Raw genomic sequence first — 72089 nt, forward strand, 5'->3', positions numbered from 1 at the left:
GTCCGGTGGGTTTCAGCAGAGAAGATTTCACAAATAGCCCCTCTCAGGCCCTGGGAACTAACTTCCCGCTTAGCTGAGCTCTGAAAATGAGCACGAGTTCCGGGCAAAGGGCCTTCTCCAGGGTGCCATCTGGCAGATTACATGAGGACAGTGTACAAAAGTGTGGGAGGGTTGATGGTATAAATGGATTTAAATTTTTGTTCTGAATCTGATTCTGTCCTTCCGTTTAGTTAAGGAAGAGTTCTTAGGCCAGACATAATTCTCCTTTTTTCTTTCTATTTGATCATGTAAAAGGTTTAGATAGGGTATTTGTTTTAGGGTAAGAATCTTTAAAAAAAAAAAAAAAACCTTGCAAATAGCCTCTTGTTAGGCATTTGGACAAGTAAATTCTCCCAGCAGTGTTGAACCCCCTTGTTCCTCCAGGGCGTTCTCCAAAGGTATACATGTTCCAAATCTGACCAAAAACCAGTGAGTCTTTTCTGTTTTTTAAGCACTTCACCATGGACAAAAGATGTCACTAAAGAAGGTGAGAAAAGAGCCGGTCTCCATCATCCAGAGTCCCTCCCAAAGAGCCCACAGAAGTAAAGAGGAGATGAACGAGAGAAACGGTTTATTTATACACACGCAGGAGCCAACCAGAAAAGTAACTACCATGTTAAATGGTGAAAGTTAAAGGCTTTGTTATCAACCTAACTTAATAAGGCAAAGGGAGAAGAGAGAATTGGCTTCCATGATAGGTTTTCTTCTGCATCTATTGAATCTCAGATATCTTCAGCTTAAAGTGCTATTGTATTAACCGTGGGTTCCATCTGACTTTCCATTCCTCGAAATTTGTTCTTTTTCAAGATTCACTCATGTATTCTGAGCCCCTGGATTTTCCACGTGAATTTTAGATTGATTGTCAATTCCTGCAAAACACCACCTGGGATTTGGGTAGGCATTCTTTGAATCCTTAGATCTATTTGTGGACTATTGTCATCTTAGTAGAATGAAGCCTTCTGCTCCATGAATATGGGATTATTTTCTGTGAATGTAGGTCTTAATTTCTCTCAACAGAATCTCTAATCTATTGTAGTCTTCAGTGTCCAAGTCTGGTACTTCTTCCTCACCTCTATTGGATGCTGATTCAGAAGAGACACGACCTCCTGGAGAACCTCTGCTGCCACGGAGCTGAAATGGAACTGAGTCCTGAGAAGGCTTTAAATTCTTTTAAAAATAGGATTAATGTACTTTAATTACTCCATAGATGAGTAATGAATGGGTCACATTAACATAGGATTTTAATCCTTTTAGAATTAGTAGAGTAATTCAGACACATTACAAAAAATTGAAATATTGCCTAAAAGAGAAGAGATTTGTAATTCCCACCCACAGAGGTGACTGTCATGAATGATTTGGTGCTTATGTCTCAGTCTCTGTGTCTCTCAGTATGTCTCTCTCCATCTCTGTCTCTCACACATTCACAATCAGATCAGTTTCCATCTATGCTGATTTCACACATATGTAGTCGTGCAAATGGGACCCTGCATGCAGACGGTGGGTCTGCATTCTTCCACCCTGAGGCCTCCCTTGACATTTGGTTGAGAACAGGCACCCACTTTTCCAACTGCACAGCATTCATTCATCCACATGAACCAGAACGAATGGACCCCATTCTCTCTCTATCAACAATAGTGTTGCTTTAATTCCGACTGTTTCAACCAATGCTGTGATGATCACCCTTGAAAAGGCATCTTTGAATAAGCGTGTAAGGATTTTAGTGGGATGAACTGTAAGGATCAGAACTTCTGGGGAAGAGATGCATCTGTGGCCCTTTGATGCGTCCTGCACCCTCTTGTCCTGAAGAGGAGCGTCCCTTCTCTCTTCCCTCCAGGGCATCTGCTGGAGCCTCTGCCTGCTTACATTGTCACCAGGGCTGGTTGTCACCTGACTAAAGACCCGCCAGTGTGATGGTGACCGGTGCTCTCTCTGCAGTGTTTCCATCTGCCTGTGTTCTCACCTGAGAGGTCAAGCATCTCTAACACACACTGGCCACCTGCATCGCCGCTCATTGGAACTGCCTATGTCTGTTCTGTTTCTGTTTAGAACACTGCGTTTTGAAAGGATTTTGGACTACAGGAATAGGAAACCTTTCTCCAACCTTGGGTTATGAGGAATGCATTTTCCAGGTTGTGGTTTTTCTTTCAAGCAGTTTTTCTGGGCTTTTGCTAATTTTTTTGATTTGTTTGATTTTGTTTTTGCCACAGGAAGAGCTAAGCTTCTCCCTTATGTCTTCTGGCTGTGGTGTCACAGGAGGAACAGCAGTGTCTACCTTGAGATTATGCACAGAGTTACTAAAAGGGCTTCATCTTGTACATCACATCTTTAATCACCCTGGTTATCCCCTTAAAAAATAATAAATTGCTGTTTTTAGAGAAAACAAAACAAAACAAAAATCACCAGCCCCAGCTTAAAACATGTGGGCAGGGACAAAAAAAAAGCTTTTTTAAAATTTCAATGACAGGGAACACAAAGGAGAGGTAAAGACACGCAGACAGAAAGAGGACTTGGGGTTGTCAGGTGCTGGGTGAGGAGGGAGGGGAGTGCACACTCTGGATCCAAGGTTTCACTTTGAGGAAAGAAATAGTGTGAAACTAGATGGTAGTGATGGTCACACAACATTGTGAATGCCCCTAATGTTCCTGAATTGCACAATTAAAAGGGGAAAAGTCTATATTTTATTAATGAAACTCTAAAAGGAAAAATAAAGGATGCCATAAATGATGTGAAACAAACAAAGGAAACTAAAGAAACCAAACAAAAACATCTCCAGCGGAAGGGACGTCAAGTTTGGGAGGGGGAGGGGGAGGGGACGGATGGTGGGATTTTGGAGAACATTTTGGAGAAGAAGGTGTGGGTGGGTGCAGAGTGGTCTCTGCCCCAGGGCGTGGTGATGCCTGAACTGGTTCTCCGTTGCCCAGCAGTCCAGCTGCAGATGCAGGTTCAGGAGGGGCTGCAGGAGCGGCTGGAGGGAGATAGGGGCCTCCTGCTGGATCTAGATCGTCCCTTTTTTGGTCTCTGATATCTTCCCCTGCCCCTGCCTCCTCTGTAACTATTGAATGTGGTGAGAATTTCAAGTCTTGTGGAAGAGCTCATGCTGTGAGAGAGGAAAAATTTACCCACCTGCCTCCATTTCCATGTGCCTCTTCAAGGACAGAAACCTTCCCAGAGCTTTCCAGACAGCTCCCACCCAGAAAGTGCCCACAGGATGTGTTCTGTGACTGAATTATTCCAGACAGGTGGTCTGAGGCCATTTTTTGCTCTGGTCTCAACAGTAGCCTCTGGGGACACCTCCTTGTGTGGCCCAGCCCTCGCCCCTCCCTTACCTACACACAGGCACCAGCCCTGCCTTTCTGACCCTCGGGCTCTGCTTCTGGGGCTCCTGGTCCTCCACCTGACTTGCAGCGAGGTGGACACGGGGCTCCAGGTCAGAGCCGGGTGTGCTGAGCTGCCCGTTAGCCCCGGGCAGAACCCTGGGGAGAGCCCTGTGTGATATCTGGGTTGGAGGCGTGCCCCACTGATTTCTGGGCAATGGTGGTGGGGAACCCTCCATATCGAGACCCACCTGGAGCCTGCGCTGGCCCTCAGAATAGTGGCACAGCAGCTCTTCCCTTGGGGAGGGGGCGTTGGTGTTACGCAGCGCTCGACTGTGTTCAATATGTGGTATCTGGCTCTGCAATGACAGTGACCAGCAGCTGACCCGGCCTGGGAGTCTCAGAGCCCTGCCCGGCCAGGAGCACTCCTGCTTCTGTCCACTCGACCCTCTGCTGCCAGATCAGACCGAGACCTTGTTCAGCTCAGACACCCGGGAGGGAAAAGACATACCCAGAATGCATGGGCTCCACCTCGGGCAGCAGGACCCTTCCCTGGCTCTCCACATCCCGGCCAGCCAGCTTTGACCTGGGCTGTGGATGTGACCGGCCTCCCAGGCCTCTGACCTGCTCTAGCTTGATGCAGAAACCCATCCCCAACATGACTGCTCCACCTCCACCAGCCAGGACGTGGCCGTGGGGCTACCTGGGTGGGATCTGAGTGGTGGCCCAGCCTGGGCAGGCCTGCCCTGGGCCTCCCTGTGTTACCTTTGGGTCTCTCTGGCCAAAAGTCCAGAGGCGCCTTGGGTGAGACCTGACCCAGCGCCGGCAGCGTTGGTACAGCCCCTCGCTGCGGGCTTTCCTGTGGCTGCGGCCTCGGGGTATTGGGATGCAGCAGAACATGCCTCTGTCTCCAAACAAGTGAGCTGAGTAGGGACTTCTCTACAGAGTGGGTGCCTGGTGACTTCGGTTCCAAGTTCTGTTGGGCTCTATTGCCAGGGAAGTGAGGTCACTTCCTGGGGTCCACTTACCCAAGCTTCCTCCTGACACAAAGCTCCCCAAGGGCCTTTATGGTCTGCTGATCTCTCATTTCTCACTCCATGCTATGTCCACACACACTGACACAAACTCAGCCCCCACCCCATAGCCCTGGGGAGGGCTGGATGCAGCCAGCGCCGCAGCTCTGAAGACATAGCTGGATTCAGACCTGGCTCCTCCCACTCAGCAGTGCTATCAGGCTGGAGAAGCCACGTGCCTCTCAGGGTCTCCCCAATCCCCCATCAGCACAGTGGGGATCATTCTGGCCCCTGCTTCCTAGAGAAGCCATCCTGTCTGTAGACCTAGAAACACCTACTGCATTTGTCACCCCCATGGGCTGGCATCACAGGGAGCTCATGCACAGACTCAGCAAAGGAAGGACCCCAAAGTGGGCTAGCGGAGTGCAGGGCACATGCCACACAGGCCAGGGTCTGCCCTGGGGTCTGGAGAAAGTCACTTTCCTTGCTGCTTGCTTCCCAGCTCCCAGTCCTGAGACTGAAATTAAATACAAATCTGACATTGTCCGCTCTGGCTTACAACCACCTAGGTCATTCTGTCATGTTGACATACAGGCCCAGTGTCCCATCTCGGCCTCTGTGGTGGGCTGCCCCACAATGGCTTCCTATTTTTTGCCTTCTGTTCCCACGCCCTTGTGTGATCCCCACACCCTCCCCTGGAGGTTGGATGGAGTTTGGGACCAGGTTCTGACATGTAGACTGACTTGTGAAAATGTGCGTGAGTTCCACTCATTACCAGCTCCAGTGTTCCTTCTTTCTGTCTGTCTCTCAGTGCCTCTCTCTCTGTCTTGTCTCTCTGTTTCTCTGTCTCCCCCTGCTTCTCTGTGTTTCAGTCTGTCTCTTTTCCTGTATGTATTTGTGTATATATTTATGTGTATATGTGTGTATTTATGTGTGTTTATTGTTCGGGTCCAGGGCAGGTCACTTCTGAGAATCCCTTGATGACATATTGATTATTTTGAATTCGTGTTACTGAAGAAAAATTATCTTTGAAAATTGTGCAAGCACTTTGGTGGGATCTTCTCTAAGGATCAGCACTGCTAGGGAAGGGATGCATCTGTGGCACTTTGATGTATCCTGTACCTTGTTCTACTGGAGAGAAGCGTCCATTTGCTCTTCCCTCCAGGGGACCCCCTGGGGCCTCTGCCTGCTCACGTTGTCACCAGGGCTGGTTGTCACCCGGCTAAAGACCTGCCAGTGTGATGGTGGCCAATGCTGTCTCTGCAGTCTGTCCGTCTGCCTGTGTCCTCACCTGAGAGGTCGAGCATCTCTAGCAGACACTGGCCACCTGCACTGCCTCTCGTTGGAACTGACTGTGTGTGTTTTGTTTCTTTTCAGAACACTGGGCTTCAAGAGGTTTTTGGACCACAGGGATGTGAAATTTTTCTCCGACCTTGCGTTATGAGGAAAGCTTTTTCCAGGTTGTGGTTTGTCTTTCCAGCTGTCTTTCCTGGCCTTTGTTTTCTGCTTTTGTTTGGTTTTATTTTGCCACAAGAAGAGCTAAGCATCTCCCTTCTGGCTCTGGTTTCACACTTAGAACTGCAGTGCCTACCCTGAGATTATACAGAGTTATTAAAAGGGCTTCATTTGGTACGTCTCATTTTTAATCCATCTGGATTTTCCTCTCAAAATACAAAAATGCTAATTCACGTGAAAAGAAACAAACAAAAATTCACCGGTCACTACTTCAGATATGAGGGCAGACAAAAAAAAAAAAAAAAAAAAAAAACCCCTTTTATATGATTTCATTGATAGGGAACCTCCAGGATAGGTAAAGACACAGAAGGAGAAAGGGGATTAGGGCTTGTCACGGGCTGGGGGAGGTAGGATGTGGGGTGTGCTATTTATACAAGCTTTTACTTTGAGGAAGGCAATAGTCTGATACCAGTGGTGTTGGTCTCACAACATAGTGAATGCACTTAATGCTCCTTAAAATTGCACAATTTAAAATGGGAAAAGGCTAAACTTTATTCTTATAAACTTAAAACAAAAATAGAATATACTATAATAGAAAAGAAAAACATCTGACTCCATAGAAGTTCTGTTATTTTGGCTTTAACCCTGTGCCCTGTTTTCTAGGCTTAGTCTTACTAGCTCGGCACATATTGTAAAATAATGTTGCCTTTAGCCTGAAATATACAGGAGAGCCTATTTTCAAGAGTCAGATCTTTAAAGATATTAACACTTTTGCACTTATATAAAGACAACAAGTTGCAGAATAGAAAATATCTTTTGTTTTGTTAGAGGTTTTACAGAGGCACTATGACCTGGTCTACGTAGACAGCTGCAGACCAAGATAATGGCAGACTAATATCTTGGAGAACCATCTTCCCCAAGTCAGACTTCAGGCTCCTTTTCTAGTAAATAGGGGAGGGGCTGTGGTTGGTTGTTGCAAACTTCTTGGTGTAGGATTTCTTTGTTCTTGGAATCCTTTGCAGCTGTCCACGTGGGTCAGATCATGGTTTTCCTGTAAAACCTGCAACAAAACAAACTTTTTCTATTCTGCAACTTGTTGTCTTTATAGGAGTGCAATAGTGTTAATATCCTTAAAGGTCAGAGTTTTGAGAATAGTCTCTCCTTTTTATTTCAGGCTAAAGGCAACATTGTTTTACAAAAGGTGCAGAGCAAGCAAGACTAAGCCTAGAAAACAGGGCAGAGGGTTAAAGGAAAAGGAACAGATCCAACATGGAGTCAGATTTGTTCTTCTCTGTTACAGTGCCTTTCGGTAAGAGCTAAAAGGATGATTCCTGGGAGGGTCCTCCACTGTCCCAGGCTGGAGTTCAGGCAGGATCCCTGCCAGATTCACCATGACTTCAGACCTGATCTCCCGCAGAGAAAGTGACAATTATTGAATTAAAATTAACTGTCAAAATCCCTTCAATTGCCTGTAAACTATACCACAGCAGGGGATGTCTCATTTGCCAGTCAACTGCCAGTCTCCCCTGATGCAAGGGACCAGCGTCGTGGCAAGCTCCATGGTGGCCTGGCCAGTGCACCTTCCTACTTTGCTCTCCATCCTTGGCTTCCTAACTTCAAAGCTTTAAAAGCTCCCGTCCCTCTTCCCTCTGGCCTGGTGTGAATGAACAAGGTCCCTGCACCCACCTGGGCTGAGGCCAGGCCACACACACAGCCCCATGCACACAGCCCACCATCTGCTGTCTACCCCTGTGCTCAAGTGCACCCTATGAACTCCCCCAACCCAAAGGTCCGTGTGCCCAGTGCCTCCGCCCTAGGGGTCCAGACCACCATCAGGACCATCAACCACCCAAGGCCCACAGGCCAGTGGCTGGCAGCCTGGGATCACCCTGACTCATTGGGTCAGTTGAAGCACAGGGTGCGGGGATCAGGGTGCCAGGGCAGGAATTGGAACCACCTTCAGCCCAGCCTGCCTCACCCTGTAGCCTCAGATATTAACTATGAAGGTGCACACTAGGCTGGATCCCCCACTGGTGGCAGTAGTCATCATTACTGGAGCCCAGAATTCCCCACCCCAACCACAGGGTGAGGGGTGAGGGAGTGAGCTCAGGGTAGGGGTGCACGAAGAGTGAAGGGGATCCCATGGTGATGGGGTACAGGTTGAGGGGTGTGGGGCCCACTCAGAGTGGAACTGACCTGGATGAGAGGTGAGGGGGACAATTTCAGGATGTTGGGGTCCTGTGGTGAGGCATGAGGGGTAAGCTTGTGGGTGTAGGGGCCATAGGTTAGGACCTAGCAGGTTGGAGTGTCAGGGCAGGGACCTCGGTGTGAGGAGAAGGGGCCCTGTCTTCAAGGTCTGGTGGGAGACTGGGCCTGGCCAGGGGTGGGAGGGTAGTAACAGGGAGGGGAAGGTGAGCAGGGGAAGTGGGTCTGGCGGGGTGTGGCCTGGCCCAGGGCAGTCATGGTTCTAGTTCAGTGCCAGGACCGAGACGGTGGCGGGGTGAACGCTCGGGATGGAGACCCGGCGGGACGAGCAGGAGGGGCCCCACCTGGCCCCTCCCACCCCAGTGGCCAGGGCCGGTAAAGCAGGAGACCCACCCGGGCAGTTTGCGCTGCGGGCGGGAGGAGGAGGGACGCGCAAGCGCAGACGGACAGACACGAGGACGCCGGAACCCACCCAGAACGCGTGGAAGCTGGCGGGAGCCGGTTGCTCCTGGACCAGTTCCTGGAAGAGGAACACGGCCTGGGGTCTGGGCCGCCGCTTGCCCTCGGTTCGGCTGCCGCTGCCGGGCAGTCAAGGGGGCGCTGGTGGGGGCGCCCTGGTCCGGGAGCCGGCGGGTGACGCCTGGGCTGTGCGGCTGGGGAGGGGCACAGGGAGGGGTTAGGACCCTGAGGCGGGTCCCAGCCGCCGCTGTGGTTCGTGGTAACCCCGCTCTTAGTAGTTCTTGAACCCCGCGTTTTTGCCGCCACTTATACCCGGGTTTAGGAGCAGGTACAGCCCCAGGAGGTGGGAGGGCGCCGGACGACTCCGGAGCATCTCCGACTGGCCCTCAGACCATGGCCTGCTCCTGGGAGGCGGGTGCGGTGCGGGAGCGGGGCCTCGGATGGAATGGGGGCTGCCCCATGAGAGCCCCTGGATTTGTTCCCATCTTCCTAGCGGCCTGACCTTGGGGGCGGCCTCTAAAGACCCAGGTTCGTGGTACTGGGGTTACAGGTCAGGCTGCTCCTGCGAGGTGGGCGCGGTGTGATCAGTGTGCTGGGATGGCTGCAGCAGCAGCGGGAAATGGTTGCTACCCCCGCTCTCTCACAGGGCAGCCCCAATCCCACCATCGAAGCCGCTGCCTTTCCCTGACAGCACAGCGCCCTCCTCCCGGGAGCAGGCTGACCTGGGGACCGTGCCTGGAGCAGCAGAGGCCGAGGCCTGGACAGGCCGTGGGGGAGATGGGGGCAAATCGACCAGCTTGCCAGGTCACTGCCCATCTCCCTGCCGCTGCCCCAGGTTCGTGGACCACTTGTTTTCAAGTCAGTGGGTTCCTGAGAGGCAGGCGCGGTGCAATCAGGAGGCGGGGGCTGCAGGGAGGGGTGCTGCCCCAGGGGGAGCAGGTGGACTTGCTCCCATCTCCCCCAGGGCCAGACCTGGGTACGGCCTCTGCTGCCCCAGGTTTGCAGGACACAAGTCATGTCAGCCTGTCCCTGGGAGGAGGGCTCAGGTTACTCGGGGCAGCCTCAGTGGCTGAGAAGGATTTTAGAAGTGGGCTCTAGCCCAGCATAACTAACTCTCCTTTCTTCTCTTGCTTCCTCAGTTGGTGGCTGTATCGGCTTTTTCATTATAGGCTATTGCTGGATAATGAACATAGGTTTCTGTGCTATACAGAAGAAACTTTATATAAAATCTATTTTATATATAGTGGCTAACATTTGTAAATCTCAAACTCCCAAATTTATCCCTTCCCATCCCCTTTCCCTGGTAACCTTAAGATTGTTTACTAAGTCTGCAAGTCTGTTTCTGCTTTGTAGATGAGTTCACAGTGTCTTTTTCTCTCTTTTTTTAGATTGCACATATGAGTAGTATCATTTGGTATTTTTCTGTTTCTGGCTGCTTTCACTTAGAATGACGATCTCTAGCTCCATCCATGTTGCTGCAAATGGTTTTATTTTGTCCTATTCATGGTAGAGTAATATTCCAGTCTATAAATATGCCACAACTTCTTTATCCAGTCATCTGTTGCTACATTTAGCTTGCCTCCATGTCTCGGCTATTGTATACAGTGATGCTATGAATACTGGGGTGCAGGTATCTTTTCACATTGGAGTTCCTTCCAGTTATATATCCAGAAGTGGGTTTGCTGGGTCATAGGATAAGTCTACTTTTAGTTTTTTGAGGGATTTCCATGCTTTCCATAATGACTACACCAAACTGGATTCCCACCATGAGTGTAAGAGAGTACCCTTCCCTCTACAGCCTCTCCAGCATTTATCATTCATTAACTTCTGAGCGATTGCCATTCTGACTGCTGTGAGCTGATACCTCATTGTAGCTTTGATTTGTATTTCTCTTTTTATTAGTGTTATTGAGCATTTTTTCATGTGCCTATTGGCCATTTGTGTCTTCATTGTAGAAATGCTTGTTTAGGTCTTCTGCCTATTTTTGGATTGAGTTGTTTGTTTTTTTGTTATTAAATTGTATGGGCTGTTTATATATTCTGAAAATTAAGCCTTTGTTAGTTGTATCATTTGCAAATATTTTCTCCCATTCGTAGGTTGTTGTTTTCTTTTACTTATGGTTGCCTTTGCTGTGAAGAAACTTAATGAGTTTAATTACGTCCCATTTGTTTATTTTTTTCTCTTATTTCCATTGCCTGGGTAGATTGCCCTAGGAGAACGTTGCTAAGATATATGTCAGATAATGTTTTCCCTATGTTTTCTTTTAGGAGATTTATCATGTCTTGTCCATCTGCATCTTAAGCCTGTACTCTAGATCTGTGCTTCAGTTTTGAATTTTGAGCTTCTTAGAGAACACCTAATCTTAGCTCATATGTCAGATTCAACATGTCTAAAGCTGATTTCATAATCTGATTTCTTGCAGCGTCTCCACTTATTGAGTGGGATAATCATTCTTCTGGTCTTGAATACCCAAAGGCTTGGAATGGTTTTTGATTTATCTTTCTCTCACCACCCTCCACATTTTCTCAGCTTCTGGAACTGTATGTTTTTGGTTTCAAGTGTCTATTCTGATTGCTGATACTCTGATGAAGAGCTTTCATCCCTGATACGTGAATTTTTCCTTCTGTTGAATTCTTGGATATTCTCCCCCCCTTTCAGTCAACCTACAGTTTTGACCCTCCAACATCTAGAGTCAAGGAGGCAACCCTCACCAGGGGCTTTGTGTGCTTCCTGTCTGAGAGTTCCTTTACTGGCAGTAGAGTGTTCGTAGGAAGAGTTAGAAAGTTACCTGGGCTGAGAAGCCGAATTTGCCCGCAGCTGGGAATTGGCAGAAGAGTCAGTTATGGAAGGGAGGTTATAGGATTGTCTGGTAGCCGAGTTCTGGGAACCAAACCCTGGGGAACCTCAGCTTTTGTAGAGTATGTTCTGTAACAATAGGCTATTGGATAACTTTAACACTTGTTATGGGATGTAGAGTTGGGGAAAGATTTAAATGTGAAAGAAACTTAAAAAAGAATCTCCAAATATTTTAAAGAAGACAGTTCTCAGAATGAGAGCTTTTCTGGAAAAGACTAGTTCTTCACTTCACAGGGGAGGCACGGAGCAGGTGTAACTGCACTTACGGTAACTTAAAAGGTAATCCTCACCCTCCCACTTAGCTGTGTCTTGGTGTCCGTTCATCTCCCACATCTGTAGTTTTAGACATGATGTGTCATTTTCTGGTACTGCATTCTGCTTCTGAGTGAGAGACTGACACAAAGTCACATAGCGATTGAAAAATTGCGCAAAGGACTTTATTGTTAAAAATGTAGACCTGCGGCAGGGTGCTGCATTTGCAAGTGACTTTCGGTACAGAGAACACTGAAAAGAATGAAGTGTTATTTCTTTTTTTATTCCTTTAAGCCTTTGAATAGAAGGTTTTCTTTGCAGAGTTTCTGGAGTACATCAGAAAAAGCAGGAACTAAAAATAGCTTTAAGAAAGCACCAGTATAGACGTTGCTTATAGTATGGTATCTGTCTTAAAGTTAATTCTTTAAAGCAGGAAGTTGTAACTCTCAATTTCTTAAGCAAATATAAACATTCTTGACTCTTAATGACATTCTTTGTGGGGTGAAGCTGCTTTTGCTTCAATTCTGTGCATTGAAAGGCCTTCTATGATACTTGTACCAGTCCTCAATATTTTATTTTCACTCTGTTGTGAACTTGTTATTAAACTTGAAGCAAATATAAATATCATTAACTTGCTACATATGTAGAGATTCAGTGTTACATAGTCAGAAAATTTGTGTACATCACACGTATCTACATAATTCCCCCCTTTCCAACTGTGTTCCTGATTAAAGGATGGTGGGAAATGGCATTATGGGGATATGTCTTACAGTACACAGTGTTTCCCCTGTTCCCTCTACCAGATCTGGATGTTCTTTCATCTTTCGGCTTCTAGACTTACTAGCTCTTTTTCTTAAGCCAGGTGTAACTCATCCCCCTGCACACACACACATGCATACACACACACACACACACACACACACACATTTTGCTGTAGGGAGTAGCGTGCACCATCCCATTCTCCGACTCCAGCTCTGGACCCACCCACGGGAGGCAGTGTCTTGAAAGAATTCATTTGTAAGTTCCTTTTTAAAACTCGAGTGGTCGGGAAATAGGACTGATATCCAAACCTAGTAGGCAGGCCCTCAAGGATAACTTCTATGGTTAATGCCAGGTTATCTTATGTTTGAGTACCTGGGTTTCAAGTCTTCCTCTGCCACCTGTGTGACCCATGATTCCCACAGTTCTGTCTCCCGCTAGACTTTTTCTCTCCAACTCTGGACTCTTACAATCTTCTGCTGATTTGACATCTTCACTTGGAACTCTGATATCTTAAAACCAACATGTGTAAAAACTGAGCTCTTGGTCTTCCTACCCCCCAAACTGGTTCTTTCTGCAGCCTCCCCCATTCAGTTAGTGGCAACTTAATCCTTCCAGCTGCTTGGGTCAAAAATCTTGGAGTTATTCTGACTTTCACTGACATACCACATGAATTCTGTCAATAGATCTGGTTTAACACTGCCTTTAAAACATATCCAGAACCCAGACACTTCTCACCATGGCTCCTGCCTCCACTGCTGCTTCCCTGCCCTGAGCCACTGTCCTCTCCTCCTGCACAGCCCTTCTCAGAGGCTTCCCTCCTTTCATCTCTGAACCGTCTCGACTATTCTCACTTGGCAGTCAAGTGAGCCTTGAAAACCTATGTCAGATTGTGTCGTCCTTCTGCAGTGCCTCCCCATTTCACTCCGGGTAAAAGCCACAGTCCTTACAACGTCCTCGAAGACCGTACAGGATCTGCACTGACCCTTCTCCGCAGCTCCAGCCGTGCTTCCATTCTGGAACATGCGAGATGCGTGCTGGCCTTGGTGATGGTTATTCTGTCCACCTGGGACTTCTCACTTCCTAGTCCTAGTTCTAACCTCAGTCCTCAGTGTGGCCTGCTCTGGTATTTAATACAACATCACCCTCATCCCATACCCTCAACTCTCTTTACCTTGTCCTTTTCACTTTTTTCCATGGTTCCTCTTTCCTAACAGGCCACCTCCTCTGCTGCTCTGTTGTGTGAATTGTCATCTCCACCCCCCACCCCAGCTAGACTCCAACCAAGCTTCGTGAGGACAGGACTTTTGTTTTGCTTATTTACCCATTCCAAGTGCCTAGACTAGTCCTGGGTACATAGTAGGCAGTCAAAAGTTATTTGCTTAATAGATTAAAACACTATTTTAAAACTGAATCATCCTTTCAGGAACGGGTGAGGAAAGGAAGCTGCATGAAGGAAAATGGTGCAGTAAATAATGATATTTGCCTCTTTTTCTTTGTGTGATATATATATATGTGTTTTAGTCTTAATTTGGTATCCCAGGTTCTTAATAGCTGTATTAAGGTGTAATTTACAGGCCATAAAATTCACACATTATAACTGTACAAGTCAGCTATTTTAGCTATTTTTAGAGTTGTGCAACTGTGTCCTCAAAAAGTCCCCTTTTGTCCGTCCATATGCAGTTCGCCCTCCCCCCGGTGGCACCCTGATTTTATTTGTTTTTGTTTTTTTGGCAATCACATCTCAAAAGAATAATTTACACAGCAGTACTAATATAGCTTTGCACTTTTAGAAATGACACACTTAAATATGAAATCAACGGTCATTGCTGAATGTAGGCAGCAGTATCAGACATCGGTGAGAAGAATGGACTTGAGTGTCAGACTGTCTGCGTTCTTACCCAGCTCCACCATTTACCAAGTTACCCAAATTATTTTCTGCCCCAAGCTCTTTATCTGTTATATGGGGGTTATATAGCAGCTTACAGAGTTGTTGTGAGGATTAAGCAAACAGGGAAACAAAATTTACTATAGTGGCCAGCTTATGTTATTACCTAAGAAATAGCCTTGGAGGTAGAGAGCAAAATTCAAATCAGTTTCTAAAGTATGTGTAAAATATGATCCAGTTCCTTCCTGGTTTGTAAACACGTATGCCTACTGCAGAATGTAAAAGCAGACTAATGTCCAACAGAAAAGATCATTTCTCAGCATTTCTTTCAAAGGTAGTTGCAAAATCATTTTTACTAAATTTTCTGTGCCCATCTCTGACAGAGATTTGACACCAGGGAGGTAATTATCTATTTTTTTGTTAAAATCATGCTGACCATCAGAAAGTGTTTTGAATTATATTTTAGCCTTTATGTTCGGAAATACTGTGAGACATCTTCTAAATTAATGGGGGGAGGGGCATTCATTGTAGCTCTTGTAGCCTGATAAGCCTGCATTAAATTATCTGTTTTTAACTCTTCATTAAAGTAATTAATTAATTTTTTGCAGGGGGGTGGTAATTAAGTTTGTTTTTAGTTATTTTATTTTTAGAAGAAGTACTGGGGATTGAACCCAGGCCCTTGTGCACGCTAAGAATATGATCTTTCACTTGAGCTATACCCTCCCCCCTAAATTATCTTTAATAAGTCCTTTTTCTCTGTTTTGTTATTTTCTTTTATGTACAGATGCACAAAGCAGGGTCATCGGAAGCCTCTCAATTCCAAAGATGATAATAGTGAAAAACATTGCACAGTGACAGTGAACCCTTGGCATATGAAGAAAGATTGTAAAGTCCTGAATGAATTAAGAAGGTATTGTTACATTAACATACATGTAACCATGGCTCTCTTACCTTTATTTTTCAATTTATAATGAAGATACTCCCCACCCATCAAGGTTGCTTTGTTTGATATAGGGAATATCTAAAGCCTTTCCTGCAAGTTTTTTAAATAAGTAAGAGCAGGTAATTTATCAGAAGTGGGAATGGTGTAATCTGCTCTGTCTAGTATGGTAGCCACCAGCCACATGTGGCTATTGTGAATTGAGATGTTCTATAAGTGGAAAATACGTAATAGATTTTCAAGACTTCGTACAGCAAAAATAATGTAAAATATTTGTTAATAAGTTTTAAAAGTGTTAATCACACTTTTGAAATGATAGTATATTGGATATTTTGGGATAAATATAATTATTACTGGAATTAATTTCACTTGTTCCTTTTTATTTTCTAAATGGGATTACTGGAAAATTGTGACTTGCACTATGTTTCTGTTGACAGTGCTGGCTTCTAAATTATTGCAAATAATATGAAAAGAAAACTTTGATTAAAAATTTTGTAATTGAGTAGTTGATTTACATCATATTAGTTTCAGGTGTACAACACAGAGGCTCAAAATTTTTATAGATTATATTCCATTTAAAATCACCATAAAATAATGGCTATATTTCCCTGTGCTGTATGATACAGCCCTGTAACCTATCCATTTTATACATAGTACTTTTTACCTCTCAATCCTCTATCCCCTTTCTGCCTCCCCTCTCCTCCTTCTCCCCATTGGTAACCAACCGTCTGTTCTGTGTACCTGTGAGTCTATTTCTGTTTTATTATTGTCATTAATTAGTTTTATTTTTTAGATATACGTATAAGTTAATACATAGAATATTTTTTTCTTTCTCTGACTTATTTCACTTAGCATAATACCCTGTAGATCCATCCATGTTATTGCAAATGGCATTATTTTATTTTTTATGGCTGAGCAGTATTCCACTGTGTGTTTGTGTTCATGTGTATATATGTGTGTGTATATGTGTGTATATATGTAAATATACATATATATATATAATATACCACAACTTCTTTATCCAGTCATCTGCCAGTGAACATTTGGGTTGTTTCAGTGTGTTAGCTATTGTAAATAGTGCTGCTGTGAACACTGGGGTGCATGTGTCTTTTTGAATTATATTTTTCTCCAGACATATACCCATGAATGGGATTGATGGATCACACGGAAGTATATTTTCAGTTTTTTAAGGAAACTCTATACTGTCCTCTATAGTGGCTGCAACATTAACATTCCCACCTACCAAGTAGGAGGGTTCCTTTTTCTCTTAAAAGGTCAAAAATTCCTACATTTATATACTTTCCTTACAGTTTAGGACACAATTTGGCAAAAGCCAGATAGAATTTAATAGGAGTAAATACAGTATTTTTTCAAATGTCCATGCATTATGGATAGATATGTTATTGATGAGTTGGTTCCCTATTTTTGTAGATGCAGAAGTTTTTATAGCTTCACAGACATTTCAGTCTTGCAGAAAGAAAAATGTCTTTGCATTTTGCTGAACTTGTCCGGGTGGCTTTATCGAATTTGGTCCAGGCCTGCAGAGGTGAATACACATCCAAACCTGAACCATTTGAATGTCTGCAAGATTTTAAGAGTCTAGAATGTCAGATCTGGACTATAACTCTGGTGAATGACATCAGTGAGTGGACTCAAGAAAACTCCATTTGAGTGCAAAGCCGTTCATAAGCCAAAAAAGGCTTTGAAATTGTGGCAAATCCAGAGACTTTTGTGCACCACATATGGCCACAAACCCATGGGGACAACCACAGGCCTTCTGGAGTGCCAAGGGAATTCCATGTGAGGAGTCCAGCACTCACAGGAATCCAACAAGTCCCTGCCAGCCAGAGCACCTTCATTGCTACTGTGGTATTTTGAGCAAGTGTCTTTTCTTCAGGTTCAAATTGGTTTGTTGTTTTTTTTTTTTTTTTATAAAAGAAAATCAAACAACTTCTTGTTCCCTTGGTGAAAGTAAAAGCCTAACATTTTCTGATTTCTTTTGACAGAGAAAACTTGAGCCTATGAATCTAAACTCATCTGTGATGGTCTGCAGCTGGGAGCAAGCAGATCAGTGTCAGTCCCTTTGCAGCCGTTGGCTGGGAGCCTGCATGTTCCCTGGAATGATATTTGAAACATATCACCCTCGCCGTGCCTTCGCTCTGGACTGGGAGGCGAGTCAGTCAGAATCTGCATTATGGAATGTATGTTTCAGATCCAAAGCTAGGAGATCTTTTTTAATAGCCAGAGAATGTAGTCATAAATATATCTATTAATGTATTTATGCAAGAACAATTTTAAAGTTTTTTTATTATAAAAATTTCCCCCAAAATTGAAAATGAAAGAACATTGGAATTAAAATCCAATGGAATTAAAAACAGTGGAATTAAAAATCATCTGTACCTTAGTTATACATAAAGAATCTTAAAATCCTTCTAAACAATTTTTTTGTTCAAATGTAGATATTTTTCCCTTCCAAAAATGAAAATTATTATTTCACATTTTTTTTCTTTTTCCTTTTATTATATATTCCATATCAATAAATATAATTCTTTTAAATCCCTTTTAATGGCTGTTTAACATTATATTGAACAGATATGTAAATAGTCCTAGGTTTAAGAAATTTAAAAATTTGTCATTACAATGCCCCTGCAAAGAATTTTTTCGTGTTTCTATTTTTAGTTATTAATTTGGACTAAAAGTTAACAAGTTTACTTTTCTTCATCTAAAACATTGGTTATTTTATGAACGAATTGTAAGGATTTTAAATAACTTTTCAGTAATTTCAACAAAGAAATTAACTTTAAGGCAAAAATGTATGATGGTTTGCAAATCTATTTTTATTATATCTTCACTTTTACCAGTGTCATATCTGTGTGTGTTTGCACAAGTGCTTTAACTACCAGCAATGTAAGAAAAATCTGTGTACTAAAAATGTGAAAATAGTTTCCTGGTTTGTGTTTTCATTCTCCCAATATAGGTTTTGGATGACAAGCTTGTATTTGCAAAAGTACACACCCTGTGGGAGGTGCTCTGTACATAAGCTGAGATACTGTACATAAAATTGCCTCTGAATCCCAATCATCTGAAAACCCTGTCCTCAGCCTTTGATACCTTCAGCTGTTTTATGAAAGTCCTCCAAGTGGATGAAAGTGTCAACAACCGGAACAAGAGTTTTTCATTGCCCTATTTGAGAAGAGCTGCGTGAACGACTTTTATATTCAGGATAGAGATACATTCATCAATCCAACCACCAGGAGCCGCACTGTAAGTCTAAACCGAGTTTAGCTGCTGTCTTGGGGGTGATTTAGAACCTGCTGTTGAATTATAAGTGATTTGGTTTTGTTGGTTTGGTTTGGTTTTTAAAAGCTGCCCATAAAAAGGAAAAAAGAGAAAGAAAAGAAATATGCCTGCAGATTCCTGTTAGGATAGTAAACAGTGGCTGGTTATTTACCCTGTATAAACCACACGCTCTCTTAGAATCTATTTAGGTTTACTTCATCCTTTCTCAGATCAAGTATCAAGTAAGGGACAGTTTTAAAAAAAAATTCAGGATTAACAGGCTTGTGAGCTCCGGGATCTGCAAGGCAGCTTTCCCTTCCCATGGTGTAAGTCAAATGGCAGAAATGAAATAAAGCACTTCATGTATCCTCCGGTGTTAACAGGAAAAGGTGAGTCTTCTTGACCTTGTTTCTTCCTGGGTAAAATGAAGATAATATGTCAGGAGTCAACAAGCCCATTTAGGGCAGGAACCATGTTGTCTTGTTCACTGCTGAATCCCAGGCAACAGGAAGGCTGAGTTTAACAAGTGAGTGAATGAATGAGCTGTAGTTCTCCCAGAGTTACCATGTGGGGCAGTGTGGATTAGCAGCTAAGAGCATAGACTCGAGAGGTGAGGGTACAGCTCAAGTGATGGGGCGCATGCTTAGCACGCATAAAGTCCTGGGTTCAGCCCCCAACACCTCCTCTAAAGTAGACAAATAACCCTAATTACCTCCCCACCCCCCACCAGAATTGCCTTATTATCTCACTGCCACCAAAAAAAAAAAAAAAAAAAGGTAGAAGTGGCCAAGAGCGTAGACTCAGGCTGGAACACTTGTGCTGGTTTCTCACTGTCTACCTTGTAAAAGTCATTTAGCCTCTGTGTTTATCAAGTTCCTCATCAATAAAATGGGGAAAATAATAGTACCCACCTCGTAGAGATGCTATGGGGATTAATGAATCTGCTTGAATTTTAGAACAGCCCTGGCTAATAGTAAGTACTATGCATCTGCCAGCTCTTTTCATAATTACTGACAGATGTTATTATCAACCAAAGAAGTATTAGTTCTTTGTAAGGGAAATGCATGTTAGACCATTTCATTTATCATTTTCTGTAATTCAGGCTTTTTCCCTCTGAAATACCATTTTCTGTCTGTGCACTAGTAAATCACAGGGCTTTCCAAATTTCATCTGTCTGAGTTCTTGTCATGATGACAATACTGCAGAGTTTTGACATTTTTTAGGGACTCCATCTGAGATGACAGCAACCCCTCAAATTCAGAAGCACTTCTCTAACTGACAACATCTCGCATGAAATGAAGTTTGTAAAATGTAAGAGCTTCAGACGCTAAATGATGCCATAAATGCAAAGATGTTATATCTAAGCTCTTTAAATAAATCCTGTCATTGAAATAAAGGAAATACTATATTATAGCGCTCTATGACTTTGTTACCTTGCTATCCGTTTATCTGACTCTCTAAGACAAAAGAAAGCAAAGACTGAGATTGATCATTACTACTGTGTGGTACACGTATTTGTGGATGAAGACCATACTGAAATGCACTGTCTAAGATATTAAAATGGACACTAAACAGCTGCTTGATGCACATGCATGAACAGAACAGGTAGCTGGTTGCAGGGAGCAGACACTGAGCTTCCTGGATCAGAGACTCAGCATAGCAGTCCAGCCCAGCAGTCCACATGTTTTATATTTATATCCCAGCAAAATTAGCAGTGAGAGTCTGAAATGAACTTTGGGGACACTTGCAAACAGCTGTCATGATTACTAATGTGGGACACCAGGATTCTACAGTGTTTAGTTGGCATCTGCACACAACCATTTCTTTTCCACTAAAGCCTGTTGTAATTGCTGGTTCCACATCCAGGCTGAGGAATCATCTCATGTGGTGTTTGGGAGGGAGGTAAGTGGAGTCAGGACCCATGCTAAGGCTGGGTGGGTAATAATCTAGTTCTAGTACAGGAGAAAGGAAAGTAGGTCAGGTGGGAAGGAGAATGACTGGATTTAAATTTTGTTTCTTGAGTAAGCTAAATATATAACATCATGTCAAGTTTCTTTATTGTTTATATTCCATGTGCTGTCACCGAATAACTACTGAATTGTGGGGACAAAAAAGCCTGGGTTTTGGAATTGACCCTGCCCCTAAACAGCCAGACTCCAGGTTCCTCTGGGTGTCCAAGGAGGGGGCTGCTGCCTCCACTGAAGCAGTTTGGGCACTTGGGTGGCCTAGTTTTTTTTGCTGTGGAAGACTGGCCCGGTTGTAGGACATTAAGCATCTGCAAGGCCCTCACCAGGTACCCACGGTGGTCCCAGGACTGTAACATCCAAGTGTTCCTTTCCAGCCACGTATGCAAATGACCCTCAAGGGGTTAGTATTAATCCTCAGTGAGAATTATGAAAAATTATATGGTACCTCCATCCCTTCTGGCAAAGGAGGGCCCCTTATTTACAAATGACCACAAAGTGTTAGCACCACATTTTATTAGCAGAACATGTGAACACGTGGTGACAGTGATGCTCACCTGTTTGCTTCTGCTTCCCAGTGCAACTTCAGCCTCCATCAGAGGACCTCAGCTGCTCCAGCGAACAGGGCCTTCTGTACAGGGAATGTGCTCCTCCTCGAAGCATAGACAAGAAGCAGCCCTTAGATCTCATCAGGTGAGCTGTTGTGGAGAGCACTCCAGTGGGAAGGGCTCAGGGTTGCCCTCATGGCTTCTGAGTGTGACAGTCCTCCAAGAGTGTTACCAACCAGGAAGCTCACAGGAGCTCTGAGCTTTGTTGCCCCAAGTTTTTACTGGAGGCTTTATTACAAAGACATGATTTATTGGGTCACTACTGACATGGCTACCCCAAACACTAACTGTAAGTCAAAGCCCTAACATTTGAGCCCCTACCTCTCCTGATGGTCAGTCACTTGTCACAAAGCTCAAAGCCCCACTCCTCTAATCACATGGTTGGTGTCTCTGGCTGGCCAGTCCCCATCCTGAGTCATCTCATGAACACAAGCCATCCAAGGGTCCACCATGAATAGTAAAGACACTCCTATCTTGGGAAATTTCAAGGCTTTAGGGGTTGCCGTCCAGGAACTGGGAACAAAGACCTACCAAATTCTTCATTAAACAGGAGTAAATGTTAGGTTTCACTTAAATTATAAAATAAGAGAAGTATTCTCACTGCTTAGCTGTATCTGCTGTTCGACACCGTTTCACTACACCACGTGACTGTAATGTCACGCTCAGCATGTGTATTCTCAGAGCATCAGTGCCGGCTGCTCCCCGGGAGCTTATGCTGTTTGTGCAAGGCTGCTGGGAGGAGGGAGGCCAAGGAAAACTGAGCAAACAAAAATAATCGGGCTAATAAGGAAACAATTTCAGATTGAAATGAAGGAAATAATACAGTATTGAGATGGGAGACTTGGGGGGAAGTGTGTCAAGAAAGCGATCTTTGAGTAGGTTACATGTGAGCTGAGATGGTGATAAGGAGGCTGGACTTTGAGGATCTGGGATAAGTCACCCCAGGAATAGAGGCAGCTTGTCCATTGCCCCGAGGCACAAATGTGCTCAGCAGGTTTGAGGAGATACTGGAGCCAGCGCTGGTGAGAGTGATGAGACGCGAGGTTTAGAAGGGCATCAGGAGCACGGAAAGTAGTGTAGACTCTAAGTGCAGTGAGAAGCAGTCATGATAGTTTAAGCACTAAGGTAATTTTCTCTCACATTTTGCAAAGATAATGTGGAGAATGAATGGCAGGGACCCAGGAAGCAGGGAGGCCTGGTCGGAGGCTCTTGGAGTGGGCCAGATGAGAGATGGTGGGAGCCAGGGAGGAATGCGTTTGGGGACTGGGGCTGACAGGATGCAGTTATGGGCTGGCTGTGGATGGTGAGGAGAAGAGGAGGGTCAAGGTAGCCCCAGGTTGGCCTGGAGCCAGGTGTCTGTTCTTTCTAATCTCAGTGCCCCATGCAAGTGCCCACCTACTTGGGCAAACATCTTAACCTTCAAAGAGGGTTTTAAAACACGGAAGTCTTTTTGTTTGTTTCACATTTTATGGAAAGAGTCAAACATGTACAGAAGTAGAGAGAACAGCACAGCCAGCCTGCCTGTATCAGTCACCCAGCTCCAGAATTATAAACTCAGAGTCACTGTTGTTGCATCTTTCATTTCCACCTCCACCCTCCCCCACTACGGGATCATTTTGAAGACAATCCTACATAGCTTAACCTTTCATTAGTGAAATGACATGGTCTCTTTCAAATACAATTGGAATATTCCTTTTTTATTTAGGGTTACAAAGTAATTCCCTGATTGTCACAAAAATACACTTTTAAGTAGTTTTGGGGTTGAAATCAGGATCCAGACTAGGTTCAGAAATTGCCGCTAGCATATCTCTCAAGTGGGTTCTAATCTATAATTTTCCTGTTTCTCATTTTCCTTGAAATTCCTGAGGGGTTTCTCTATTTCCTGACTGGCTGATTTCATTCTCTCCTGTGGTGTAAGACTCGTTTCTCCATCCTATGTATTTGCTTTAGCTAAGTGATTTGATCCTCCCCTAAAAGCTTGATCTGCTTGAGGTTCAACTTTGTGCAAGAATACTTGTTATGTGAAGTTTTGTACTCCTAGCATAAGGTACAAAATGTCCAGTTGACTCTCTTTTTTGTGATGACAGCAGCCAATAATGATTGTCACCTGGGATCATTATTTCATAAGGGATTTTATTTCATGTGGTCATACTCTAATTTCCTCCCTCAATTATCAGCAGGATCACAGTCATGAAGAGGCACTTTCTCATTAACCCGGGTTATCCTGTAGAACGCAGTTTTAAAAGAGGATGATTGTACATATGTAAATATTTAAAGTTGATACATTTTTCTTTTCTTTTTAAATTTTTTTTTTCTAATGAAGGTACTGAAGATCGAATCTAGGACCTTATGCATGCTGAGCACACACTCTGCCACTGAGTGTATCCCATCTCCCTTAAGATTTATATTTATATGATATTTTCCTTGTGTTATTTTTGTTTTCTTATACAGTATTTGATGGCAGGGCAATGGGTTTGATGGCTCTTTAATCATTCTTTATGGGCTTTTGGGGTTTGTGAGTGTTTTTGTAAAGAAAACAATTTTCCCACTATTTTAAGTATGTTTTGCTAAGGAAAATATGTTGATCTGTTCCCTGCTCCTGGTCCATGTGTTCCCTTTGTTGCTTCCCACTAGTGGCCCCTTGAGCTCTGTGACAAGACTAGAATGTCGTTAATACAGATTGAAAGAGATCTGAAGAGATTTATTCAAGGAGATGAAATTTGTAGACAATGTATTGGGAAGTATTGAGAAAGTTATTCATTAGGGGAAGGCCTGGGGTTGAATTGTTAAGTGCACAGAAATCTAAGCTATGAACCACCAAGACAATTATTAACTCCAGGAAAAACAAAGTAGGGAGGAAAAAAGTAAGCCTAGCAGACAACTTGCTACAGCTGTGAACAGTCTGTACAGAGTCCTAATAATGTAAAGCAAGGATACTGAGCTGATCAAAATTATAATGTAATTGTATCAAAAGGTTGGAAGAATGAAGCTTTGGGATGTAGATGAGATGGGGATTGAAAGAGAGCTTAATCCTCATTTTCCAAAATAGTTAAATAGGTGATACATAAAGCTGAAAAAGTCAGTAGGCTGTGTTACAAGGATATTAGTCAGAGAACGGGAGTAATTATTCCAAGAGTCAGCAGTAGGAGCTGAACGTGGTTGCTTCTGGCCAGGAAATGGGGCGGTTGTTGGGAACTGCTCCTTTTTACAATCAGTGTTCGAGAACTGTTTGACTCTTTAATGAATATATGGTGTAACTTTGATAAAAAGAAATCAAAGCTGAATTTTGAAAAATTGATGTTAAGAATTGGGGTGTTTTTGACAGAGAGATATAAGAATCAGACAAAATACATTTGAAGGGATCCTCATTATTCCTAGCCTTTCAGCAAGGATTAGGAGGCAGACATCTGTTTAAGGTTCAAAAATTCTTTCTGACCTTCTTGCCAACATGTAACCTGTGGAAGTAATGAACTCCCCGTCACTGTAAAAATCCAGGCAGAGGCTGCCTGCCCAGCTCTCTAACTGTAGCAGGGTGTGTTTACAATTGGCCAGTTAGAACAGGCAACATCTAACATTCTTTCAGTTTTGAATGTGGCATTTTCAGGACGGATAGTTGATAAGAATGTATTACAAAAAGCTTAACAAGAAAGAATCCAAGACATCTCAAGCCCATTGCCAGGGTTTTCTCTGCCAGACACCATCCTGAGCCTGCCATCCGTGAGCCAGGCCACAAAGCCCAGTCACATGAGAATGAACACACTTTGTCCCTCCTATCTGATTTGGCATCGGGCTCAGCACTGTTCCCCATGGAATGGTCCACGCCCAGGTCTCTGATGATGAAGCTGGTCTCACAGCAGCCCTGTGAGCGCTGGTCCAGCCCAAGGGGGTACCTGTGTAAAGTTTCCCAGGGCTCCAGGCTGTTCTCAGAGCTGAGTCCCCCCTAGGCTAAGCCCACGGAGCTCATCTCAGCTCCAGACTGAGCCGGAAGACTCCGAGAGAACTCAGAGCTGAGGAAAGCCACAGGTTTTACCCAGCACTGCCGAGTCAGCCGTGAGCCAGTTGAGGGAAGTATCAGCAGCAGCAAGACACAACTGAGCTGCCATCTCATTGTTTCGCTTCATCCCTAAACCCTCTGTGTCTGCCCGTCTGTGTCTGTCTCCCTTTCAGGACCAGCCTGGCATTGCTCCGTGCCCTGCTTCCTTTCTTCTAATCTTGCCTCCCTGGCCTGTTCCATCTGCTCCAGATTAACTGAGAAACATTGAAGAGTTTTTAAAACCTAGGAACAACAGATGTGCTAGATACAAAGAATACAGAGCAGTATCTTCCTCAGTCACATCCCTCCTGCCCTCTCCCATTCCCACAATGAGTTTTATATATATTTTGTCAGAGAGACATTGCACTCCAAGTTGTTATCATTATCAGCCATTTCCTTATTATCTGTGGTTTATGATGCATTTGCTCCAGGGACATTACCGAGATAAGGCAGGAGCAGATGACTGAGCCAGTTGTTGATGTCCACTTGTGTCAAGCCTGTTAAGAATGATATTTGGGGGGATTTGTTGAATGTGTCAGACTGTCCAGTGAGTGGTGATGATCCCCTGCATCTGCTCCGGAGTCGGCCTCGTCCCCTCCTTTGCTCTATTCTCATTTATCTCTCTTCAGCAGGTGAACCAGCGATCTGTACATCTATGATACATAAAATACTTCTTATTTCACGGTAGAATTTGGGGGCTGCTATGAAAACGCATATGTTTTAAGTGTGAATTGAGCCAGAGGTTTAAACTTAAAGCCCCCTTGATTTAGAATCAGAAATTAATATGATAGAGGGAGGGTATAGCTCAGTGGTTGAGTGCATGCCTAACATGCATGAGGTCCTGGGTTCAATCCCCAATGCCTCCATTTAAAAAACAAATAAATAAACCTAATTATGCCCCCCCAAAAAACAAAGAAAAAAGGAATTAACATGAGGATGAAGATACAGAGTGATTATGTGTGTCTTCTGAAACTACCTTCTGTCTTTCTGCAGGAAATTCTGCACAGAGAAGGTCGGAATCTAATTTGCTTGGCTGGGCTATTACACTCAGATCCTCCTACTGGCAGCAGTCATGGGGGTGACTTGCTTTCTGTATGGATATTTTAATCAAAATAACTGTACCTGGAGGTAACTTTATTCCTTGTTACCGTGCTTACTTAACTTAGAATGACATCCTCCAGAAGCATCCGTGTTGCTGCAAATGGCCCTATATTGTCAGTTTTTATGGCCAAGTAGTATTCCATTGTATAAATATACCACCTCTTTAGCCAGTCATCCATTGATGGACATTTAGGCTGTCTCCATGTCTTGGATATTGTAAATAATGCTGCTATGAATATTGGGGTGCAGGTGTCATTCTGAAGTAGGGTTCCTTCAGGATACATGCCAGGAGCGGGATTCCTGGGTCATATGGCAAGTCTATTCCTAGTCTTTTGAGGAAACTCAATACTGTTTTCCACAGTGGCTGAACCAAACTGCATTCCCACCAGAAGTGTAGGAGGTACCCCTTTCTCCACAGCCTCTCTAGCGTTTGTCATTTGTGGATTTTTGAATGATGGCCATTCTGATTGGTTTGAGGTGATACCTCATTGTAGTTTTGATTTACATTTCTCTGATAATTAGTGATATTGAGCATTTTTTCATGTGCCCAATGATCATTTGTATGTCTTCCTTGGAGAATTGCTTTTCTAGGTCTTCTGCCCATTTTTGGATTGGGTTATTTGGTTGTTTCTTATTAAGTCATATGAGCTGCTTATATATTCTGGAGATCAAGTCTTTGTCAGTTTCATTTGCAAAAATGTTCTCCCATTCTGTAGGTTGTCTTTTTGTTTTACTTATGGTGTCCTTTGCTGTGTAGAAGCTGGTAAGTTTCATTAGGTCCCATTTGTTTATTCTTGCTTTTATTTCTATTGCTTGGGTAGACTGCCCTAGGGGAACATTTCTGAGATGTATGTCAGATATTTTGCCTGTATTTTCTTCTAGGAGGTTTATTGTATCTTGTCTCATGTTTATCTTGCTGAAGAGACTGTATTTATTCCATTGTATATTCTTGCCTCCTTTGTCGAAGATTAGTTGACCAGAAGTTTGTGGGTTCATTTCTGGGCTCTCTATTCTGTTCCATTGGTCTATATGTCTGTTTTTGTACCAATACCATGCTGTCTTGATGACTGTAACTCTATAGTATTGTCTGAAATCTGGGAGAGTTAGTCCTCCAGCCTCTTTCTTTTTTTCTTCAGTAATGCCCTGGAAATTCTATGTCTTTGATGGTTCCATATAAATTTTATTGTGATTTGTTCTAGTTCTATGAAATATGTCTGGGGTAATTTGAAAGGGATTGCATTAAATGTGTAGATTGCCTTGGGCAGTGTGACCATTTTAACAATATTGATTCTTGCAATTCAAGAGCATGGGATACCTTTCCATTTTTTAAAGTCTTTTTTAATTTCCTTCACCAATGGTTTATAGTTTTCTGTGTATAATTCTCTCACCTCTGTGGTTAGATTTATTCCTAGATATTTTATTACTTTGGGTGCTATTTTAAAGGGGATTGTTTCTTTACTTTGTTTTACTGTTGATTCATGATTACTGTAAAGAAATGCAACTGATTTTGAACATTAATCTTGTAACCTGCTACCTTGCTAAATTCTTCGATCAGCTCTAGTAGTTTTTGTGTGTTTTAGGGTTTTCTATATATAGTGTCGTGTCATCTGCATATAGTGACACTTTTACCACTTCTTTTCCAATTTAGATAACTTTTACTTCTCTTACTTGCCTGATTGCTGTGGCCAGGACTTCCAAGACTATGTTGAATAGGAGTGGTGATAGTGGGCATCCTTGTCTTGTCCCAGATTTTAGTGGGAAGCTTTTGAGGTTTTCACCGTTGAGTGCTATGCTGGCTGTAGGTTTGTCATATATAGCTTTTATGATGTTGAGATATGTTCCCTCAATACCCACTTTGGTGAGAATTTTTATCATAAATGGGTGTTGAATTTTATCAAAAGCTTTTATGCATCTATTGAGATGATCATATGGTTTTAGTCCTTTCTCTTGTCGATGTGAAGTATTACATTGATTGATTTGCATATGTTGAACCACACTTGTGTCCCTGAGATGAACCCCATTTGAGCATGATGTATAATCTTTTTTATGTGCTATAGGATTCTATTTGCTAGTATTTTGGTAAGGACTTTATTGCATCAGTGTTCATCAGTGATATTGGTCTGTAATTCTCTTTTTTTGGTGGTGTCTTTGCTTAGTTTTGTTATCAGGGTGATGGTGGCATCATAGAATGAGTTTGGGAATATTCCTTCTTTTCAACCTTCTGGAAGAGTTTGAGAAGGACTGGTATGAGTTCTTCTTTGTATGTGTGGTAAAATTCCCTGGTGAATCTGTCCAGTCCTGGACTTTTATTTGTAGGGAAGTTTTTTTATTTTTATTTCAATTTCATTCCTAGTGATCGGTTTATTCAAGTGGTCAGTTTCTTCTTGATTCAGTCTTAGTGGATTGTATGTTTCCAGAAACTTGTCCATCTCCTCTAGGTTATCCATTTTTTTCATGTAGTTTTTCATGATATTCTCATATGATATTCTGTATTTCTATGTTATTTGTTGTAATTTCTCCATTTTCCTTTCTTATTTTGCAAAATTGTGCTCTCTCTTTTTTCTTCTTTGTGAGTTTTCCCAGAGGTTTGTCGATTTTATTTACTCTTTCAAAAAAATTGCTTTTGGTTTGATTGATTATTTTCTCTATTTCTTTTTAATATTTATTTTATTTATTTCCTCCCTGATCTTTATTATTTTCTTCCTTTTGCTGACTTTTGGGTGTTTTTGCTCTTCTGTTTCTAGTTCTTTTAACTAGTGGGTTAGATCATTTATTTAATACTGTTCTCCTTTTTTGAGGAAGGCCTGTATCACCCTAAACTTTCCTCTTAGCTCTGCTTTTATTGCATCCTATAAGTTTTGTGTGGTTTTGTTTTCATTTTCATTTTTCTCAAGGTATTCTTTAATTTCAACTTTGATTTCAACATTGACCCATTGGTTTTTTAATAGCATGTTGTTTAATCTCAATGCTTTCCTTTATTTCTCCTTTGTTTCTCTGTAGTTGACTTCTAGTTTCGATGGCATTGTGGTCAGTAAAGATGCTTGAGATAATTCCTATCTACTTAAAATTGTTGGGGCTTCTTTTGTGACCAAGTACATGATCAATCCTAGAAAATGTTCCACGTGCACTTGAAAAGAATGTATACCCTATTTTGGGTGGTTGTAATGCTCTGAAAATATCCACTAAATCTAATTTTTCTATTGTATCATTTAATTTCTCTGTTGCCTTATTTATTTTCTGTCTGGAAGATCTGTCTAGTGATGTTAATGTGGTGTTAATATTTCTGACAATGATTGTATTCCCATCAATTTCCCCCTTTTTCTCTGTTAATAGTTGTTTTATGTACTTAGGTGCTCATATTGGGTACATATATATTAATGATTGTAATATTCTCATCTTATATTGCTCCTTTAATCATTATAAAATGTCTTTATTTATCTTTCTTTATGGCCCTCATTTTAAAGTCTATTTTGTCTGAAATCAGTACTGATACACCTGCTTTTTTGGTGTTTCCATTTGCATGGAATATCCTTTTTGATCCATTCACTCTCAATCTATATGTGTCCTTCTCTCTAAAGTGTGTCTCTTGTATGCAGTGTATTGAAGGTTCTTGATTTATTATCCAGTCTGCCACTCTGTCTTTTGACTGGAGCATTTAGTCCATTAACATTTACAGTAATTAATGATAGGTGAGTGTTTATTGCTATTTGGAACTTTTTTTGCAGTTGATTTGGTATTTCTTCTTTGTTCCTTTCTTCTTCCTTTTGTGGTATGGTAATTTTCCTTCTTACTATCTTGGATTGTATTTAGTTTTTGTGACTCACTTGTAAGTATTTGACTTGTGGTTACACTTTTTTTGTAAGTCTGTTAACCAATTACTGTAACTGTGTGCACTAAACAGATAGTAATGTAATCTCAAAACCATCCTACTGAGAACAAAACATTTAAAAAAAGAAGAAATAAAAAAATACTCTATATTTTCTTGCTTCCCTCTCCCACTCAATGATTTAGATGTCTTCTTTTACAATTTCTTTTTTATTGTATTTATAATTCATGGTAGTTTTCACCTTTCCAGTTATGAGTTCTCATTTCTGTAGCATCCTGTTTCTTTTCTATTTAGAGTAGACCTTTCAATATTTCTTTTAGCATGGGTTTAGTGTTGTTAAAGTCGTTTAGTTTTTGCTTCTCTGTGAAATTCTTTATCTCTCCTTCTATTCTAAAGGATAGCCTTGCTGGAGAAAGTATCCTAGGCTGCATCTTTTTTTTTTTTTTTCATTCAGGACTTTGAATATATCTTGCCACCCCCTTCTGGCCTGTAGTGTTTCTGTAGAGAAATCAGCTGAGAGCCTTCTCTTGTAAATCACTTTGTTTTTCTCTTGCTGCCTTTAGGATCATTTCTTTATCCTTCAGTCTGGCCATCTTGATTATGATATATCTTGGTGTGGGTCTCTTTGGGCTCTTCCTGTTTGGGAACCTCTGAGCCTCCTGTACTTGGGTGTCTGATTCCTTCTTTAGGTTTGGGAAGTTTTCAGTCATGATTTCTTTAAATACCTTTTCCATCCCCTTTGTTCTATCTCCCCCTACTGGAATCCCTATTATGCATAGATTGGCATGCATTATATTATCCTATAGGTTCCTTATATTGTTTTCATTGTTTTTTATTTGTTTTTCTCTTAGCTGTTCTGATTGGGTGCTTTCTGTTGTCCTGTTTTCTAGGTCACTTATTCATTCCTCTGCATTATCTAGCCTGCTTTGTACAGCCTTTAGGTCAGATCTCATTTCAGCCAATGAACTTACCAATTCTCCTTGGGTTTTCTTTATAGCTTCTATATTGTTTTTGACACATTTTATGTCTCTAAACCTATCTCTTTTAGTTCCTTCTGTAATTTGATCACTTCTTTTTAGAAATCTTGATCTAGTAGGCCATCAATGCCCATTTTATTGATCGTTCTTTCAGGGGATTTCTCTTGCTCTTTTAATTGGGAGTACTTCATCTACTTCTTCATACTGCTCATACCTCTCTGGCACTGTGGCTTAAGGAGTATGAGTTATCTATTGTGGTCCTTAAAGGAGTTTATTTATTTATCTATCTAAAGTCTATGCGGGAATAAAACTTAAAAACAAGAGAGAGAGAGAGAATTTTAAAAGAATGGAGGAAAAAAGGTTTGAAAACAGTGTATAATCAATAATAGAAAAGCAAGTTGAAGCAGAATAGGAATTGAGTTGAGATGTCTTTTAAAAATCTTAATAAAAAGAAAAAAATCAAGACACAATATTTAAAACCTGTGAATAATCAATAACAGATCAAAACCAAGAGAATTGAAAATGAAATGAGAACTGTTAACATATAGAAGTGTTTAAAAAGTAAAGATTAAAAAGGTAATAGAAAATAAAATAGATATAAAAAGATTTAAAATACAAAGATGTGTTCTCCTAGAGACTGCACTCTTAATGGTTTTATTGAGAGGTCTTTGTGTCATCGCCCTGTTTCAAGAACTCAGCTTGCTCTGTTGGCCCCCTCATCTGTGCTGCTCACAGTGTCTGTTAGCAAGAAGATCGCACCCCTCCAACACTGGGCCAGGTGCTGCTCTCCTTTGCACTGGGCAAGTGGGTCACTCCCCCTCCAGATGCTGCAGCCAGTGCTGTGCCTGTTGCTCCATAGGTGGGCTCAGCTTCAAGAATAACAGCTTTATGGAGATATAATTCACATACCATAAAATGCAGCCTTTGAAAGTGTGCATTAGGGTTTTAAGTACATTTCAGTGTTGTGTAGCCATCACCCCCAAAAGGAACCAGTACCCTTTAGTAAGTCACTCCCTAACCTTCCTTTCCCTTAGCCCCTAGCAGCCAGCAGTCTACTTTCTGCCTCTACGGATTTCCCTGTTCTGGGCATTTAATATAAATAGAACCATACAGTATGCTGCCTTTTTTGATTGTCGTCTTTCATTTAGTGTGACATTGTCAAGGCTCATCCATGGTGTAGCATATATCAGTACCCAAATTCCTTTTTGTGTTCAAATAATATGCCATTGTTATAAATACACCACATTGCTTATCCATCCATCAGTTGATGATGAATAATTCTGCTGTAAATGCTCATGGACAAGTTTTTGTGTGAACACATATTTTCAGTTCTCTTGAGGATATATAAAAAAATGGAATTGTTGGGATGTATTCTACTTTTAAAATTTTCAGGAATTACTAAAGTAGTTTTTAAAGTAACTGCACCACTTTATATTTCCAGTAGTAATGTATGAGGAGTCCAGTTTCTCCACATCCTCATCAACACTTTTTATTACTGGGTTTATAGATACATATTTATATATCATATATCATATATATTTGTCATCCTAGTTGGTATGAAGTGGCATGTCATTGTGCTTTTGATTTCCGTTTCCCTAATGCCTACTGATGTTGAACATCTTTTTATGTGCTTATTTCCTATTTGTATGTCTTCTTTGGAGAAACATCTATTCAAACTCTTTGCCCATTTTAATTGTATTTGTCTTTGTATTGTCACATTTTAAGTCTTCTTTGTCTATTCTGGATAAAATTCCCTTATCAGGGAAAATATTGGAAATATTTTCACCCATTCTTTGGATTGTCTTCTTACTTCTTGATGAAGTCCTTTGAAGCCCAGAAGTTTTTAATTTTACTGAAGTCCTGTTTACTTGATTCATTTTCTTTTGTTGTTTGTTCTTTTGGTGTCATATCTTAGAAGTATTTGACATCCAAAGTCCTGAAGATTTTCTCATTGTTCATTTTCTAAAAGGTTTATAGTTTCAGGTCTGTGATTTATTTTGAGTTAATTTTCATAAATGGTGTTAAGATAAAAGTTCAGTTTTCTTTCTTTCCAGGTGTATGTGCAGGTGTCCCAGCATCATTTTTGTAAAGATTATTTTTTCCCCATTGGATTGTCATGGCACCTTTGTCAAAAATTAACTGGCTACATGTAAGAGTTTGTTTATGAACTCTCAGTTCTTTTCTCTCAATCTATTTGTCTGTCCTTTATGCAAGTACCACACGGTATGGATTACACTTTTGTTAGTGAGTTTTGAATTCGGAAACTTCAAATCTTTGTTCTTTTTCAAGATTGTTTTGACTATTCTGGGTATGTTGCATTTCCATATTAGTTTTAGTATTAGTTTGTTCATTTCTGCCAAAAAGCCAGAGTTGCATGGAATCTATAGGTCATTTTGAGGACAATTGCCATCCTAACAATAATAAGGCTTCTGATCCATGAACACAGAAGAGCTTTCCATTTATTTTAGGTCATTTTTAACTTCTATCAGTAGTATTTTAGTTTTCTGTATACAAGTTTCAGACATTTTTCTCAGTATTCCACATATTTTTCTTAATATTCCTAAGTATTTTATTCTTTTTGATGCTATTGTAAATGAAAATGTTTCCTTCATTTTATTTTTAGATTATTCACTGCTGTTGTATAGAAATATAATTACATTTCTATATATTGATTTGTGTCTTACAATTTTGGTCAGACTTGGTTATTAATTCTAATAGGATTTTTATTTTCTTTTCTCTCACTCTCTTTTTTTTCTTTGTGGTTTCCTTGTGATTTCAATATATAATATCATGTCTTCTGGAATGGAAATAGTTTTATTTCTTTCTTTCTAATCTAGAGGCTTTATTTTCTTTGTGTGGTTGCTTTGACTAGAACCTCTAGTACAATGTTGATTTTGGGAGGAATTAATTCAGTCTTTCACCATTATGTATGATCTTTGCTCCAGGTTTTTCATAGATGTTGTCTGTCAAGTTGAGGACGTTCTATTCTATTCCTAGTTTTTATCCATTTTTCTATTAATATGGCATATTACATGAATTGACTTTTATATGTTGAACTGCCTTTGCATAGCTGGATACATCCCACTTAATTGTGGTCTATTTTTTATGTTACTGGATTGGATTTGCTTGTATTCTGTTGAGGATTTTTGCATTTATTTTCATAAGAGATAGTCTTTAGTTTTCTTGTGATGCCTTTGTCTGGTTTTGGTATCAGTGTGATACTAGTCTCATTGAATGAATTGGGAAGTGTGCCCACCTCTTTATTTTTAGACGAGTTTGTGAAGCATTTTTGTTTGTTTGTTTGTTTTGTTTTTGTTTTTTCTTTAAGTAGTTGATGGAATTCACCAGCAAAGCCATACGGGCCTAGCATTTCCTTGTGGGAATGTTTTGGATTACTATTTCAGACACTACTTATTGTAGGATTATTTGAGTTTTCTATTTCTTCTTGAATTAGCTTCAGTCATTTCTGTCCTTCTGTAGATTTATCCATCTCATCTATATTATCTCATTTATTGGCTTCATATTTGTTCATGGTATTCCCTTATATTCCTTGTTATTTTTGTAATGGCAGTAGTGTCATCCTTTCTTTCATTTCTCATTTTAGTAATTTGAATCTTCTCTCTTTTTTTCTGCAGTACTAGCTAAAAATTCGTCAATTTTGTTGATCTTTTCAAAGAACCAACATTTCTTTTTGTTGATTATTCTCTGTTGTTCATCTATTCTCTATTCCATTTATTTCTGCCTTTAGTATTTTGATAAGAATGTTTAATTCATTTACATTAATGTAATTTCTTATCAGGTTGAAATTACAATTTCTATCTTCTTTCTATATGTCTTTTTTTCCCCATTCTTCTATTACTACAATTTTTGTACAAAGTAGGCATTTTCAAGTGTACCATTTTAATTTGTTGTTTATTTTATCTTTTTCTTCTCCTCCTCCTCCTCTTCCTCCTTCTCCTCCATTGCCCTGGAGATTATAATTAACATCTTGTTTTAAAGCAATCTAGTTCACATGAATGCCAACTTAATTTCAATAGTACACAAAAACTTTGCTTTGGTATCAATCTTTTCCCTCCCCCTCCTCATGCTGTCACTGTCATACAAATTATACCTTTATGCATTTATAAGCGCATCTACACAGTTTCAGAAGTATTGTTTTATGCAGTTGTCTTTTACATCAAATAGAAGAAAACACTTACATGTAATACTCTATTTATACTGTTTTATTTTTTTACTCATGTAGTTACCTCTACTAGTGCTCTTTATTTTTCAGGTGAGTGTCCTTTCATTTACAGCTGCTGGACTATCCTTAATATTTCTTGTAGAACAGGCCTGCTAGCAATGGATTCTTTCAGATTTTGTTTTTGTAGGAGTGTCTTAATTTCTCCTTTAATTTTTTTGAAGAATCATTTTGCTGGCTATAAAATACTTGGTGACAGTCTTTTCCTTTTATCACTTTGATGATACCATCCCACTGCTTCTGGCCTCCATGGTTTTTGATGAGAGATCAACTGTCTTACTGAGGAGCCTTTGTATATGTTGAGCCACTTTTCTCTTTCTGCTGTCAAGATTCTTTGTTCTTGTCTTTTGACACACTGAGTCTGACGTGCAGATTTTAAATGTCTCTACGTTTATACCATATGGAGTTTGTTAAGCTGCTGGGATGTACAAATTAATGTTTTCATCAAATTTGGGAAGTTTTCAGCCATTATTTCTTTATATATTTTTTCTACCCTTTTTTTTCTCTCCTTCCTTCTGGCGCTCCCATTATGTGTGTATAGGTATTGTTGATGGTGTCCCACCTATCTCTGACACAGTGTTCATTATGTTTTCATTCCTTTTTCTTTCTGTTCCACAGACTGGATAATCTCAGTAATTTTAAGTTAACTGACTTTTTCTTCTACAAGTTCATATCTACAGAGAAACCTCTTATTGAAGTTTCCATTTTAGTCATTATATTTGTATCACTAGAATTTCTAGTTGGTTTTTAATATAAATTTTATCTATTGATATTCTCTGTAAAATGAGATGTTCACATAATTTAATTCTTTAGGCATGGTTTCTGTTAGCTCTTTGAACATATGTGTAATTGCTTATTTATGTCTTTGTCTAGTAAGTCCAGTGTCTGGGTTTCCACAGGGAGTTTCTATTGACTACTTTTCCCCCTGTGTTATGGCCAAACTTTTCTGTTTCTTTGTATATCTTGTAATTTTCTGTTGAAAACTGGACATTTAAAATATTACAATGTGGCTCATCTGAAAGCCAGAATTTCCTCTTCTCCAGGGTTTATCATTGCTTCCATTGTCATTGCAGCTGCAGATATTTATTTAGTTACTTTCCTTTACAAATTCTTTAAAGTCTGTATTCTTTATCATGCATGGCCATGAGATCAGTGTGTGTGCAGAAAGCCTAGTTGTCATCACTGTAATAAATGGACAGTGATTTCTTTCAATGCCTGGAGCCAATCATTTGAGCTGTTGCCAGGTGGCTGTGTGTCTGCGAGCTGAGGGAGGCCCTCAGCACCGGCAGGCAGTCTGCAGCTCTTCCATAGTCTTTAGTTCTTGCTTAGACAGAATCTCAAGTTCAGCCAGAGTTGAAGGCTTAAGATTTTCTCAGATTTTTCTTTGCCATGTGCCACATATGTGTACGGCCTTCTACAGTTCACAGAAGTTTTTGGATCTTTTTAACCCTACCAGAACGTCTCATTACTCAATTTTGCCTTCTAAGTTTCCTAGTCAGCATCTAGTTAGCCTCTACTGGTACCACTGCCTCAGGCAGTTGTAATGTTAAATACTCACTGCTGATTGTCTTCCACAAACACTCTGGTGACAGGCTGTTTGCACAGCATGGGTTTGAGATAGGTCAAGTACTGACAGCTCTCTGGGGACGGATTTTTTGGGTAACTTCAAATCACTTCTGCTCCTACCTTGATTGTGAGACTGTTGCTTTTAAAGGCCACCATTTAGGTGAGGATACGGGGATGGGGGTACATCAAGTTACAATGCCACAAGACTCACTATCTTTATGGAGATTTTGCTGTTTTGTTTTTTCTCAAATAAACACTCCCCGGATTGCTGGAAGCCTTTGTTTAATTTCCAGAGTTCTGCAGAGGTTAATTTTGACAAATTTTGCCATTGTCGTTGTTTCATAGAGGAGTAAATTTTCCAAGATATTTACTCAGATATTCTAGAAGTGTATCCCATTTGCATTTGTTTTTAACTGAGTTATTTGCAAGACTAACTAATTCTACAGCTCCAGCCCCATTCAGATAAGAGTCCATCTGCATGGCTTCTCCTAAAGGGAGCAGTGTGCAACCTGTTGTCAGTTTGTTGTTTTTCTTATTAAAGTGTAGGGGTTTTCAAAAATATGCTCAGGAACAGCCCTTTGTCATTTTTACATGTTACAAAACTTCCACTAGTCTGTGGCTATTTTTTTCCCTCTCTTTTCATTGCTTTAATGAAGTTCCCACTTTTAAGGATTTTCAGTATAGCAGTATGTGGATGCTGTTCACACAGATGAGACATTTAGCTACTGTCTAAACCTCAGTCTTTGCTCTGATTCACTGTCTAGAACATCTGATCACATCTACTGAACCCCGTATACCAATGGATGCTGACAGCCCTAATTAAAAAAATGCTTTTTAAGTAAAGCAAAAATATTAAATTTGACACTGGAAAAGACAAATCTCATATTTCCTAGCTGATCTTGCTTTCTGTGATCATTAGCTACATCATGTTTATAGAGCTGACAGGCATATTGATCTACTGATTTTATTTCATCCGATTTTAGAATGCCGAACACATTTCAGGCCCACTTATAGCTCCATATGTGTAGCTTTAAGGATATGTACATATGATGATGTCTTTATTTTAAGTACCTTATTTTATTTTAAGTACCTACTGCTGTGAACCTCATTAAGGAAAGCTTTGAACTGAAGAACTGAAAATTTTCATACCACCATCATCCCGTAGCATCTCTTTTGCACTTAGATGTTGTGTGGCAGAGTATTTTTCTGCTCCCTAGAAATGATCAATGTTGAAGTGGAAAAAAAAACCCTCCTCTTATAAATATAGTCCAAATCACACACTTATCTGAACAATGGCCACCATTTTAGTCCACACCAATCCATCTACTAATACTGACTCAGAGTCCTCAACACAGTCAATCCACCACTGAAGTCAGGGTCCTCAGCACACGTTCTATCCCCTCCCCATTCCTTGTTGTTTCTGACCTACTTTTGTCCAATGCGTCCTGCCAGTCTCTTCACAGCCTGACTGCAGTTTTTAATTTTTACCTTTGAGTTCCAGACTGCTCCTAGTGATTACCAGAGAAACGTCAGACACCTGGTTCATCAGGAGGGTTGGGGAGGATTTCAGGAAGTTGTTACCCTAACTCAATTGTAGATCAGTGAGTGGCTGTTGTGACCATTCCTTCTAGATCTCTGTCATGCCATCTGCATCCACCCCAGCAAAATAAGGTAGCTCCTCCACCACCTCTACCTCCATTCATCTGGGTTTCTGCTTTCAGTGACACTCAGATGCTGCTGATGGTCGTTATATATATATATATTTATATGTATATATATATTTTAACTGAAGTATAGTCAGTTACAATGTGTCAATTTCTGATGTACAGCACAATGTTCCAGTCATTCATATACATGTATATACGTATGAATTCCTTTTCATATTCTTTTTCATTAAAGGTTATTACAAGATATTAAATATAGTTCCCTGTGCTATACAGAAGAAATTTAGTTTTTTTAGCTATTTTTATATATAGTAGTTAATATTTGCAAATCTCAATCTCTGATGGGCATTTTTAAAGCCACATCTGGAACCCTCGCTGCAGAAGAGTCTGAGAAATATATTTTCAACCTCATAGCCTTTTGGTTAGGAAGTTGGAATAAAGGCTGAGCTGGCTCAACTAACTTGTCTGCCTTTGTGAATAAAGAGGTCTGGAGTTTCAAGGCCCAATGAAATGTCCCAGCCCTTCAGTAGCAAACTCTTAAAGCAACCAAAATGCTCCCATCTACCAGAGCATGACTTGTCCTTAGACACTGCTGGACATAACCACCAATGCTGTCTAAGGCATCGTCTTCATCTGGTGCACACTTTCTTTAGATGTCTAATATCCTGATTAACAGGACAAGCTGGTTTGGATTCCCAAGGTCACAGGCAGCCTTCTGCCTGACTTTGGTGTATATATGTTCATTGAAGAGTCCTCTCTGAGATCAGCTAGAGCTGCCTGGTGTGTGGTTTGCCAGAGAAAGTGGGTGCAGTGCTCCCCACCAGAGTCCTACCAGTTGTTTTATTGCAGGAAGAGAGAAAGCAAAAGAGACAGAACAGGAAGTTCTTTTCCAGCCTCAAACACAGTCACCGCTGCCCAGGGCTCTTGCTCTGGGACACACAGCAGTGCAGGTCAGCAGCGACGTGGCCCCGGTGTACTCCAAAACATGGTGTGGTTGTACTGGGCTATCTGTGTCTTTCATGGACCCTGCAATGTTCTCGTCTTTGTGAAATGGCAAACTAAGGAACTCCCACCCATGCCTGTAGCTCCCAGGGTTTGCACCCTTATGGGTTTTGAGGATTTGCTGGTAATTCATTCTTTTTCACCAGGTCATTTCTCAGTTACACGGCAGTCCTGTGACTTCCTTATCAGAACTGCTCCTTAAGTTCGGGAAATAGTGAAAGATGCCATTTTACCCTGTAAGTTCATGTTCAGGGAGGAGGAGGAAGACACCACAGATCAGAATTGCTGTTTTGCTTTTTTTGTTGTTGTTTTCATAAGCCGTCTCCTGTTGTCGAATAGACACTGAGCAAATGAATGACTGTTACACTCCCATTTGAAGGATGAGGAAAATGACACTCATGGAGAGGAGACAAATTTCCTGAGGTTCCAAATACAAAAAGGGATGAGCACAGAATAAGATCCCTGCAAATTTCTTGGCTGTCATCAGCCTTTAGGTCAGTGACAGAGTGCCGTGTGTAGTAGTAAAGTTGAAGCGTGCTTTTAGAAGGGTGCAGATGTTCTTGTTTTTGTTGATACAATGACACTGTTTTGTCTGGGACTCTGAAAAAGAGAAATGGGTTAGAAAGTGTTGGTTTCTCATCCTTGGTCCTTCCTCACCCTCACAGATATGGACCCTTCCATCTGTAGCAGGAATAAGACAGCCCCAGCCTTCCCGTCTCATGAGATCAGTCCTTATTCATTTCATCCCTGCCCACCTGTAGGTGATAAAGCACAGCATGATTTTCCTGCCCTGCTTCACTGATTCTTGTGAAATTAGGTGTTTGAAGAGAGAAACTCATGAAAGGAAGCTGTTTTTTTTTTATATAAAATGCAGTAATTTTCTTAGCAGAGAAGGAAATTGAGGATTTTCTTCATTGAAAATCAATAGAGGTTTCAAGACCATCTGTATTTCTGATGCGTAGATGAAAATGACAAAATCTAGAGGGATTACAGAAACACAAGGAAGATACCAAAAGTGTCTTTAAAGAGCTTTTCTAAGACTGTGCTTGTAAAGAGACTGTTAGTTGACAGAGACCCTCTTCTCACCCATAGTCCCTCTCCTTAGGTTGGAAAGGGCCAGCGTTTCCCCTGTGTGCAGTCCTGGTGCTTCAAGTGAGTTGTGGGGCAGGGCGGTGCTCATGGGGCTGCCTTCAGTTTGTCCATCATAAGTAACCCCTGGCAGTCAGAAGGCGAGTGTGCTGCAACCTCATGAACCAGCTGCCATGCTCTCCGGGGTGTGTGCCCATCTCAGCTCATCCCGGCTCAGGTGATGGCAGAGCAGAGAGTGGTGGCAAGAGCTCAGCCATGAGTAGCAGGGAGCACCTGTAGTCAGCTGGGACCCAAGTAGCTAGGAGTTCCAAGTGGAATTCCCAGGACTTCCCACAGCTCATTCATTCAGCTAATACTTCTCCAGCCCCTGTGATGTGCTGGTGCTTCCGTTGTGAACAGAATCAAATCCCTGTCCTCATGAAGGTGACGTTCTAGTGGACGTGAGAAATGATACACGCAGAAGCAGATCCAGGTCAGGACACATGAGTGCTGTCTATTTTGGAGTGAATAAGGTGAGATCTTTGGGAAGGAATGTATGATACAGGAAAATGTGGGGGAGAGGATGGCCGTATCCCAGGTCTTATTTGGGTCCCTGAGATGCACCTCACCAAGTATGGGCCCTTGGTTTCCACAGGAACAAATTGAAGAAAGAGCCACAGTTCAGTAAATTTAGATTTATTCAGAGATATATATACTCCATAGACAGAGTGGGCTGTTTCATAAGGCAAGAGAAAGGCCATGAGGCGTCAGAGTTGGGTGCTCCAGTTTAAAGTAAAAGTAGATACACACTCCAAGGACAGAGTGTGGGCTGCCTCCCTCAGCAGAGAGAGCAGCCATGAGGTGTGGGGTTGTTAGTTTTTATGCACTTAGTATCTTCATATGCTAATAAGTGGGAGGAATATTCCAACCGCTTTGGGGAAGGTGCTGGGATTCCCAGAAATTGGGCCAGAACTCACCCTTTGACCTTTTATGGTCAGCCTTGAACCTGTCCTGGCACCTGTGGGAGTGCCATCTAGCATCCTGCTGTATTTCGGTGAGTGTGTATTGAAGATCAAGCTCTACAGGGAGTTGACTTTTCCACCGTCTTGGTGCTAATGGCTGTGCCATTCTTTTAATGGCTGTGCCCGGCCCCCTTCCCTCCTGTCTCATGAAGTAGCTCTGGATTGATTGCACAATTGCAGAGCAGGGGACAGAGTGGAAAGTACTTCATAAGTGGAAGTTGGAAGGCAGAGTTGGAAGTAGAATTCTCAAGTCAATTACAAAGTAAGGATCTTCTGTTTGCTGGGGTTACCTGGTATCCCATTAGGGAGCTGAGAGCCTTGGGGACTTCAGTGAGTGGGTGGCTCACTGTGTATACAGTGTTGCTTCTTAGGTGGCCCGAGGACAGTTGGCTTATTGGTGACCCATTCACTCAAGCAGGGGTCTCTTTGGGGATTTTCTGCATGTGAGGCTAACATGGGTCACATGGGGGGCAGGACCAGCCAGTCACAGCTTGGTCCACAGTCACCTAGTGCCCTCAAGGCTTTCATCCCATGGATGCGTCACCTCCCCCTGGATGGGGACAAGGGCACAAGTGGCGGGGAAGCTTCTCAGTGGTGGAGGCATTGCTCTCCAGACTCAACACTCAACAGCATGAACCCCTGGTGTTGGCCACGTCTTGGCTAGATGAGGCTGTTGGGTAGCTGACCTCATGAGACATGGGTGCCATGCTTCCATTCTCACCAAGAGCTCTTCTTTTGAAGGTTCTGGTCAGAGAGGCACAAATAATCCCAAGCCCATTAAAAAAGAACAGTATCTTTCACTCGGGGAAGGCACACAGAAGGAGAATGGATCATCCTGAGAGCAGGAGAGGCAAAATCAGTCCTGCCATCAGGGGTCTGACAGACAAGCCAGCTCAGTTCCTCTTACTAGTTGTTTACTTGGAGGATCTGGGGTATTTGGGTGACCTGCAAGTGTCAGGAAGTAGTACTCAAGGGCTTTGTAGATTTTCTGGTCCAGTGTTAACTCATCCCATTGTAGCTGTCGTGCAAGGAAACAAAACTTGGTGGACAACACTCCATGGCCTCTGCTCCCTGATGAAGCCAGGAGGTTACAATGATAAGTATGACTGCGGGGGCATCATTTCTATGTTGAGAGGCCAGATGGCCTTACATATCTCTCATGCTGGATGTCTAAGTTGCAGAGGGAAACAGGATTCCATCCAGCTCTCCAGCCAAGGAGGAGACCAGAAGTGGCCTCCCCCACCAACTGTGAGCTCTTTGCCTCCACCGACAGCAGCAGCTATAGCAAAAAGCTGGGCTGCCACCTGCGTTTCCGTGTAAACATCCGAGTAGCCACAGCAATGGCCTCATGAGGGTTGGTGTGCCCAAGGAAGCGGTGTGTGGGATGGAGGGATGAGTGCCGGGGTCAGACACCGGGCGGGCAGGCAGGCAGTGACGACATCTGTGCAGCACAGGCGCCATAGAACGGAGCCAAAGGGAGGCGGGTTTGGAGCAGGGAGCCTGGGCAGTGCAGTGTTGCTCATAAGAAGATCCTGGGATCTGGATCCAAGAAGTCATTGGCTTGATTCCTGACCCCAACCCTCATCTTGGGCAAATGTTTGAAGCTTTCTGTGACTCTGTTTCTTGGTGTCCCAAATGGGGACAATAGTAGCAATTACCTCTGAGAGTCAGGAGGGCCTTTATAGATGTCATTTCATTACACTCACAGCAGCCCACGAGCACGGTTCTAGGTCCCCCAGTTTACACGTGGCAGACCGGTAACCTTTTAATCAGTAATCATGTAGCTAAGAATGGTCAGAACCAGCATTTGAATTTGATCCCTGTGTCCAGGTTATTTCTATTCTCACTCAGTATTACTGGAAAACTAATAAAGTCAGAACAAACACTGCTGGGAAGTGGGTGCTTGAAACATTTTTGTCATCTTCTCCATTGGGGAGTGTTGAGTTCACGTTCCTCACAGCCCGTCTGAGGCTCCCTGCATCTCCGGCTGCCCCTGGTGGGGTCTGCAGGGCTCTGGGCAGCTTCTCCTTGATCTCTACCCCAAGGCTTTCTGCTCTCTACAGGTTGATTCTCAACCCTGACTGCTCAGTAGAGATAATGTCTAAAAACAAGAAAAGTGGGGAGGGTACGGCTCAGTGGTAGCACACGTGCTTAGCATGCAAGAAGTCCTGGGTTCATTTCCCAGTACCTCCATTAAAATAAATAAAACTAACTACCCCCCAAAAAAGGAAAGAAGTATTTAAAAAACAATGAACAGTACAAAGTCTCTACTCCAAGCTGGGGTGCACTATATTTTAAAGGCTCCCAGATGCTTCCCATGTGCAGGACAGTGAGAGCTACCCCTCTACACCTCTTCTCGTGAGCTTGTCCACTCACACCCATTAGCCTCTTGAAACAGGAAAACTACTTGGCTCAGCCTAGAACTTTCTCCCGATTTCTGGACTTTTATTTGCCTACTGGACATCTCTCCTGGAGCCCACAGGCACCCAGCCAGAACTGAATCAGTTGTCTCCTCTCATGACTTGCCCCTCTTCCTGCCCTTCTTATTTCAGGGAATGGCACTATAATTTAGGACACTGCCAAAGCCAGAAATCTGGCTGGCATCTTTGACCTCTTCCTGCCCTTCAATCACACCTGTGGCCAATCTGTCCACCTGTGGAAATGTTTTCTTCTCTGTCCTCCTGGCGGGGCCTCAGCAGGCCTTCACATTAACCTGCCAATAGGTCTCCCTGCCTCCATTTTGTCTCTTTCTAGATCACTTTGCATGTCTCCTCTACCTTGGAGGCACACAGAGTCCTGTGTGATGTGCACCTGTGATCTCTCCACCTGGTTACCTCACCTGCCTCCCACACCCTGTGCTCACTCCTAGACTATTTGCAGTTCCTGGAAGGGACCTGGCTCTCTTTGGCTTCCCTCCTTTGCATGTGCAGCTCCCCAGGGAGAAACGGCCTTAACATTATACCTTCACCTGATCACTTCTAGGGCATCTCAGAACTCACCACAGTGGTTCCCTCCTCTGGGAGAGCCTTGGCTACAGTTCTGGCTCTCTGCCCCGAGCACACTCTGCTGACTGTTATCCAAGCTCTCTTAACACGCCTCCTCAGCCATCATTTCATGATGAGTCCTGTGCACCTAGGAGCTCCCGGAAGCAGGGACTGTGTCTTTTTTCTCTATTCTCAGAGCATGGTAGAGACTCAGGTATAATGGTGGAGGGAACAGTGGTTATTCTGGAATTTCTCTAGAGTTGGGGCATAGGGGTAACAGTGTGGTTGGAAGAAGGGCTTAGGGGATTTACCCTGAAGCCACATTTTCAATTAACATTTCATGTTGTTTATGTCTACTATTTGAAGTTACGAGTCTTAAAACAGAATGACGATTTCTAAAAATTACTTTACCGAAGATTGAGGAAAATGGCAGTTTTCCATATTTAATAATAGTATTTTAATTTTGTGTGACTGGGGTGGTGGAAAATAGAAATGCAGGGGCTACTAAAGCATTCTCATCCCCTTCCCCACCCTCAGGCCCTTCGGACAGAAGAGACAGAGGGATGTGAGGAGAAGACTTGGAGGGTGGACCGTGCACTGCTTTTAAATCATGACAGTTGTGCTTTTTTTTAACTTTCTTTTTTAATGGAGGTACTGTGGCTTGAACCCAGGACCTTGTACATGCTAAGCACGTGCTCTACCACTGAGCTATACTCACCCTTCCCCCCGATATTTGTGTTTTTAGTGGGCATAATGTGCTGGTAGCAGGTACTTTAGCATCAGACACAGTCACCTGCCTCTGACCATCACGTTAATACCTTTCCCCTGAGCTAGAGAGCTACATAGTCTGTTTTCACAAGTTCAATAAATTATCTACATTTTCTTTTTTCTTAAAAAAAGGCATTAACTCATGTTTCTGTTTAGTATCGCCTATAAATAAATGTGATTTTATAAACCATTTACCAAATTGTTAAGGGTAATAAATATTAAGTACAGATTTCTGAATCATCAGTCATCACTGAAGATCCACATTCTGCTGTTCTCTCTCTCTGTTAGTCATCTTACTTCTGGAGTTCTGGAAGCGGCGCCAGGCAGAACTTGAGTACAAACGGGACACGGTTGAGTGGGAAGAACAAGTCCGGCCAGAATATGAGGTGCGGTGTCGCCACGTGGAGACAGATGAGATTACCCAGGAAAAGCGGGCGCTGTTTAGATGCACTTTAGCCTGTTTACTTCTGGGTTTGTCAGCCTTGGCTGCATGTTGGAATCACCAGGGGACCTTAAGAAATGTTGGTGCCTGGATTCCATCACTGCTAACTCTGATGGTACTTAGTGGCCTGGGGTGCATTCTGGCATAGGGAAGTTTTTAAAGCTCCTCTGGTTATTCTAATGTGCAGCCAAGTTGAAGGAGCACTGCTTGGAATGTTGGACACAGAAGAGAAGTGAGGTCCTTCCTTCATAATAACAGTAAAAAGGGGGAAAAGAAAAAGACTGGTATAAGTGTATAAGAAAAGAGGCATTGATTTGTATCCTTTCATAACACCAATAAAAAAATGCAAAATATAAATTAGCCACTATGACATGGATGTAGAAGGAAAGACACATTGGTTTTTATAGTTGACTCCCATTTTTTCACATGTGCCTTCATTATTGCGGCCTCCTTTTCATTGTAGACTAGGTGCCCCTTTGTCTTGAACTAAGTCCCAGTCACTGCTCCCCCTTCCATTTGGGATGTGCACAAAGCAGCATGGCTCTCATCCTAAAGTCAGAGAAAGGGTAGAAGAAGCAGGGAATTCTTTGTTGAGGTGCCATCAGTATTTGAGCAGTGTTTGAGCTAGGCATTTTATATAATTGGAAATGTAAATTTATTGCTGCCACTCCTGCTGCAAAATTAAAAAAATAAAACTATATATCTTTGTATCAACATTCCAGAGCTATGAAAAGATCATTTTTGAGTCATCTGTATTATTGCTTCTTTCCATCAGCTGAGATAATTTAGAGCTGATGGTACTTGTATTCAGCAGCAGCAGGACAGTAGGTTGTGAGCATGAATAACTCTTGGAAAGAAAATGCTTTTACTAGGAGCATCTGAAAATGTCTCCAACTATAGATTTAATAAATTGAATCACAGATCTACAGAATGTTGGCACTGAAAAGGTCTGGAGGGAGCAGGTCAAACTCCTCTTTTTATAAATGGAAAAAAATGAGGTTCAGCTACCAATAGAAAGTGACATTTGTCTTTTCCAGTGTAATAAGCTTCTAATAATCCCCATTATGAATAGTTCCCATTGTTTACAACTGAAGATGGGGGTCAAAGCATATGTTGGTGAAAGACTGTACTTTCAGAGATGAAAGCTGAAACTTAGACAAAATTAGATGTTCATAATGTTTTTGAGTCCTGAAAAACAAAAACGTATCATATTGGCAACATACAAAAAATACTGAAGAAAAGTTTTTTGGTCATTTAAACTGCCAATTTTAAATTTTAAATTGCCAACTAATAAGTTTAAGTTTTCATTGGAACATGCTTGTTGAAAAATTGAAGATGAAGACTCATTTCACTTTATCATTTTTCCTTATTTAAAAAATTAATTGTTTTTAGTTTTTTAATTGAAGAGTTTTACTTTAATTGCAAATGCATGCTCCATTGTTTAGAGAGGCCAGCGTTGTGGTAGTGAGACCTTGGGAATGAAGTTACCTAAATTCATATTTGAACACAGAAGCTTGCTTCCTGAGTGATCTTGGACAACTTAACTTCTCTGTGCCATAGTTTCCTATAAAATAAGAAAAAGAGTTGCTTCCTCATGACTGTGGTAAGGACGGGTTGAATTAATGTGCAGAATCTACTTGGAAGACTTCCTGGCACTGAGGAAGGGCCATGTACTTAGTGACAGCTATTATTATACTATATCTGCTTTTATTATCCAGGTAAAACTAGAGTCTTACTGATTTCATCTCTAAAAATGAAATCTAAATATAAACTCTAAAATGGAAACTCTAAAACTTCATAGTTGTTTCTAATAAACACATAAAGCTCAACAAAGGAACACACAGTGGAGACCAGTTAACTGCAGACACCTGTGAAACTTCCTGTCCTGCACGGACACTAAGCTGTCACTAGCGTCACTTCTGAAATCTAAGGCAAGCTCAGGAATAGAGCTTTACACATTGGCCTCGTCAGGTACCCAGACCCCTAAGCTCAGACCATGGCAGGGAAACAATTTGCTGTTCACACGTGCATTTACAAAAAATAGTATTAAAATGAACACTGTACATATTTTGTTGTGTGTTTGACATCGTTAACAGAAAAGAAAAGAAAAAAAAAAAAGGAAAGAAACCCATGCAGTTACAAATAAGGAGGCTATGTCTGAAAATTATTATTTTTTTTTAATTATGTTTAGAATTTAGTGACCAGTTAGGAGAAAAATCATTTCATTGGTGTAATCCCTTGATTGACTAAACTTGTTTTTTTAATTAGGAAGAAGAGCGTGTTCCCTTTACCATCTGGGGAAAGTGTATACATATAACCCTTTGTGCAAGTGCTCTTTTTCTGGGTAAGAACCTGCCACACACTTTTTAAAATCTAATGTGAAATGCTGAGAAAACCGAAAGTCAAGCTGGGAACTATGTAGTCTCATAGAGAAAACTTTTTCCAGAGAACATCTGAGCCAATGCAGGGCGCCACTCTGGAGGTTCCAAAGTCTCTTCTGATCCCAGTGCTTCCCCCAATTCTTTTCACCTCATTTGTTCAAATCAGATCAGTGGTTTAGGATTCTCCACTGTCTGATTAAGAGACCAGATGGAGGCATTAAGAATTCTAAAATTTTCCAAGATTAAGAACCAAGGTAAAATGTCTAAGATAGCCTAACAAAAGGATAGTAGGAACTATCAAAAAAATAAAAGTAAAAACTATTGAAAGATATAAAAGATGCATTAATCACATGATTCTAGATTAAAAGATCATATCTCCAAAATATCAGAAGTTATAAAATTGATTTGGGGTTTATTGTGAATAAAATCATATTTGTAATATAATAATTAATAAGATAATGAGAGTTTTACTAGTTCAAGAATAGGCAGATTAGAAAATAGGACAGGAAGTCCAGATATGGGCACTGATATTGATAATAAATTAATATAAGAGATGGAAGGCATTACAAATCAGGGAGATAAATAAAGCTTATTCAGTAAATGGAACACTTGTTAGCTACTTTGGGGAAAAAGAGAAGATTGAAATCATACAGTGAACCATATATTGTGATAAATTCCAGAAACATTTAAAAAAGTAACACAATTAGAAAAAAACTAGAAATAAATATAGATGAATATACAACCTCTAGATGAGCAGTAAGTTTCAGAGGAAAATATATAAAGATTTCCATGCATCAGAAGCATCCTAATTTTAAACAAAACACCAGAGGATGTTATTTGTTTACACATTCGACAAGGGGCTAATTCCTTCAGTACAGAGAGAGTTCAGATCACTTCAAAGGTAACATCAAAATATCTCATGAGTGTAGAAGGCAGAGAAGATGAACACATCTTCACAAAGGAAAAAATAGATGTCACATTCCAATGGTAATTCAGTCAGTGCACATCAGAATGAAATAGTTTTCCACCTCTCAACTGACAGAGCTCTGTTTATGAGGATGAAGTGCCACTGATCACCAATCCCAAGCCTAGGTTACTGGATATTTTTTGTGAAGTATGGTTGATTTACAATGCTGTGTTAATTTCTGGTGTACTCCTCAAGCGTTCTTAGAAAGCAGTCTGGCAGATCATATCAAGAGTCAAAAATATTCATATGCTTTAATCCACTAATTCAGCTTTGAAAAACTTTTAATCATGAAGTATTTGAAAATGGCAGGGAAAAAGTATGGATGCAAGTCACAGACATACTTTTGTGTGTATATATATATAAAATCTCAGCCAAAATATTCTTCCAACCCTTCACATAGTGGAATATTATGCAGCCATAAAAAAGTGTGTCCATGAAAATATTTTATGAGAAGTCAAATAGTTATGCTTATGATAAGCTTGAGAATAAAATTAATATATAAAGTGATTTGTAATATACAAACAATGCACAGTTCTGAAGGAATTATGTCTGCAGGTAGAAGCATTTTTCTTATTTTATTTTTTATTCATTTTCAGAGTTGGAGTCTTTTGATTGTAGGTGACAAAATCAATCTCCAATGTGCTTAAACAACAACCAAAAAATGGGGATGCATGGGATTTATTGGTTCCTGTAAATGAAAATCTCAGGTCTGAGGTCTGGCTTCAGTCAAGGAGAGATACTGTAGCCCAGATGATGTCAAGGGCTGGTTTTGTCCTGTCTTCATTCTGTGTCCAAGGATGTCTCAGCATGCTGCTTCTAGGCACTCAGCATCCCAGATCATCCATCCAAACCAAGAGACGTCTCTTTTGGCAGCTTCCTCTCTTGATAGGGGAAGCTTATCATTCACATGGGCACAAGCATGTATCTCCTCACATAATAGTGGCTCTTACTGGGTTATTTGCCAATTCTCAAATCATGTGTGAGGCCAATAGAATGAGGGGTATTATTTGTCTTAAGCCAACTGAGATCTACCTCTGGTGCTTCAGAAAGAGTGGGTCAATCGAGCTTAAATCACAGGACTGAAAACAGAAGGGAGGTCATTTATCCTAAAGCAAAATCTGGGTCCTCTTCTAAGACTGGGGACAGATCCAGGACAGCATTTCTGTCCACTACTGAGTACTTTCAAATTTTCTTTAATGAGCAAATATTAAAGTTATGATCAGAAAAGATGATAAGTAAGAAGAAACTTGAGGAAGGAGAATGGAAAGCTTTCCTGTTTCTTAAGAAATATTGAACCCATTAAGTGCTTGGAAGAAAAACGGAAATGTGTCAAGTTTGTAAAAGTTCTGAAATGAATTAGAATTGATTTCACAGACCATGTAGGAGACAGTGCTATACAGTTACTGTGTCTTTGGGCTCTTTGAGTATTTCAGTACTTTCATTTAATAGTTGCTTCATTGGGGGCAAGTTGCATCATCTACACGTGGCTCTATTTCCTCATCTGTAAAAGAGATATAATATTACCTTCCCCACAGGGTGATTGTGAGGATTTAGAAAAATAGATGTGTGCTGAAACAATAGTAAGCATTTAAAGAATCTTAACCATTATGATTACTTAATACATAATTAAAAAATTATTATGCAGACTTTTTAAAAATGCATACTATTTAAATGGCCTATATGTGCTGTACAAGAGGGGAAGGCTTAATATACCTTCTATAATATATTTTTCTCAGCCTTAACTAATTTTCACATTTAATCACACACACACTAAAAAGTTATTCCTGTCACAAGCATGAAGAAAACGGTGATGAAAGAGAGTAGGGGAGGAAATAAAATGTTTTCTCTACAAACTGATGGCTTAAAAACTAAGAGAAACACCTTTTTAAGACTTTGGTCACCATATTCATAGCTAATACTTAGGTAGAGTTTTTCACATGCCTGTGGTTAATGTTCCAATTGTTTTCACAATTAGTAAATAATTGACTCATCACAATAGTCCTATAAATTGCTATTATTATCCCCCCATTATGTGGGAGAGGAGATTGAAGCCCCTAGAGGTTAAGAAATTTGCACAAGGCCCGACAGCTAGCATCGGAGCTGGGATCCAGATGCAGGAGTGTGGCTCCAGGAGGGGCTTGTAAACACTCCCTCTGCTCTCCCCTGCAGGTGCAAGCCAGCCTCCCGCTGTTACTGTAAATAACATGATGTGGTTCACTTAGTCTTGAAATTCACATTCTTTGTAGCTTTCTCTCTTGGGCAGCCATCAGGAGCGGCCAGGGACCCTGAGTACATGCTTCTGGACTATGACCAAGAAGGTAGATGGAAGGAAAACAGTTTAAAAATGGGACCTTTAATGTGCATTCTTCAGTGGCCAGAAAAAGCCTGCCTAGTGAGGAACTGAAACCCTATCAGCCACGTGCAAATTATGCTTCAGACACCCCCTTTGTCCTTGGGTCCACACAGACAGAACTACAATGGATCAGGGACATGAATCTTGTGCAAATGCAGGGAGTATGAATACCTGCCATTTTAAGACCTCAAGGAGTATGAAAAGCATGTGAAGCTTTCATCAGCAGAGACCTGCTGTCACTTCCACTATTTCCCTCAGGGCATGTCCACAGCTTCACTGGTCCTATTCAGAATGAAGACGACGGCTAGCACCTGCTGGACCCTGAATCAGTGATAGGTTCTTCCTTGAAAGGAAGCATATCCCCTTCATGGGTTACAACTAGTTCATAACCTAAGTAATTCTATAGATGTAGAAGGGATATTTTCATTAGTTCTGCTATCATAGACTTGTCTCCAAAAGAACATGCCACCAGTTACTCCATTTTCAGCCATTTAAAGATATACTTAACAGGCTTCCTTCTTTAGTGCAGTTTTAGGTTTACAGAAAAATTCACAGAAAGAGGAGTTCCCATATATTCCCTATGCCCTGCACACAGCTGCTCCTGCTGTCAGCATGTTACATTAGTGGATGCACTCATTCTTTTTGAAATCCTTCATTCCTCCTCCCCTAAAGTTTAACATGCCTGATATTCAAGTCTCTTGTGGCATTTACGTGCGATTTACATCACTTCTCACGTTTATGTGAAGTTTACAGCACATGCATGTTGTCTGTTTAAGCGTGGGTTGGGGGCAAGTATTCTGTGTAAAAATACGATCATTAGTGAGTCTCATGCTGCTGGGTTTTTGGGTTGTCAGGTCCTGTTGACCATTGCTTCAGTTATTGGGATCATTGTCTATGGGCTTTCAGTGTTCATTGTATTTTCTGCAAAACTTTCCAAGAACCTGAATGGAAGAGACCCAATCCAGAAGTACCTGACTGTGCAGGTGGGCCACGCCCATCACTGCTTCCCTCATCAGTTTTATCATCATTGTGACCCTGAACGCCATATATGAGAAAGTGGCAATCATGGTGACTGACTCTGGTAAGCTCCTCCTGTAGCTGAGGTCATTTCTACACCAGTTTTAGAACCAGGTCAAAACAGAGACTGTATCTTGTAGGCACTTCAATTCCAGTACATTAGAGTCTTTAGAAAACTTCAAGTGTAAACGTATTTTCTCTAGCCTATGTGAGAAGTGAATTAGCTCCAGCTTTGCATTAGTAAAAGGGAAAAAGGAAGCATTAGAATGTCCAAGCTCTGTGTAAACAGGTCAGTGCTTAATAATAATTTCAATTACATTAGATCATATACCCTATTGTTGAAAGTAAATAGTCTCTGTGTTGCAAATAAGTGGAAGAGGGTCGTGGTTCCAGTGGCAGATTTGCTTGTGCGTTATGGAGAGGACAGGTAATCACAGTGTTATGTGTCTTCCCCCCATGCTGTTCCTGTTAGTGTAGCTCCATTCTCATCAGCTGTGGCTTCTATAATAAATGTTTCTTCTCTCTGGCTTGTATCCCAGCCAGCGGCTTAGCGGCCCAAATTAAGTGCTTCCGACCCGCTGCATGTGGCTGGGTCGTTCTCCCAGTGGTCTGCTCAGTGGTCATCTTCTGAAAACATCAAGACCAATTCAAATTCTAAACTAGGAGGATGACCAGTTTTATGTTCCCCAAATACTTCTAGCAAGTTGCCCCGTGTTTTGTTTAGTTTCTTCAATAGTCCTACCTTACTGCCGTTCAGGGAGACAAGAGAATATCATTTAGCAGGATGTTTAAAAGTAGCTTTCTGTCAACTTACACCTGACAGAGGACAGTTCTTGCCCATTGGATACTGTTGTGCTTATAAATTTTAAGGAACGGCTGAATTTTTTTTTTTTTTTTGCCTTGTGGGATATTGTGTTCATAGTGGGAGAAACTCTTACAACAGTGTGTACACTTGGAATTAACATAGTAGCTACGTTAAGGAATTCAAAACAGCTTAAATGAAAACAGTGTGAATTGTGTATATATATATACACATACATATTTACCATGTTAACTCATGTGTCCGTGGCTTTGATTAGGGTCTCAAAGCCATTCACAGTTTTGCAGACTTAACTTTTCTTTATTCTAGCTGCAGAGCTCCCAAGGACCAGACTGACTATGAGAACAACCTAGCCATGAAGGTGTTCTTGTTCCAGTTTGTCAACTAGTAATCCTCGTGTTTCTACATCACATTATTTAAGGGCAGATTTGTGACTTATCAGGGAGATCAGGTGTATTGGCTGTGAAAATACAGAAATGAAGAGGTGTGAATACAGCTTTGTGTTCGACAGTCTAACCTGTTTCATGTTTTCTCTTAGTTGCCCAATGAAGAGTGTCTTTACTCTCTGTTCCTTAGATTTTTTTAGGCATAAAATAATGACTTTATTTCATGTTAGAGCTATCTAAAATTTAAATGAGATTTTCTTTCTAATATTCCAGTTTGACCCAGGTGGCTGTTTCCTTGAACTGTTGACACAGCTGACAATAATCATGGGAGGACAGTCAATCTGGAATAACATACAAGAGGTGTTACTTCCGTGAGTACTAAGTCATGTGATCATGGGGTGAGAATGGCCCACCCATCCATGTCATTTTCCTGCGTGCCCATCTCTAAAGAAGGGGAGACTCTGCTTATTAAAGCTCTCCAGATAAGATGATCCAGCCAACAGTGTAAACGTACCTGCTGTTTAATAATTATGCTTAAATACCTTCCTTTTTATGTTTAATTTAAATCCCCAAGTGCTATAGTTTCTGCTTATTAGCCCATCACTGGGGACTGACTAATCAGAGCCCTTTGAGAGATGGCCCTTTTTGGGGCTGTGAACTAAGTGTTCCCACAAGTTCCCACAACTTTCTCCTCCTTTTATACATGCATTTAAAAATCCATAACAGGAATTTGTTGAGTACCTAGTATGTGCTAGTCACTGTATTAAATATTGTACATATATGTGTGTGTGCATGTGTGTGTGTGTGTGTGTACAATTTAATCACCCAAACAATCCTTATTCTTATCTTCATTTTGCAAATGAAGATCCTGTGGCTTAAAGAGGGTAAATGATTTGCCCAAGCTCTCATTGCCAAGAAGAAACCACTGTGGGACTCAGATGTAAGACCCTATCTCTCTGAATCCATGTTCTTCTAAGAACAGAGACTTTTTTGTGGTCCTAAGACACAGGGTTACATAATGTTTTAAGAGACACTTGTCTAAAATAATAACTACAGAGGTTTTGACTTACTGTTCTCTTCCTAAAAATGAGAAAAGCAGATATTAGCAAAGGTCACACTGTCCTTTTGATTTTCACATAAGCCCAATCCCACATCAAAGTGGACAGTCCAGTGTTATCTGCAATTTCTGAACATTTCAAGGAGCTTACTGTATTCGCTTTCTGTTGCTGTTGTAACAAGTATCCCCAAACGTCATGGTTGTAGGAAGAAAAAAGAAAAAGTCTCCACTAAACAACACAAATTTAACCTTGTAGGGTTCTTGAATGCAGAAGCCTGCTGAAGTCAAAGTATTGGCAGGGCTGTTTCTGAAGGCCTCAGGGGAACCTGTATCTTTGACTTTTCTGGCTTCCAGAGGCTACCTGCATCTCTTGGCCTGTGACCTCTTTTCTCTCTCTAAAGGTCAGTGTGGTTGTGTGTCTGTGACTCTGATTCTGTGGTCACATCTCTTCTCCCCTGTCTCCTCTTCTGCCTCCCTCTTCCTCCTTTTAACGACCCTGGTGATTACACTGGGCCCACCTATATAATCCAGCTCGTCTCTCTTAGAGTCGGCTGGTTAGCAACCTTAACTGCTTCTGCAAAAATAGGCCCCCTTTGCCAGGGAACCTGATCTCTTCATATATTCTGGGGATTAGGACATAGACATCTTGGGGGGATCATTTTTCTGCCTACCACACTAACGTTTTTAAGATAATTTCTGGCTTTGAGTTTCTGTCCTCATGAAACTCTTGATCTCTCTTCTGTCTTGCCTTCCACACCAGCATTCTGCTCCTGGCCAACCTAACAGCAGAGCTCACCCCTCTCTGTGGTGTCCCCCAAAACCACTTACACAAGCAGGTCTTACTGTTTTTTGGAGCATGGAGGAGAAACTCAAACAACTTGAATTTTCAAATAAGAAACCTCCATCATTTTAAAATCTTCCATGCCACTATAAAAAAATTTTTATTTTTTAACTTCGTTTTTTAATTTTTAAACTATTTTAAACTTTGTTACTTTTTTAAAACTTTACTTTTTTTCTTATCATCCTTCATTGTAGGCTCCAGAAACCTGCTATTCTGCCCACCGCATCCAAGTTCCCTTTCATTGTTTCTCCTCCCTTCCCTAATCTTCCTTCTCTCTCCCTTATTACCAAGTTTCTGTCCATTCTCTTTATAGGGCAGTTAAATTATTTTTTATTTCTTTCTGTTTTTGCCGAGTGAACACCTTTTGGTGTCAGTGTGTCCTTCCACATTTCTTCACAAGGGCTTCTTCTTTCAGCTTCAGTATGGATTACTGGGGTCTGTCTCTAAACAAAGGCATTTCCCTTGTCCCCAAGCTCACCATGCCCCTCAAGAAAAACAAGATTCTGATCTTCACTGTGAAGTGAATCTTTTTTTTTCCCTAATATGTAGTAGACAACTCTTACCCTGAGCTCACAGTCAGATTTTTCCAGAGGAGTAAAAGTAGCTCATGTGCAAATAATACTATTTTTTCTCTGTGAAAAGAAATAGATCAGATAGAGGAAATACTTAACTCAGATTACTCAAAAGCATTTCCTGAAGGAAATTGGTTAATTATTTAACACTAAATTTTGTTGAATCTGGTTATCAGTGAGCTATTTTTACCAATCAAGGAGAAGGATTTATTTTCTAAATTGGTACTGAGCAATTCATGTGAAATGAAACTTGCTCACATGAACTAGTTTAAAGTAAAGGATGCATTATAGTATCTGTGGTCTGTTTATACCTTCGCTTAAGTAAGCACATTGCTGTAGGTTCCAGTGAGCTGAACTTTGCCTCCATGTATTTCTACTCTGGGCTGAAATATTTAGGGAAAATGTTTTGAATTATGTTTCCCTTGTTTGAAAACCAGGAATGCTGAATGGTAGCCAAGTTCGAGGGTGGCTTGCATTTTCCTCACTGCCTCTTCTCTTTGTATAAGGTGCCAGTTTCCTTCTTAATTTTTCATAGAAAATCCTAACATACCAGAGATCTATCAATTACTCTTGCTGCCCCAAAACTATACCCATCCTCAAAAATACATAGGAAGGGAAAAGAAAACTTATCAAAGTTAGCGACTATTTTCATGCTATTTAAATATGTCTAAAGGAACATAATGAAATGAATTTCACCATAACTCACCTGCCTCCACAACCCAAATTCCATGTGGATTTCTTGAGTAGGATTCTGGGAGCAAATGAAGAAGGACAGTGATGCCGTGATCCAGGCTCCCTCTGGGGTCTCCCCAGCACTTGGATCGGTAGCTGGTATAAAGTAGGTCTCAGTCTGAGCCAGCTGAGTGGGTGAGTGACTCACAGGCATCAGATGTGTGACATCAGTGAATTAACAGCATTCTTTGTAGGACTCAGAGTATAAGCTGAGAGCCCTGTGGCCTTCCGAGCCTCACATACGATTTTGATATTGGGGTCATTTCTGGGAATGTTATTCTGTACTTGAAAAAAGGCTAGTAAAATTCCAGGCTTAAGCAACTTGCCCTAGGGAAATTTTATGATAAAATATTAAGAAAAATAGTTAAATGCCCAAAATGACATAGCGTTGTCCTTCGGTGTTTAGATAATGTATGGCTGTAATTTTCTTACTTTATATGTTTTCTACATTTTCCACCGTGTGTATGCACTACTATATAGTAAGAAAATGCAAATGTTTAAAAGAGAAAATCTCTCTTTCCAGATATGAGTTGGTTAGAGGATGTGTCAGATAGATATAATAAGAGAATCTTAAATACGTGTGTCCATAATTCACTCTTTAATTTCAGGAACAGGAAACTCAGGAATGAAATAGATTAAGAGAATCAAAAGATACTTGTGTTCAAGATTAGCAAGTGGGAGTGTCCTCAACCGAAATGGTGATAATCTATAATGCAGGGATTAAATGTGATAATGAGGGTACAAAGACAACATGAAGTAGAAAATGCCATGTGGCAAGCACTGAGTAAAGGGAAATTTACTGTGATTATGCCAACATGTGTGGTCAATTCCCAAACAAATGATTGTGTAACCCCTGCTAGAGGGAGAAAGCTTCCAGCCTTGGCTGGAGAGGGGGGCAGATCCAGTGTCTGTATTTTTTAAAATGTCTACAGGTGCTTCTCATGTGCAAATTGATATCCCTGCACGAGAACCATATCCCAACAGAAAACCCAAAAGCCCGAGGACAATGATGCGTAGATGACCACCCAAGCTTTTCTGCCACAGAAGCGTGGTTCCACTCAGGAAGACTGAGCAAGAGGCTCAGAGCCTTAGCTAAGGACAAGCCAGTCGGGACTTCTAATACGACCTAATGCCATCGACGGGGGAGGGCAGTTCCACACAAGAAAGGAACTCCAGTTGAGTTAACATGGAAGTTTCATCCTGGATCCAAACCGTGATGGATTTGGGCCCTGGAGGGTAAAAGCCCTGCTTCCCTGGGGCATGGGCTGGATTCCACAGGAAGCTGAGACAGGAAGTATGAGGCAGAGAAAAATTCCCCCAGGAGACTCCCGAGTCTGGGTGCCAGGGAGGGTGATGGACGAGCGGGGTCCCAGCTCCACCCGCACTGCAGGGCTCCGAGGGGCTGTGGAGCTGCGTGCTCCAGGCTGGACCTCAGACCTGACTGCAGCACTCCGGGCTGCGGCCTGGGGAGCGGCTTGAGCAGCAGGCTCTCCCCGTCATTCTCGTAGGTGCTGCAGTGACTCCCACCCCTGTGGCCAAGGCATTCCCACGCCAAGGTTCTTAGTGACTTCAACCCTATTTACAGGTGACCACAGCCAGTTAGCCTGTGCTGCTCAAAAGGAAGGTCCCACATGGGGTTTTGATGCGTTAGGGGGGTTGCTAATACCTGGCCTGCTTTGAATCGTTTCATCCTGACAGCAGCCTAGGCAGTGGAAGTTTCATCTCCCAATTTTATTTCAACATTTTTTGTTGAAAGTATACTTGGTTTACAATATTGTGTTAATTCTTGGTGTACAGCATAGTGATTCAGTTATACATACATATATATATATTCCTTGTCATATTCTTTTTCACTATAGGCTATTAGAAGTTACTGAATGTAGTTCCCTGTGCTATACAGTAGGACCTTGTTGTTTGATGCAAAAATTAGTAAACAAAGTATTTGCAGACTAAACCTAGCCATGTATGACAGAGTTGAGTTTATCTCAGAATTTAAATGTGGTTTTGATCTCCAGGATCTCTTTATCAACTTATCATAAGTAAAGAGCCTGTGGACCACTTCTCAGAAAAATGTTTTAAAATCATAAGATTTAGAGAATAAAGAAGAAAGATAATTATACTGAAAAGCAGATATCAAAATATAGAAATGGGCACTTGTGATACAGTAATATCTGAATTATTGGAAGAGCGTGTTGAATAAGAGGATCCAGTGGTGGGTCTACTAACCGCAATATTCTGCCACAGCCGTGAGTGTAAATCATCTGAGATCTGCAAAAATTGCATTTGGAATGTAAATAAAGTTAAATAACAAATAAGCCATGAAGTGTGGATTCAGATTCAGGGGTATCTCGAGTCCATATCCACACCAATTCCCAGAGCTCCCTCCTCTTCCCCTAATGTCATTGAAAGAAAGAATTGGGGAAAGTTTTGAAGTGAAGGGCATGTTCCATTGTAAAGAAATCTCGTAGCAAACCTGGGCATGGCCAGTGAAAGGTTAATGCTGAGATCAGAGGCAGTGGGAAAGCTAGAAGGGGCAGCTCTTTACAAGACACATCATATAATCTGTGTGTGTCCACGTGTGTGTGCATACAGACGTGTGGGCATGTATGATGTATACACCTGCATTTCGTGTGAAGCCGCCTCACTGTCCAAATTTGAAAACCATCCAAATGTGCAGTGCAGTCAGCCGAACCTCAGCCAGACGCTAAGCTGTCTGTTGTTGCTCTCTCTATTCTGCTGGACTCCACGAGTAAACCACACACCGGCTGTTGCTTTCAGGGACAACAGCTCTGTAGGCTACAGGTCCATGCCTTGTTTCACTGCCAACTCCGATTTCATTTCAGGACAAATTGCCATTTGAAAAAGGGGGAAGCATTCAGTTGGCCCACAAGCCTCTGAGTAAGGATAAAAGATAACCTTAGAGACAGCTATGTGGGACAGCATCCAGGAGGGGGCAGAGCACTGGGCCACGAGTCGAGGCTGTGTTTCTTTCAAGCTCTGCACTGACTTTGAGGCAGCATGTCACTTCTTTGGCCCTTGATTTGTTCAGCTTAAATTAGGGTCTTGGACCTGTTTGATCCAACGTTAGAGTATCACTTTTCTGCTTGGTGACCCTCAAAGGCTCTGCAATTCCTTCAGAGGGAAAAATGCCCACATCCTCACTGCAGCCTCTTAAGCTCCGCCCCCAAAACCACCACTTATTTCCTATTCACTCTGGCCCACACCAGCCTCCATGCTGTCTGTCCAGCATGAGGGACCTCCAGGCCTGTGATCACCGTTCCCTCTGCCCCTCCTCTGCCTGGCCCTTCCCTCCATCTTTGTCTTATTCAAAAGTCACTGCCCCATCCCCACTCCTCCCTACCACACATTCTTCGTCCTCCTTTATTTTCCCCACAGCATTTATCACCAGCTCACATACCCTGAATTTCTTTCTTTTACTTATTTCCTCTGACGATTTTCAGACTGGAAAGGCCACGTTGGATAATAGCAGAGAAATGGGGGGGAAAAAGGCAAATGAGGGAAGGTATCTTCTAAAAGCTAAATTGCCCACCTGGAAAGGAGGTAGAAGATAAACTAGTAGTTGTTAAAATTTTGATAAAGCCAAGGTAAGTAGTCAGGACTAGTTTCCACAATATTTGGGGATAGGGAGGCAGCAATAAAAAGAAATTTATCCTGAAAACAAGAAATTAAATTCTTGGGAAGATGATGTGTTCATCTTGAGATATCAGTAATACTTTTATGACCTTGGTCTGATAATACCCTGCCTTATAATTTGATCTGTTTGGCAGCTGGGTCATGAATCTAATGGTGCCACAGTTTCAGGAGCAGAACAGACCACCCCACAATGGGAATGGGACAACCATCTGTATCCCATGGGAAAACTGGGCTTATTTTATGAATTCCTTGAAATGAGCAAGTCATCAGTGGAGATTTCGGTGCTGTCGGTTATACTAGTGTATGTTTTGTTTCTCAGAAGCATCGGTTACCAAGCCAAACAATGACCTAGCATACCGAAACGGAGCCTGCTTTTCTCCAATAGATGCAATTATGCAGTCAGGCTTTCAAATAGGGTGCCTGTGTGTATCTTTGTCAATATTTATGTTGTACAAAGCTGAAGATTTACTGCCAAGGAATGAAATGGAATACTCATTCAGGTACGTCTCCACCATTGATTCTCAGATCCTTCTGGTCAAGTCGTCTAAGGATGAACTCAGAACCGTTACTAGATGTGACTCAGCTCGGGCTGCAGCCTGTGTGGCACAGCTGTTGGCTGATATCCTTCTAAACAGAGTCATGTGAGCCCGCCAGCCTGTGCAGAAAGCCCGCAAGAGCATCCTGCCTCATGGCAGCAAGGTTCACAGGGTCACCCCTTCCACATCTCACACCTGCCTTTGACATTGTTCCTATTTCTTCCGGCCGATGGTTTCTGCCTGGTTCCTTGAGTGAACTCATGGCACATCACTGGCTTGAATTCAGGATGAATTTGCTGATCTGGAGTGTCAGTTGAGCACAGATCCCCTCCTTCTCCAATGTCTTTGTCCATTTCTGTACATTTGCTTGGGCTCTGTTTCTCTTTGGTTGAACTTGGGTTTGAGCTCTCGGTTGCCTTTAAATGGTTGCATCTCAAAATAGATTTCCATAGGAAATGTCAACTTTTCTACTATGCATGGCGCACTTTTATCTTCTAGAAGGCTGATGATGTGCACGTTTTGTATCTGAGCCCTTTCAGCTCACCACTGCCTTGAATTATATAGTTTTTTCTTTTTTTTTTTTTTTGCTTAGGAGACAGGAAAGGATTTTGGTCAATAGGGATTGCATTTTACATGTGGGTTCATGTCTGCAAAGGCACCCCTTTGTGCTTACTGTTTATAAGTCTACAGATAGAGGGAGTTTTCATTTTCCTAAATTACATTCTATATATAAAATAATTGCTTTAAAAATATACGTTATACATGGAAACGCATCTGGTTCCCTCGGAGAGTGAAAGGTCATCCTGTGGTATCTTCAGTCAGCTATGCTTTGTGACCTGGTGTTTGATTTGAGTTTCACCTTTGCTTTTGTTGTGTTTCTTGACCAGGTTCCATTAAGGGTGCAGCTGCAGTCCCTGGTGTAGAAGTTATGTTCGTTTATTCTGCTTATTTTCAAAAGGACTATAAGCCAATTACCTGTTATTCCAAAATGAGTCATAATTGTAAATATGTCTTATTGGGGCTATTATCAGCATTAATAATAACAACAACATTCTGAGTGCAGCAGATCATTTGGTATTTTAACACATACGAAAAAAGCCTTGGAAAAAAAGTGAGTGTTCCAGCTAAGCCAAATAAAGGTCATTGAAAGGAAAAGTTGTACGCTTTTGGGAGAAATTGATAGGACATTTAGAACTTTATGGTCTCATTAAAATACCAATTAAATAATTAAGCCTCCCCCTACCCTACAGAACAGGATGGAGAAACAGCTATTCTAGAGAGATTTTTCAGATTTATTCATTTTCCTATTCTCTAAATAATCCCTAACGAATTAGAAAATTCAATCCATTTCTGAGAGTAGGCAGTCTGTTATTCTGTATTCAATGCTGGATTGAAACTTATTTTGTGTTCTTTTCGTTCATGGGAGATAGAATTTCCAAGTGCTTTTTGAATTATTTTGGTTCCTCTAAAATAAAATGCCTTTGGTGCTGATCTCCTGACCTCAGTTTCCTCCTCCCAGTTTTCCCCGTGATCATTAATGACACCCCACCTGCCTTTTTAGTTATGCCTCTTAGCTGCTGAAGGGGAACAGATTCTGACAGATGACCCTGGAGCCCTCCACCCGTGCTTCATTAGGCCTCGCACCCAGCCACCAACCCTAGTCTCCTTCGCCTGAAGTACCTTTCTCTGCTTTTCTGCCTGGAAGGACTCTTGCCAAGCCTTGGCAGGAACCCCGCCACGTTTTAGAGATTTTCTGCTCTCCTCTCTAGGCATGAATTGCACTTAATTCTTGTCTTGATGGTGCGTGATCGTGTCCGTGTCCATTGTGCTCCCTGTCTGGACTGATCCTGTCGGAGGCAGTAGTCAGGCTTTTCACCTTCCCGTCCATGTCTGGAGCACCACAGCCTGGACCCTGGTTCTCATACATGTTTAAGTGACTTGAGCTTGGAGTTTCAATGCACTCACATAAAACTGTTAGATGAGTTGGTGGTAATATTGCCCCCAAGATCCCCACAAGGTTCTATATGGCACATGTTTTTTTCTGAGTGAAATTTCTCTTTTATTTGTTTTAGTGAATTCCCCACTGTCCTTTGAGATTATTAGAGTAACCCTGAGTTGTTAAACACAATAGCTCTCCCCCCACCAGCGAATGATCCTGCTGTCTGAGAACTCAGACATGGGACATAAGAGAAATAATCTATCAGTCTTAAAATCTGGAAGCCATAAGATACCGTTTTGTACTTAGAGCACCCACAGCACAAACACCAGTCTCTCAAGAATATGACGCTGCCTTCCCAGAGGGCGGGTGCCATAAGTGAAATGCAGTGAGTGATGAAGTGAGAGCTCTTCGTCTCTGGTGCTGCCTTTTCCACCCTTGCGGTGTTAACTTGATCTTCCCTTCATATATTATGTTCTCCATTTAATTTACTGCATTTAATATCAGTTGTTCTTCAACATCACCTTGCACCCACCCCCTCCATTCCCTCTCTCTCCAGTGTTATCCCACCCACGCCTCTCCTGCTCTCTCCAGGACCAGGCCTGTCTGCCCCATGCCCTCACTTCTGTTCTGTTTGCCCACCACCTGCACTGACATTTCCTTAACTCCGCAGAATGAACTTCCCAAAATGGCAGCTGTGTAACTGGGGGGGGATTGTAGACCTCTCATCTCTTTACTGATACATTCGTTTATCCATCCAACAAACACTGAGCACCTGCTGTGCCAAACACTGTATCAACTGCTGGGGAGACCAAGACAGGTAAGACATGGTGTCTGCACTCCGCAGGCCAGGTGAGGCATGGCGAGTAGTTGATGGATTGCTAAGCAGGTGAACACACATTGTGCTTCCTAGAGCTGGAAATATTTGAACTGAATCTTGAAAGGTGAAAGGAAGTTAGCTCTCGAATGTGTGGTAGAGGGAGTGGACAATTCATGCAGAGAGGTAGAGACATATAAGAGTACACAGCATGAAGCGGCTTGGCCAGACTGAAGAACAAGTAGGGCTAGAACAAAGGATCCATAGGTGGGAATATTAGGTGCACAAGGCCTCTGTCACGATGGGCCTTGTGTGCTTAGACTTGAATGTATCCTTAAAGAAACAGGGATATATTGGAATATTTGTAAGCAAGAGAATTGCATGTTTATGTTGAAGAAGATCTGGTTATTCTGGCAGCAGAATGGAAGATACTATTTTGGGGGGGATGCCCATATTTTGGGGTGAAAGGATATTTTGGGGACCACCACAGATAGCCCAGACAACAAGTGGCACACGCCTGCAGAGAGGCCCTGGGCAGAGGGAGAGAGACATGGGCTGCAGAAGTGGTAACTGCTGCAGAGGGGGCTGCAGGCCCGGGGTGGCGGGCCACAGAGCTGCTGAGGTGACTTTCCAGTAACCCATCCGGAGAGCAGATCTGCAGGGGGAGTATAAGGGGAGGAGCTGGTTTCGAGGGGATGGTTCTGTGTGTGGCATTTTGAGTGCAAAGTGTCTATGGGACATCTGAGGGTTGATTGCATTGTTAAGCTGGATTCACCAGTCAGGAGCTCAGAGGAGCTGTGGGTGAGGCCGTGGGGGCGATTCAGTCCTGCCAAGTGGAGGATTGAAGATGAGGCCTGGGAAAAAGTGCCATGTACATAGCAAATGGGAGAAGAGAAATCCACCAAGAGAAAGAAGAATAGCAGAGCAGTTGGCAGAAAACTAGCTGAGGCAACACAGAGAAGGCTGTAACCTGGCTTAAGAGGGATTTGAACACTGACTAAAAGGAGCATAGTGAGAAAGGGGGGTGTGTGGGGCAAAAAAGCAAGAGCTAAAGCCCACCTTTAATTGTCAAGCCTGGGGAAAAGGAGGAGGAGGACTATAGTTAGGTAGCCTTTAAAAAACAGATCTGTGTGTATCTGCATGTGTGCATATGTGCACACACATTTTCTGCCTGGGCTTTTTAAATTTATTTAAGTAAAACAAAAATTAAGGGGGGAAAACATTCCACTGAGAGGAAAATACTTGTCCACAGCAAAAGCTACCTGGTAATCAAATAAACAGGAGCTGAAAATGCCCACTGGCTTTGGAACACTCAGCCACCAGCAGTGCAACTCCTGTCTCAGTGCCGCGGTGAGGGCCGTGGGAGATGCAGGGCTCTGAGCCCTGGAGGAGTCATTAGCGCAGGTACTTCTCCAAGAAACTGGACTTTAATGGGAAGAAGAAAGTGTAGAAAGTATAAGAGAGCAATACAGGGCCGTGAGAGAGGCTTGGGCGAGGGTTAGTTTTGTTTTACAGTGGGCGTTTCTGGCCTTGCTGAGTTGCTAGGCCTTTGCTGTTGTTGGTCTTTGTTCCAAAAGCTTTTTAGAAAGTTCTTCTCGCTTGAAAATCTGAACAGATTAAATCATGTTGGGTTATTTCTGGTGTTTTATTCTTTAATTAAAAAATTATCTGGAATTTATTTTAATGTCAAAAGTGAGGACACTGTGCCAGGTCTTCCAATGATTTAGCTAATTACTCCAGTACTTGAATCCACTGATTTGAAGTGTCAGGTTTCTAATATTACTAAAAATCTCATAAATATCCACGTCTATTCTTGAAATGTATTCTATTTCATTCATAATCTTAGAGCACTATTTCTATACTGTTTCCATGATGATAGATTAATACCTCCTAGAGTTGGTGCTAGTTTATCCTTTTCCAGAATATCCCTAATACTACAAATTCAACCATCCCTCCTCATTAATTTATTTGTAGATTTGTGTATATTTCTGGAAGAACTTTAGGATCACCCTTCAGATTTTTTTCTTAAATCCATTTGGGATTATTAACTATATTTGCATTCAGATTCTAAATTTATTTTGGAGAAAAAATGTTCTATGTCCCCCAAATTTGAGTCTGCCCAGTGAAGAGTATGGTGCATTCTACTGTTCATTCAATCATCATTTTTTTTCTTTTTTTAAGTCATTTATCAGAATCATTTTAACATTTTTCATTAATTTATTTCTGAATAGTCTGTGCATTTGTTGTCATTATAAATGATATTTTTCCTGGGTTTTGAACTGGGTTGATTGCTAATAAAGTCTTAATTTCTGGCTTCTCTTGAATAAGAAGGAGATCTGACAGTTTGAGGCCCTCTTTCCAATATGGTGACTGTGAGCAGTGCGTTTCCTTAGGATGTCCACTTGCCAATTTGCCAGAGGCTGCACCCACTCCACACATTTCTGCGACTTACCTGCCCCCTGTAGGCAGATGAGTTCGTGTAGGGTTATGTGGGTTATGGACACAGTTACTGACATCACTGCTGCCATGCTGCTGACCCTGTGGCATCACTAACTCTGGTTCTTGCTCTCTGACCTCCCTGAATATGACAGCTCCTTTTGGGCTGTGGACCTGCTGCATCTTTCCAGCACTGTCGGTTTTTCTGCAACACAACCCTGACTCCCAGGTCAGAAGCAAATGTCAGCTCCTCCTACCCATCCACCCCATCCACGGTCTTGCCGTTCCTGGCCAGAGTGGTCCCTACCCCTTGACTGAGGAGTAACACTAAAGGGACTATAAATTTGCATCTCATCAACTGTCTTAGTTACATATCTGTGCTAGTTTAATTTAAAGGTCTGCCAGTTAGGAGGGGAGGGTCTAAAAGTCTTTTAGATCTCTGGCCTTATCATTTCTAACCGCTCCCCGACCCCATGGAACAGCTTACCACAGATCTCTGCTGCCCCATCTGTAGCAATGCCCTGTAAATTACAGACAAAGAGAAAAGAACTTCTAAGCCACCACCATAACTTTGACTTCCTGTTACCACACAGACCATAGAAATATCAAGATAAAAATTCCTGAAGAAGGATATTTTGCTTAGGAAGTCACTTTAATTGCATACCTTTCTGTGACTTGTAATAACTTCATAGACCCTCTGAATGTGCTGCACTCACCTTCCCAGACTCAAGGGAGATTTCTCACTTGCCTATTTTCAGTGTATTTCCTCCAAAATTCTCTATGCATAGCTTTCCCAAAGGTACATTTTTGTTTCTATTTAAATTGTTAGATACATCCACAATATTCTTTTTTAATCATCAATTACAAATCATCTTCCAAGATTGTATTATTTCAACACTGAGAGTGAATAATATGCCTCAAGATTCCCAAGTTTATTACCAGCAAATAACTAGGGTTGGTTGAAGATTTTTAAGCATGTTACTCCTACTAAGGGTATATACATGAAAGAAACAGGTTGTAATTAGTCTTCTTCCCAGGGATTTTATATTTGCCTTTTGTTTGGATTCTTTCTCTGTTGAACATTATTATTACCATGAATGTCTATTCTCTTTGGGAATTAGTTCATCATTTGCCCCTCTCTCTTTACAGGAGTAAAGGAATTGATGTTGTCCTTCCATCCATCCACCACTCCATGTTGTGTGTCCATTCCTTCAACAGGTATTCAGTTTGGGTTCACCACCTTATCTGTGGCCTCTTTCCAGTGGACCCTCTGTTGGCTCTGGAGAACAATATATTGGAAATCAGAGTGGGTACGTGGAAACTTGACTACCAAGTACAGATGCATGGTTCCAGAAAAAGCCCAGGACATTGCAGCGTGGCAGCCCACCATGCAAGGAACAGCAATTCTGGCTGGGGTGGACCCATGTGTGTAAAAAGGCTTCATGCGGTGAAGACCTAGAAAAGTCCAAAAATGCATTGGTGTTGCTTCCTGAGGAATCCAGTTTTGGGTATTGTTTAATAAGAGAGGGAGATGCTAACACTATCATCGTTATAAACAACATAGCTGTTGTAACTGTAATTGTTATTATTTTTAATATATATTTTTATAATTATTATTTGTGACTTACAAGAGCTCTTACAGAGGCAGTTGTTAAGAAGCGTGGCCATTATACTCTTGCTGAAGTGTTAATTCAGTACAAGCGTGGTAATAGCATTAATAAGTACTCACTCTTTTGATCCTCACATGACTATAAAGGTCACCCAGCAGTGCTTGTATAATGGAGATAGAAATCTATCCATTTAAGAGTTTGTAGAACCTAAAATAAGAGCAGTCATTCCACCATATTTGACCATATATTCCAGACTATCAGTTTAAAGTAGGAATTACCTGATGAGGCCATAGAAACCTTTTGTGCATCCCCAATCATTCATTACCTTCCTGGTCCCCTGGGGCAGAGGTTCTTCCAGAAGGTGGCCCCATCTCTCCTCTCCACCCCACTCTTGGCCTTTGCTACCCACTGTTGGTCATTAGCTAAGCATCTTCATGTCCTGCAGGTGTCTGAGCTGTGAGGGAAGAGAACTCAGCTGTTTACAAACTGTATTGACTATGACCAGTCTGAACAGTCTCTCTCCTTCCCTGCCCACACCCACACAGGGCAACAGGGGGCTCACAACCACAGCAATTCCCATGCCAGCCCATCAGGGAACCTTCTTCCCTAGAAATATTCTTACAACCAGGGCTGTTTCCTCCCTTACTTCACTGCCAGTTTCACTCCCAGGTTACAGTCCCCAACAAAAGGCTATCCCAGTTTGAATTTCTTAATCAAGTCACATTGACCTGAGTACCTGGCATTTTCCTATGATTACTCATAGAAACAGAACAGGGCCTGGCAGTGGCTGCGGGCCAGGTTCCTGGATGAGGGGACTTGCTGGGCCCTTCAGGTTCTGTAGCCTGGCCCGAGCTCAGCTCCCAGCACGGCGTCTTCCCATCTGCATAATTTCGGGCCAGGCTTCAACAGTTCAGAGCTTCATTCTTTAATCTGCAAACAGAATAATTCCCTGCTGCATATTTTAAGACTGTTATGTACCACAAAGGGTGCTTAGGGAATTCAGTGAGTCAATGCATGGAAGTCACACAACCTGGTCCTCAGGGAATGTTAGTTATCTTCATTATGCACCATCGATAAAATTGGCTGCCCAGACTTGGCCAGGTATCAAAGCTGCAGGCACAAGAATTTGACAATGTGTCACTGGATCATAGTCACAATTTTACACAGTAAAATAAGCTACCTGGGACTACCCAGCTGTCAGCTCACCCGACTCCCCACCCCAAGAACCCTCAGCTTATCTGATTTGCTTGCTACCCCTACTTTTTGGAGAAACTTGGCAAATCACACACAGTCAATGACTGCTAGGTTATGTCCATTCCCATTCACTCAAATTGCCCCATTTTCAGTATCCACTGTGCTGCAAATCATAGAGTAATGTTCAGAAATATGACAGCAAGGCCTTTCCCGTTCCACAGTCAGAGAAGTATGAATCTGTCATGTTTAATATGCCATATGACACTAAGCAAGGCAGGAAAACAGGCTCCTGTGCTTTAAGAAAACTTTTAGCAATGACGTTTGAAACTAAAAGTGTTTTTGTTTGACCTTCAGCTAACCAGAAAATTCAATTGACTCCTATTACCCATTACTCAGGTGTCCTGGTTTGATTGTATTAGGCACTTTTCCTCATCTCCCCAGCATGACTTGGCTCCATCAGCATAGATGGAGTGTCTCCAAGGCTGCTCCGTGTGCATGGGTGTGTGCGTACACACATGTGCACCCACTGATTGCTGCCACTGATTCATATCCAGGGGTTGTTCTGTCATAACTCAAGCATTGCTTTATTATATCCTAGAAAACTGCTTTTAGATCATTGATTGAACTATAGACCATCTTCTTGCCCACATTAGGAAGTGACAACTTCCAAGACACAGGTCCTGTGTGCTTGTATATATGTATAAGTAAGAATTAAATATGCATGTGATCCCCTCATATATTTAATTTGAGCCTTCCCAATTGAATGTGCACAGTAAAGGCTAACTTCCCATAACAGGAGAACTTTTAGGAAGTAAGAAGAAGGAATTAGCCACCAGGGAGAAGACAGGACATCAAGCAGGAGTTTGGTATAAAATCATTTATTCTAAAGCTGCTCTGGCTCAATAAATAAGTGGAATTGACATTGTTGTATCATGCCAGAGCATCTGCTATTGAAGACCGATTTTAATTTACTTTGATATAAGTGGAAAATTGTGTCGGAACAGCATGGGAAATGAAGAACACTGCGTCTATCTGTACTCTTGAAGTGTGTCTCAGAGCTGCTCAGTTTTGAGGAAAAGTATCTTGTCTGGAGACAATAGAATTATTTTCATTGTTGGAATTTTTGTAGCTTCCAGAAGCACATCTGCAGGTGATTCTGTAAAAGTCTAGAGTTGACTTAAATAGCAGGAAATTTTAGCCTATTGAAATCAGGAGAAGTGAAATATTTTTGCCTACAACCACCACCACCAGGCAAGCACGTGTACACCCAGAGAGATTTCACATCAGATGGAATGACAAAGCTGGTTCTGTTACCGAGGCCAAACTTGTTCTGCTCACTGCACAACAGTGATAAACAAATAAATCAGGAGACAAGGTTTTGGGGCAAGGAATAGTAACTTTATTCAGAAAGCTGGCAGACCAAGAAGATGGGGGGCTAATGTCCTGGAAAATCATCTTGCCCAAGTCAGAATTCAGGCTCCTTTTAAGCTAAAAAGGGGACGGGGTGTGGTTGGTTGTGAAAACTTCTTGCTGCAGGCGTTCTTTGTTCTTGCAGCCATCCACATGGGTCAGGCTATGGTGTCCCTGTAAACCTCCAACAAAACAAAGGCTATTTTCTATTTTGCAACTTGCCATCTCTGCGTAAGTGCAGAAGTGCTAACATCCTTAAAGGTCAGAGCCCCGAGAATAGGCTTTCCTGTAGGTTTTAGGCTAAAGGCAACGTTGTTTTACAAAAGGTGCAGAGCCAGCAAGATTAAGCCTGGAAAACAGGGCACAGTGCTTCAAACTAAAGGAACAGATCCAATGTGGCATCAGATTTGTTCTCTATTACAGTTCGAGTTAGGGGAAATTTTGCAGTAGAAAATCCCCTCGGTTGTTTTCCTTGCTTTGCCTGAGATCTTGTTTGTTGTCTTGTGGTCTCATGGTGTCTAAACCGTATGTTCAGGTGAATACTATTAAAATCATATGCTGCGGAAAATGTATCTGTTCTGCTTCAAAAAATGACTGAAACATTTAGCTTTGTTTATTCCCATAGAATTTGGATTGAAACTATTCTCGACTTCTTCCTTCAAACCAGTTTTTTACTGGAGGGTTTAAAGCCCAAACTAAAGAATTTTGGAGAAGACTCATGTAATTCATAAGAGCTTTACATCCGAATTTAAGACTGACCCATATTTAAACTTTTAATCAAGGAACACAATAAACTTTGTTAGTCGATCATTTATGGCGTTTTTAAATTTGTCCATGTAATCTTTTGGAAGTTGAGAGGCTTAGACACCTGATCTAACAAAACAGGTATCATTGCTTGACTCTGTGAATGAAAGAATCCCAGTATAGTTTCCCTCAAATATATTTTATTAAAAATAATAAAGAATTCTTGCTCTCTAATAAAGCAACAGACAGAAGCACATACTGAGTGTTTAAAATAAATCAGACTATGGGTTAACTTATCTAAATAACTCAAGATAGTATAGGGCAAAAAGTATGAACTTGAAGGAAAATACATATTGTGTAATTAATATCATATTTTTAAGAAGCATATGATAAAAGAAAACCTAAATATTTAATCATTTATCTACAAAGGAGTTATATAAAGCCAACTTATTTTCATAAGTGTTACATAAACAAAAGGGCTATCTAAATCTACATTATTAAAGGTTAAATTATACCAAATAGATCTCCAAGATTGATTGATTTTCATGATATTTAGAATTTTTAAAAATATAACTTACATATAACATATCCAAGCAGCTCTTCAGTTATCCACAGTACCCAAGTCTACAGTTATTCTTAGTGTACTTAAAACAAGTAATAGGCAAGGTTCAGGCCCTTGCTTTTGAACTGCCACTGGAATTCTGGATATTCCCTTAGGTTAAAGACCAAAAGCAAAGTAACAATTCTACTTTAAAGCAGTTGCTCAAAGACTTTAAGACATTCATTATCTATATCCAGTTACAGGAAAGAATTAAGATTTCTGAACCTTAAAAAAAAGAAATCAACTGCTAAAAATGAAATTCTGTCATGTTTGCTGACCACAACTATAAAGGCCCTAAATT

The 72089-nt window shown here is 41.5% G+C and overlaps 1 long non-coding RNA gene across 1 annotated transcript; it reads left to right on the top strand.

Annotated features, from left to right (window-relative positions):
- Positions 1-18035: 18035 nt before the first annotated feature.
- Positions 18036-52417, top strand: LOC135320857 (uncharacterized). The gene is made up of 3 exons (XR_010380206.1): positions 18036-18444; positions 21002-21116; positions 52364-52417. It is a non-coding gene; the product is annotated as an uncharacterized LOC135320857 (long non-coding RNA).
- The last annotated feature ends 19672 nt before the right edge of the window (positions 52418-72089 follow it).

Source organism: Camelus dromedarius, unplaced genomic scaffold, assembly GCF_036321535.1.
Source record: "Camelus dromedarius isolate mCamDro1 unplaced genomic scaffold, mCamDro1.pat HAP1_SCAFFOLD_198, whole genome shotgun sequence".
Lineage (NCBI taxonomy): Eukaryota > Metazoa > Chordata > Mammalia > Artiodactyla > Camelidae > Camelus > Camelus dromedarius.